Source organism: Panicum virgatum, chromosome 3N (assembly GCF_016808335.1).
Source record: "Panicum virgatum strain AP13 chromosome 3N, P.virgatum_v5, whole genome shotgun sequence".
Classification (NCBI taxonomy): Eukaryota; Viridiplantae; Streptophyta; class Magnoliopsida; order Poales; family Poaceae; genus Panicum; species Panicum virgatum.
This window is the reverse complement of record NC_053147.1, coordinates 10,381,013-10,449,491: the sequence shown is the minus strand read 5'-3', so window position 1 is coordinate 10,449,491 and position 68,479 is coordinate 10,381,013. Positions and strand designations below refer to the sequence as shown.

At 46.5% G+C, this 68,479-nt stretch overlaps 7 protein-coding genes and 1 non-coding gene across 13 annotated transcripts in view; 6 read left to right on the top strand and 2 right to left on the bottom strand.

The window, feature by feature from the left end:
* Window positions 1–2,290, top strand: part of LOC120667259 — a 3,419-nt gene extending 1,129 nt beyond the window's left edge. For both annotated transcript variants that reach the window (XM_039947347.1, XM_039947346.1), the window contains one exon: window positions 1–2,290. This exon is cut by the window's left edge and continues 5 nt beyond it. In XM_039947347.1, coding sequence (XP_039803281.1) covers window positions 1–1,968 — 1,968 coding nt within the window. In that variant the 3' untranslated portion in view covers window positions 1,969–2,290.
* A 2,890-nt stretch (window positions 2,291–5,180) lies between these two features.
* On the top strand, window positions 5,181–12,184 carry LOC120667258 (dihydrolipoyl dehydrogenase 1, chloroplastic-like). Of its 2 annotated transcripts, none has more exons than XM_039947345.1 (15): window positions 5,181–5,591; window positions 6,220–6,366; window positions 7,151–7,285; window positions 7,777–7,894; window positions 8,660–8,784; window positions 9,132–9,257; window positions 9,358–9,438; window positions 10,289–10,351; window positions 10,443–10,517; window positions 10,606–10,684; window positions 10,778–10,878; window positions 11,090–11,203; window positions 11,289–11,402; window positions 11,521–11,592; window positions 11,685–12,184. In XM_039947345.1, the coding sequence occupies exons 1-15, from the start codon at window positions 5,301–5,303 to the stop codon at window positions 11,730–11,732; spliced, it is 1,689 nt and encodes a 562-aa protein (XP_039803279.1). In that variant the 5' UTR covers window positions 5,181–5,300; the 3' UTR covers window positions 11,733–12,184. The 2 variants fall into 2 exon arrangements, with proteins under 2 accessions (XP_039803279.1, XP_039803278.1); XM_039947344.1 differs by having other exon boundaries at window positions 5,184–5,591; window positions 11,722–12,184.
* A 3,398-nt stretch (window positions 12,185–15,582) lies between these two features.
* Window positions 15,583–20,071, top strand: LOC120667256 (tubulin gamma-2 chain). Of its 2 annotated transcripts, none has more exons than XM_039947342.1 (12): window positions 15,583–16,012; window positions 16,661–16,861; window positions 17,018–17,129; window positions 17,336–17,736; window positions 17,983–18,036; window positions 18,118–18,222; window positions 18,685–18,759; window positions 18,835–18,879; window positions 18,962–19,090; window positions 19,275–19,379; window positions 19,455–19,516; window positions 19,695–20,071. In XM_039947342.1, the coding sequence occupies exons 1-11, from the start codon at window positions 15,884–15,886 to the stop codon at window positions 19,506–19,508; spliced, it is 1,410 nt and encodes a 469-aa protein (XP_039803276.1). In that variant the 5' UTR covers window positions 15,583–15,883; the 3' UTR covers window positions 19,509–19,516; window positions 19,695–20,071. The 2 variants fall into 2 exon arrangements, with proteins under 2 accessions (XP_039803276.1, XP_039803275.1); XM_039947341.1 differs by having other exon boundaries at window positions 15,608–16,012; window positions 19,452–19,516.
* A 262-nt stretch (window positions 20,072–20,333) lies between these two features.
* On the bottom strand, window positions 20,334–24,454 carry LOC120667257 (dnaJ protein ERDJ3B-like). Its single transcript, XM_039947343.1, has 10 exons — window positions 24,153–24,454; window positions 23,736–23,884; window positions 23,530–23,656; window positions 22,779–22,896; window positions 22,453–22,569; window positions 22,281–22,367; window positions 21,468–21,527; window positions 21,293–21,370; window positions 20,878–20,949; window positions 20,334–20,796 (listed from the first exon to the last, which is right to left on the bottom strand). The coding sequence occupies exons 1-10, from the start codon at window positions 24,233–24,235 to the stop codon at window positions 20,638–20,640; spliced, it is 1,050 nt and encodes a 349-aa protein (XP_039803277.1). The 5' UTR covers window positions 24,236–24,454; the 3' UTR covers window positions 20,334–20,637.
* A 1,752-nt stretch (window positions 24,455–26,206) lies between these two features.
* Window positions 26,207–26,280, top strand: TRNAN-GUU. Its single transcript has one exon. It is a non-coding gene; the product is annotated as a tRNA-Asn (tRNA).
* Window positions 26,281–27,385: 1,105 nt separating this feature from the next.
* On the top strand, window positions 27,386–31,371 carry LOC120667255 (protein disulfide isomerase-like 2-1). The gene is made up of 11 exons (XM_039947340.1): window positions 27,386–27,746; window positions 28,631–28,715; window positions 28,900–28,997; window positions 29,078–29,133; window positions 29,631–29,748; window positions 29,845–29,872; window positions 29,967–30,058; window positions 30,314–30,470; window positions 30,554–30,678; window positions 30,797–30,896; window positions 30,985–31,371. The coding sequence occupies exons 1-11, from the start codon at window positions 27,580–27,582 to the stop codon at window positions 31,051–31,053; spliced, it is 1,095 nt and encodes a 364-aa protein (XP_039803274.1). The 5' UTR covers window positions 27,386–27,579; the 3' UTR covers window positions 31,054–31,371.
* A 349-nt stretch (window positions 31,372–31,720) lies between these two features.
* LOC120667254 lies at window positions 31,721–34,567 on the bottom strand. Its single transcript, XM_039947339.1, has 3 exons — window positions 34,357–34,567; window positions 33,644–33,741; window positions 31,721–32,543 (listed from the first exon to the last, which is right to left on the bottom strand). The coding sequence occupies exons 1-3, from the start codon at window positions 34,489–34,491 to the stop codon at window positions 31,901–31,903; spliced, it is 876 nt and encodes a 291-aa protein (XP_039803273.1). The 5' UTR covers window positions 34,492–34,567; the 3' UTR covers window positions 31,721–31,900.
* Window positions 34,568–34,780: 213 nt separating this feature from the next.
* LOC120667253 (scarecrow-like protein 9) lies at window positions 34,781–39,095 on the top strand. Of its 3 annotated transcripts, none has more exons than XM_039947336.1 (4): window positions 34,781–34,899; window positions 35,472–35,539; window positions 35,803–35,881; window positions 36,040–38,577. In XM_039947336.1, the coding sequence occupies exon 4, from the start codon at window positions 36,441–36,443 to the stop codon at window positions 38,247–38,249; it is 1,809 nt and encodes a 602-aa protein (XP_039803270.1). In that variant the 5' UTR covers window positions 34,781–34,899; window positions 35,472–35,539; window positions 35,803–35,881; window positions 36,040–36,440; the 3' UTR covers window positions 38,250–38,577. The 3 variants fall into 3 exon arrangements, 2 of the variants coding, with proteins under 2 accessions (XP_039803270.1, XP_039803271.1); XR_005672114.1 differs by lacking the exon at window positions 34,781–34,899 and adding an exon at window positions 38,579–39,095 and having other exon boundaries at window positions 34,906–35,539; window positions 36,040–36,126; XM_039947337.1 differs by lacking the exon at window positions 34,781–34,899 and adding an exon at window positions 34,906–35,256.
* The last annotated feature ends 29,384 nt before the right edge of the window (window positions 39,096–68,479 follow it).

Sequence of the window (68,479 nt, the reverse complement as noted above, 5' to 3'; positions counted from 1 at the left end):
CAAACTGAATGTGACGTGGATCTGCTCGAGGAGTACGTGAAAGAAGCAAGGGCTCCTGTGGAGGACGGTGATCACCCTCCATATCAGCAGCAAGGCGCCGATATTACCTTCTTCCAAGTACGTCGAAATATAATGGCAAGAGAAATGATACTGCACGGTGAGGCCTATAAGCTATTTGTAGATCTTTCATCTCCGTACCCTCGTCGGCTTAGTATCCTCAAATATTTCTGGGTGCTTAGCCAAGAGAGAGCAGAGCAAGCACATCGCTCCCTGCGAAAAGGGATCGCTAGCGCGTTCCTCCTCCTTTACACCAAGCTAAAGACTGCAGGCATTCCAACGGGAGGTGAAATTGAGAATGAGATGGGAAAAGGTAGTGACCAAGTGAAATTCCTGTGTCGCCAATTGATATCATTGTCACGTTTGTTTCTGCCGTGGGCAGCCATCGGTCTCTTCCACAACAGTCACAGAGAAGCTTATAATGATATTGATGTTAAGATCACATATGCCATATTCTGTTGTACTGCTCTGCTAGAAAATTATTCCATGCTTCCAATTGCGTGGGTGTTTCAATATACTAAATCACCCATGAGCATAGCTACTTTGCCCGCTAGAAAATTTTGTAGCAGTTGGGTGTTCCAACTGCTAGAAAATTATTCTGTCGCCGGCCTCTTCGACAGTGGCCAGTGGCCAGATATGGTCACCCAATATAGCCTCGTAGGATACTTTGCCCGCAACAGAGAGCATAGCTGGATGATGCGGATTGTAAGTTTGTTTGGATGCAAGGATTTCCTCGACCAATGCTGGTGCATAAGGCCCTGCTTCTCATCCAGGAGAATTACAGAGTTGGTTCTTCAATATCTGAAAGATGGATGGAACCAGAAAATACAAGACGCTGCCAGCTACCACAGTTTCAACTGCAACAGGGGCCACTGGGCGCTGGAGCGCAATCAAGACCTGGACTGGAGCATAAAGGGGCCATTCGACGAGAGTGTCCTCATCTGGCACATCGCCACAGATTTCTGCTTCTTCTTGAGCCCGTTTTCAGATCATAGATGTTCCTTTGCTAAGATCCCGTCAATATCATCGAACTCAAAGTCGAAAGGGGATACCCCTCCAGCTGAGGAGGCTAGGTCTAAATGTGGAGAATTGACCGCCTGCAAAGCCGTCCTATGCAGACAGATATCCAACTACATGATGTACCTACTGTTTGTTAATCCTGAGATGCTATTGCCTGGCACTAGGCGGAATCTCTTCACAACTGCCTACAAGGAGCTCAAGGATATCCTCGACGACGACAAGCCGAGTCTGTTCGCAACTGCCTATAAAGAGCTCAAGGATATCCTCAAGGACAACAACCAGAATATGCACAGAAGAGTCACAACCGCCATTAAAGAGCTCAATGATATACTCAGGGACAGCAAGCGGAACCCACTAAGCTGGAGTCAGTGGAAGCCTGCATCAGTGAAACAGGAAGTGCTTATGCAGAGAGTAATCAATACCATGCTGGACAATTCAGAGAAAGCATCTGAAGAGGAGTCAAAAAGAAGTTCTGAAGAAAAACCAGAAGGAGGTTCTAAAGGAAGTTTCATCGACGACGCCTGGGCTCTTGCCCAAGGGTTATTGGCCTTGGGTGACGACGACAAGATGTGGGAAGTGATCCAGGGCGTCTGGTTGGAGATGCTCTGCTTCTCCGCCAGCAGATGCAGAGGCTACCTGCACGCCAAGGCTTTGGGCTCAGGCGGGGAGTTCCTCACCTATGTCTGGCTCCTAATGTCATACATGGGGATGGAGACCTTCACGGAGAGGCTGCAGAGGGAGGAGCTTCCACCGGCTTCTGACGCCCGCCATGGCATGCCTTCGCCCACTTCCGAGATCCACACTCGTGCTCGTGCGGCTCCATCAACCTCCCAGGTCCATCACACCAGCGCATCTCCATCCACGGATGAGATTTGCATCGATATGTCTTAGCAGGTAGCACTCGTGGAGGCTATTTCAACTGTTCGTAGTTCTTTTGTTCAGCTGCTTTCCCATACAAGACTGTTTACTGATTGTTGTGGACGCTTGCTTGTTGGCATGCTTCTCCCTAGTTCTATTGTTCTTGCTGCTCATCACAGTAAAAGCTATTATATGTAATGGTGTAATCTGTTTCTTGTTACAATGCCTTCCAGAGTTCCATCCGTGTAGTGTAATGCTGCTATTTTTTACTCTCCTTTTTCCGGATTCAGTGTAATGTTGAACTTCGAATTGTTGATTGCCTAAGGGCCAATTTCAGTACTGGCTGTTTTGTTTACACTAGTTGCGGACCATGGACGTCGGCACCAGCTGTTAAATGACAATCAAACTGTTTTCCCGGCATTAAATGACAATCAAGCTGTTCTAACTTCTCCTAGCATTAAATGACAATCAAGCTGTTTTCCTGGCAGATGAGCTGGCGTTTTGCCTGCTGCCACCGAAACTATTAACCTTGCTCTTGCAGACCATGGACGTCATGCCCAGCTGGTGCCAGCACCAGCGCATGGCAGGCGGCCTGGAAAAGGGGCGCGCGTCTGGTGTTCGGTGTGTGCTGGCGACCGGCTCTATAATTTTAAGTTTTTGAGCAAACAAGAAGATAATCCATTGGACTAATTTTGGTATTTTATATAGTACAAATAATAAAAATTACTTAGCAATATTTATATATCTCATAAAACATAATAATAATGTAACAAAAAAATAAAAAATATGATGATTACCTTAAATAAAAATAAAATTATTATGATTACCTTAAATAAAAAATAAAATTATTATGATTACCTTAAATAAAATTACAATTCTAAGCACCTCGTAAAAACTTATATGTACTAATTACGTATATGTGATAGGTTTTCAAAAACTTATTATGCCAAATAAGTACTAATTATTTATATGTGATGGGTTTGAAAATGCTTATTTTGATGAGCTTTTAAAGGTTTATACGTAAAAACTTATATGTAATAAAAGGAACTATTATGATGGAATTTCAAATACATATTATGCTAAATAGAAAATTATATAAAAAATAACTACCCTTTTTGAAACTGAAGAACGAAGCCTGAACCTTGCATTGTGTCGGCTGGAAGAACGGGGGTATTTAAATATTTGCTATCTTCCTGAACGACACTCCTTCAGTTGCTGTTTTTAAAATGACTCCTATATTTTTGCCATCGCGAAATGGAGAACTCAATAGAATTGTCAATTTTGATGACGTGGCGCTCCACCTCGACATGCCAGAAAATGACATTCATACCCTTTTCTTCTTCTCACTTCTTCCCTCACTTCTTGCTTCTTGCTAAAAAATGGAGGAGCCTGAGTGGCTGCAGGGCGGAGGGTGTGGATTGGCCACCCGCTTGGACCAGGCACGGGCGCGCACCGCATCGCCCCCACCTCCACGCCACATAGACAACAGCTTCCACGCGCTGGTCGCCGACCTCCTCGCGCTGCCCATGCCCACGGTCGCCACCTGGCCACGTCGCAGTCGGCCAGCCGCCGAGTTTGGTTGCGGCAGCCGCCGCCTTCGCACTACTGGATGAGCAGCGCGAGCGACAGATCCAGGTCGTCGCCATGGTCCTCGCGGCAATTCGCGCAGAGGAACACCGCCTGGCCCCCGGCCGCCTGCTGCGACGACACCGCGACAAGCCGACGCCGACCATGACCGCAACCAAGCTCAGCCACCACCGCCTCACCAAGTGGAGTGGCGGCTCCTTCCGCGACCTGCAGATCAGGAGCTCCGCTCCCACCCTCTACCTCACTTCCGCGGCCGCGTGGTGCCGTTGAAGCGGGAGGTCGCCGCGCAGCACCACGAGGTGTGCTGCCTCTACGAGGACATCGCCCACCTCCAGGTCCGTCCATGCGTTGGGTAGTGCTCGCCGTTGGTAGCTGTTAGATACTAATCTGCGCCAACACACTTGAATGCACTGGAACGAGCGTTGATCATCCGATGAGATGGTTTTCACCAACAGACTCCCTGCGCACAGACCGGTCAGACCGGTTGTAGCGACCGGTCAAACCGGTACTCCAGGGAGATCCGCGAAGAGCTAAAATCTCGAGCTCGGGAGGGACCCCGTCAGAGCTCGTGAATCTAGATTTACTCTGAGATCAACAGGCTAGAACATCCTCGAACGCTGTAGAGACGAGCGAAGAACAGCAGATGGGGCTGGAAAACTTAGGGTTTGGAGGTAAAAAGTAAAAGATAAATGTATGAATCGATTGGGATTACCCTCAATCGGCCGTGACCCTTCATATATAGGGTGTGGAGGTTTGTATCCATTAGAAGTCGAAACTCTAACAAATCATGTGTCAAAATACAACTCTTAACTCGGATTGGGTGTTTCGGACCGGTCTGACCGCCCCTGGACCGGTCAGACCGGGTTGCAGATCTTCCGGGAGGCATAACTTCCTCATCCAGACTCCAAATTGGACGTTCTATATATGCATTTCGATCGTTTCGACGAGATCTATGCAATGGTGCAGTCCAATTAGAGATTTGACAACTTTGTCCTGACCGGTCTGACCGGTTTATGCGACCGGTCTGACCGGCGCGCCCAGATTGTCTAGCAAACTTTGACTTTGCCAATTTTGGATGTCAACACTAGCTCCATGTATGCAAGTGCAGTGCCAACAGACAGAACGGTCACCGGACAAAAGTCCTTCATTTTTTTAGCGCAGGAAGGATGAACGGAGGATAGCAGGAAGTAAGAAGGGAGGAAGAAGAAAGGGGTATTGAGGTCAATTTCTATCTCTGGACACGCTGGCTCGCTAATGTGGAGCGTCATGTCATCAAAATTGTCAATGGTCAAATCTATTGAGTTCTCTGTTTTGCGATGACAAAAATGTAGGAGCCATTCTAGGAATGGCAACCGTAGAAGTGCCATTCGTGAAAATGATAAATGGATGGCCACCTTCAAAACCATCTCAAGGGTCAAATTTATTCGGTTTTGACAGTTGGATAGTCTATGTTGTCCGGTTTCATAGTTAAAGGTTGAAAATCGAATTTTTGCGATAGTTGGAGGGTGCAAACCGGACTTTTCCCAAAATTTAAATACCCCAAGAACGGGAAGAAGCATTGTGGTGACCTGGGCCCACTCATCAGCCTCGTGCACTGACGTGTGGGTCCCGCCGACGCGTCGTCTTCTCCTTCCCTCCGCCAGCTTCGAAACCTCCGCCCCGGCGCATAAACCCCTCCTCGCCTCCTCCGCCGCCCACGCTCCCTCCCTAAAGCTTATACGCCTCCCTCGCAGCCCCAACGCGCGGGAAGCCCCACCCTCTTGTCGCATTCCGTCGCGATGCAGTCCACCGCGTCCGCGTCCGTCTCCGCCTCGGCGATCGCCTCCGGCGGCGGCGCCAGATCCGAGGCGGCGCGGCGGCCCGGCGGGCTCCGGGTCCGCGGGTTCCGCGGCGAGGCCCTCGCGTGCCCCTCGCTGCGGATCTCGCAGGCGCCAGCGAGGCTGGCGGTGGCGAGGGCGGCGGCGGCCACGAACGGCTCGGTGGCGGGGAGCGGTGGGTTCGACTACGACCTCGTTATCATCGGCGCGGGCGTCGGGGGCCACGGCGCCGCGCTGCACGCTGTCGAGGAGGTCTGTGCGTACTGCGTCCCGTGTTTAGTTATCGATGTAGCATACGCACGGTGTTCTCGCGGGTCTGTTGGGATGTGGAATGACTAGTGAGCTTAAGCTGACGACTTGACGAGTAATCTGGGTAAAATGGAGCTGCGACGTTGGACGACTATGAGATGCTTTAGTGCTGACCACACATGGTACAACATGAGGCTCTGATTGGTAATTTGGTTCTGGAGATGGAAAATTTGCTTGAATGTGGTGATCGTCGATTTTGTGTATTTGCTGAGGATTTTAGAAACTTAGGCGGTGGTTGGTGGAGTCCCAAGACGTGTGCCTGCATTTCAAACAGGAAACTCTTTATTGCTTGGACACAGTAATTTTTGCTAATTTCCATGGTGGCTCATGGAGTACGCAATTTGCAACCTATGCCTATTCCCTAAACAGTTACAAATTTGCTTTCTATTGTAGTTGGTTAGTTGATCTTCTACTAATCAGTGATAGTTCCATGAACCAACAATATTTTCTAAGCTCATGCTTTATCAGAGACCAGAAAAGAAGAATGATCCTGTACATTAACCATATATCGAATTTCTAGAGCTGTTACTGCTGCAATATTGATCTTTTCACTTTGCTCTAACTTATGCAGGGTTTGAAAACTGCCATAATTGAGGGAGATGTTGTTGGTGGGACGTGTGTAAACAGAGGTTGCGTCCCATCGAAAGCACTCCTTGCTGTCAGTGGTCGGATGCGGGAGCTTCATGATGAACATCATATGAAATCTTTGGGTCTACAGGTAAATATGATCGTTCAGATAAGTTGGGGAGTCTTGATTTGCTGTTTCAAACTGGCTCATGTGTATAGTGCAGGATTGGCAAAAAGTAGCATTTAGTTTAGGTGCTTTTAGTCGTTTTATCTTTTGTAACACTTAGTTGTATACATGTTTATCCCAATCAGTACCATGTCACTTGATATGTCCATTCCAATTTCTTGCTTGAGAGCCAAATCTTTCTTTGCGCTTTTAAGAGCCCTTTCGAATTGGCAAAATAATGATATACTAGACAAGGGAAGAACATATGGTGCAAGGTTTGTGGCCCCTGTTTATCATTTAGAAGTGTAAACCTTAAGAATTAATATTGAATAGCTGCGTGCATTAAAGCTATGGGTGCAAAGCTTTTGGGCTTTATGTCTATTTTGAGGGGAAAACAGTAGGGGAGCCCCCTACTCTGGTATTTGCATTAAATATAAAGAGGTGCCAGAAACCACAAAAATACAAGAAAAAGAGAAAGTAAAATGAAGAGGCAGGGAGAAGCTGTACAAAGTCCTGAGCCAAGATAAAACAACACTTCTAAATCTTCTGTGACCCTGTGTAAGTTTAGCATAGATTGTATGTCTCTCTTCATTAGATGAGTTTTACTCCGTCCAAAATTGAACAATTTTTAATTAAGCAACCCACTTGTTCTTAGGAGTCATGAAGGTTTCAACTTTCAACCATTACCTTTGGGCACTAGCAGTTTTATTTGAACATGTTATTTCTTTTATCCTGATTGATGCTGAATTGTTGGGTATATTGGCTATAGGTTTCCTCTACTGGATATGATAGACAAGCTGTTGCCGATCATGCAAACAATCTTGCCTCCAAAATCCGTAGCAACTTGACGAATTCAATGAAAGCTCTGGGCGTGGATATATTGACAGGTGTTGGCACTATTGTGGTAAGTCACCTATAGTCCTTTACTTGATTGGCATGGAACAGTTATTTATGCGAGAATTATATCCCCACTTCTTAGGCAAGAAGTGAGGTTGATAATTCAGAGCTGAGATGCATGCATTCCTATCTAAAACTGTGATCAGTCAACACTAGGAAATTATTTGTGCTGAACATCCAATAAGGGGTTTTCAAAATTGTTAAGAAAATGTTCATCCCTGCATTTTGGTTTCTAAATCATGGTAATTTCACCTCATATGCATGTACTTAAAGTCGCATATCTAAGAGCAGATTGAGCATTAATTAGGTATGGGGCTTTAAAATTGAACTGCATGGTCTGACCAGAAGTGAAACAATCATAATATTTTCGATACATATTATGACATCAGTTATGTCCAGTGATAGGCAATGTGCATGGCATGCTCAGACATGGAAATGAGCTCTTTGTACTTATACTTAACATACCTGTTTGGCTGTTTCCATTGATGCCTTGATCAGGGAAAGCAAAAGGTACGATATGGAAAAGTTGGTTTCCCTGATAAAGAAATTACTGCCAGGAACATCATAATTGCCACTGGATCAACTCCTTTTGTCCCCAAAGGGATTGAAATTGATGGTGACTACTCATTTTCTCTGGTTGAATCATGCTTCTAGTTGAATTTTGAAAGCTTAAAAGCCTTCAGAAAATTAAATGTTCGCGCTAGAGATTATTTATATCGCAACTTTTATTGTTTCCACTTTTCAGTTATGTTAAACTTAAATACTCACTGGGAACATTCATATGCTAGATACACTTATAAAGTGTAGTGTGATCATTTTTCATTCACCTTGTGACTTTAGGCACTACTCTGCTTTCATAACTTTCCGGTAGCTCACGTTAATTCAAAGGAAAATGTTATTCAGATTTCAGAGTTATGTGTAATCATGTTTTCCTTGTCCGTTAGTTTAGTTCAAGTATAGCCATTGTGTAACATCACTGTTAGAACCCAACTGTTATATCAACTGCAGCATGAGAATCGTATCTCACCACACTTATTTAGGTTGGATCTGGAATCACCGGAGACAAAAGCAAAGAAGTGCTATTTGTTAGGGCTTGAATGTCCATATGGATATGCCAGTTTGTAGAGATTTTCATTTGTTGAACTAAGGGGATTTCGATAGTATCTATTGTAAGATATCTAATGTGTGGCCATGCTGTTGTCACTCTTACTACCTTTTTCACATCACAAACAAGCCTAGAAAATAATTACCACATTAGTGATGGAGCAATCTGTTGCATTCTCCGTTGCAGGTGCAGTGTATTAGCTAGTGTAAGATATTTTTGTTTACTTTCCATATTTTGTTTGTTCTCACAAAAGTCTGTTGGGGTGATTTTGTGCAGGGAAAACTGTATTTACTAGTGATCACGCCCTTAAGCTTGAGTCAGTTCCAGACTGGATAGCTATTGTTGGAAGTGGTTACATTGGACTTGAGTTCAGTGATGTATACACAGCTCTAGGAAGTGAGGTATGTTAGAAGTGGTTGCACTAGATATATTTGGGGCATGAAATTGTTTTTAGATCATGTTACTTTCCTAGAACCATGGTCCCCAGCACTAGATAAATAACAAAAGGTGCCCAGAGTACTGGTGCCCTAAATACCTGCTGTCGTTCTCTCTGAATTTCATGTTGTCAGCACAAATTGTTTGACTGTCATGCAAAGTACGACTCCAACATTCTAAAGTAAATGCTCAAGGATTCAAATAAACTGAACAGATTCTTTAATACTCCTGACAAATAATCTGCAGTTGCCTGTTGATGTGGTTGTAATCAATTGTTTTGTCACCTGAATTTACTCAATTGAATATTCGGCAGGTCACTTTTGTTGAAGCTCTTGACCAGCTGATGCCGGGATTTGATCCTGAAATTGCAAAATTAGCACAGAGAGTTCTTATTAATCCTCGGAAAATCGACTATCACACTGGTGTTTTTGCAAGCAAGGTTAGCTTCACCTTTTAATATTGCCTTCTCAAAGTATTGAAGATTCTTATGACTTTGTTGAATAATCTATACATCCAATGCTCTGTGGATTTTTCTCTAGATTACTCCAGCAAAGGATGGAAAACCTGTGCTCATAGAGCTCATTGATGCCAAGACAAAGGAGCACAAAGAAACCCTTGAGGTAAGTTACATTTTTAATACCTTTGACACCTTGTTTTGTTCTTTGTTCTTCTGGATTGTTTTGGAATTTGTATTTTTGAGCCCTGTCTTTCCTGAGGCGCCGGTGCGTAATGGGGTTCTTGAGCGGGTCGATAATGTAAAGAGGGGTAGAGGTAGACCTAAACTGACGTGGGATGAGTCGGTTAAGAGAGACCTTAAGGATTGGAATATTTCTAAAGAGATAGCTCTGGATAGGAGCGCTTGGAGACTAGCTATCAATGTGCCTGAACCTTGAACTTATTTCTTTCGGGTTTCATCTCTAGCCTACCCCAACTTGCTTGGGAAAAAAGGCTATGTTGTTGTTGTTGTTGTTGTTGTTGTTGTTGTTGTTGTCTTTGTTGTGGTACAGCAGTAAAATACACATACTCTTTTATTATCTTATTGTCTTGAGCTGCATGGCTTTACTGAGCGAATGCTTCCTGTAGGTCCTATACCCACCACATGTATTCAGCACAGAGTATTGTAACAATTACTTGCTACCAGCTTTGTAATCAAGTAGTTAATTTTTTAATCTCATATTGATACTTTAGTTAATGTTCTACTTAGATGTTCTCATGATAATCACTTGGTAAATATGGCCTTACATTTAGTCATCAAAACAACAATGTGCTAAGCCGCAACAAGAACGTCGGGAAATGAGTCAACTGCGGGAGCATCGAGAGCACGCTTTGTTCAATCTGATTACCTCGTGCAGTCTCAATCTGATTGGAGTGCACATATACAACATTTCTGCTAGCTTGCGAAGTTGCTGTTTGATTCTTTGTAAGCAAAATACAATAGCTTATCATGGAGGTTGGAATTCGTGTGTATAGGTGGATGCTGCCCTTATTGCCACAGGAAGGGCGCCATTCACCAAAGGGCTTGGCTTGGAAAATGTGAGTGTCAGAAACTTGAATCTATTTTCTACCAGATCATATGGTCCAGTTTAAATGTAAGAATGGTGAAGCTTATTTACCTTCTCTTCAGATCAATGTTGTTACGCAGCGTGGTTTTGTACCTGTTGATGAACGGATGCGAGTCATGGATGCAGATGGCAATGTGGTATGTTGCAAAATTTGTTGTGATACTTTCTTTCTTGAGAAAAAGTGAGTCTCCAAGACTTGTAACTAACATATAATATTATATATAGGTACCCAATTTATATTGCATTGGAGATGCCAATGGCAAGCTCATGCTTGCCCATGCTGCCAGTGCACAAGGAATTTCAGGTACTTGAGAATTTTCAATCCATTTTCTTGTTTTGTTTCTTGGAGCAAGCTTATGGTGTACTCCCTTGATATTGAATTCCTATTCGAATGTAGTTGTTGAGCAAATCTCTGGAAGGGACCACATCCTAAATCATTTAAGCATCCCAGCTGCTTGTTTCACTCATCCAGAGATCAGTATGGTTGGACTGACAGAGGTAAGTCAAGTTTTTTATCTTCTTATTTTGGTTATTATTTATTAATCTCGTCTATTTCATGTATTCCCTTGAATCAATGCATACAAATTTCAACAGCTGAATGTTTTGACATTGTTTAACTTAACTGTTAATATTTGAGCATTGCTTCTCAGAGTATATAAATGGACGAAATCTTAAAAGTTGCTTAACACTGTTTTTGATACTTTCTTAGCCACAAGCCAGAGAACAAGCCGACAAAGAAGGATTTGAGATAAGTGTGGTTAAGACCAGCTTTAAGGCTAACACTAAAGCTTTGGCAGAAAATGAGGGTGATGGGATTGCCAAGGTAATTATGCTTGCGACATCATTCCTTCAGAGTTTGCAATTGTGCCACATAGTTCGTACTAGACAACATGTGCTACTCTCTGCAGTTGATTTACCGATCTGACACGGGCGAAATTCTTGGGGTTCACATTTTGGGTTTGCACGCTGCTGATCTCATCCATGAGGCGTCAAACGCCATCGCCCTAGGAACTCGTGTCCAAGTGAGTGTTTTTGACAATTTATTCTTGTTATAACCTTGCATCTTCCTTTGTCAGATAACATCATGTATAGAGCTCCAACAATTGCTTGAATCAGCTCATAATCTTTTCCATCACGCAGGACATCAAGTTTGCTGTTCATGCGCACCCCACGTTGTCCGAGGTCCTGGATGAACTTTTCAAAGCTGCCAAGGTATGCACATCAATGTCTCACTTCTTTGTACATTTGTATTTCTTTCCCCCTGAATCTGAACAACTGCTAGCATTGGCTTCTCTTTCCAACAGGTTAATTCAGGTGTTTCTCATTCTGTAAATGAACCAGTTGCAGCCTAGAGAAGTGCCGGACAGCAAGCCGAGCCAGCCACCCCAACCACTGCTGAAGGTCCTCAGCTTCATCACGGCTTTGCTATCTTCCCCGAAACGAGATGAAAAACGGTAGTTCGTTCAACAAGTGGTGTTGTACCTTAACATCTGCTGGCTATAGATTCGAGGAAAGAAACTCCATCTTCATCAGGATCTGAAATGCGTGAGCATATTTTTGGCAGTCCGATATATGTGAAGGGTTTGTGCTAGTTAGCAATGGGGTGGCTTTTTGTTGGCTTCATTCTTTGTTGGTTATCCTGTAAGCTGCAAGTGCCGAGACTAATCAGCTTGTTTGAAATAATCGATTTCCAGTCTGGTGTGCTACGATCCAAAACGTCGATGTATTGTGGTGGGTTCGCGTTGACCTGACTAACGCGAGGCACTTTTACTGCGACAATGATGCCACTGTTTGTTTCAGCTTATGACTGATTTTGAAGGTCAATTTTGAGAAATCTAAGAGTTTGATGACTCCGAAAACTGTCGATTTTACTACTGAGAAACAACTGGCTATGCAATTCTTTTTCATTTACAAACACAACAAATTTCTTGTGTTATTGCTTCATAAAGAGGTATTTGCAATTTTGCATGCCGGTTTCGCCTAATCATGTCATTAACCAACAGAGTGGCCATGGCAATTGTCCTGTACGCATAATAATAGATTGAAAAATGTACCTTAAATAGCAGGATATTCTCACATTGAACATGTGGTTTGTCAGAATAGATTGGAAATGCTGCTTGACCTACCCAACATATATGATAGAGTAAAATGCACTGGGGTCCTTAAACTAGTTGACATGTTCTGTTTAGGTCCATGAACTTCGAAAATGCATTTATAGGTCCACAATCTATTCAAGTGTGTCACTTGAGGTCCAAAACACATATGACCAGTGTTGACCGCCTACGTGGACCGCCACGTCCGATCCACGTGGCTACTGGGCGCCACGCGTGCTCCACCCTCCCCCCTCTCTCTCTCCCCCCCGTTCTCCCGCGCCGGCCCCAACTGCTCCGCGTCGCGCCGGCCCCGCTCGCCTGCCCCGGCCGGTCGCCGCACCCTGGCCGCGAGTCTGCCATCTGCACGCTATCGGTCGACGTGGCGCCCCGCGTCGGCCTCCGTGCCCCGCGCCCATGCTCGGCTCGCTCGCCGCGCTCCGCCGCCGCCCCGCCACGCTCCGCCGCCACAGGGGAGGAGAAGCAGGGGAGGGAAGCACGTTCGCCGCGGCCGCTCTGCCTTGCCTCGCCAAGGCCGCCTATCCTCGCCAGCGGGGGATGCAGGGGACAGGGCGACGCAGCTCGGCGATGGAGGGAGCAGGGGAAGCCGGCGGTGAGAAGGCAGCGGGCAGCGGCGACCTCCAGGGGCGCCCGCGAGGAGGAGGAGGGCCGCGCCGCCGCGCGCAGGCAGGCCGCGCCACATGCAGGTGAGGGAGGAGGGGCAGCCACAGCCGCAGATCCACGAGGACCTGTGGCCGCCGCGAGGACCCGCCGAGCAAGGGAGGGCCGGGTGGCAGGGGCGGTGTAGCGAAAATGGCCTCTCATGCCATATTTCAATATAATGTTTTGGCGATTGATGACACACGCAACACTTGAACTAATGTGTTTGCTTAGATGATATACTCAGGCTTTTAGGTTCAAGTGATGACAAAGAGAAGAGAGGCGAAGCTAGGCCCGAAGGGCCGCCCCTACGGGGGTTCGGCTACCCGGTTAGCGGACGGGGGTCGAGGGGGAGCCGCCCCTCGCGGGTCTCAGGGCAGCGCCCTGAAACCTAAAAGAAATCAAGTCACCGGTTGAACCGACGCCAAGCAAATTACACACGTCGGTGCATTGACTTGAGCACGTCTGGGAGTTTTAGTATCACCGGATGAACCGACGTAAGGCAAAATGTACTCATCGGTGCAATGACAGAGATGGCCTGCGGGCTAGGGTTTGGCACCGGATGAACCGACGATAGGAAGTTTGAATACGTCGGTGCAATGGCAGAAGCAGACCAAGGAAAATGCATACATCGGATGAACCGATGATGCACCGGTTAATGGCGTCGGTGCAGTTGTCCAGAGAGTTTGTTTTTCAAGGATCAGAGGACAGTTGCACTCACCGGTTAAACCGACGATAACATTACATACACCGGTCGATTGCGTCGGTTGATTGCCCGTACACGTAACGGCTAGTTTTCAGTGGGCAGTTTAGTATCACCGGTTAAACCGACGATGGCGATTTGGGGAGCATCGGATTAACCGGTGTTAAGCACATTTCTGGCAGCTTTTCTCCAACGGCTATATTTGCTTGTGCTGCCTATATATACCCCCAAGGCCGCACCATTTGAGTGTGCTGGAGTTCAAGGAAGTATACAAGAGCTAAAGATCATCTCCAACCACCATAGAGCTTCATTGTACATCATATAGGCTTAAGCACACTTGTGAGAGTGCTTAGTGCTTGTTTAGGCTTAATTCTTGAGAGAACTAGCTTGAGAGAAAGTCTTGCTGCGGCAAGCAACTTGTGTACTCGTCGTGTGACCCTCCGACTTGGTGTGGAGTGGCAACGACACTTTGTGCGGGGAAGGAGGCCCCTACTTGGTGTTAAAGCTCCAAGATAGTGAAGACGGTGCCGTGGTGACGCTTCGAGATAGACGGTGGCGGTGACCTCGTCTTTGTGACTTGGCGTCACTTAGCCTTTGCTTGTCGGGAGCCTTGGAGGCGTGGCAAGACGGTGATCAAGCGAAGAGACTCGGCATCCCACTTGTTCTTTGTGAGCAAGTGGCCGTGGACGTAGGGAGGGACTTTGGTGTCCTAACCGAACCACGTTAAATCGTGTGTCTTGGTGTCTTCACGGGAGTTTGCATATCCTCTCCCTTACCGCTTTACTTACCGCATTACGTTTCCGCATTTACTCTTTCTTGCTTACCTTTACTTTCCTAGTTAGTTTGATTAGGATTGGCTATAGGTTGCAAGTCTTTTGGGGTAAGTAGAGGGTAGCATAGATAAACCTTAGTCATAACTAGCATGTGTAGGACGTGTTAGGTTTATCTTAAGCAATTAGATTGAGCCCTAGGATAGAAAAGCGATTAGCGACCCTATTCACCCCCTCCCCTTCTAGGGTCGGACACCCCGGTGATCCTTACAGGCGGCTCCGCCGCCTGGGGGCAGGGGCCAGCGCCGGCCCGCGCGCGGTGCCACTGCCACCGTCGACGAGAGGAGCCGTGGCCGAACTCGAGGGGGGCCGCCGCCTGCGAGGACGAGGATGTCGGAGCTCCCCGCCGCCGCCTGCGACGTTGCCCCACCGCGGCCGACTGAGCGCCGTCCTGGCCTGCTCCGCCGCCAGCCACACCTCGCCGGGGCTCCGGCCCCTCCGCCGCGGCTCGCCTCGCCGGCAGCGCAGGGGGGAGAGAGGGGGCGGCGCCGGCTAGAAATAGGAGGCGGAGGCGCGGTGCAGGGGGAGAACGGGGAGAGAGAGAAAGAGAGAGGGGGGAGGGTGGAGCACGCGTGGCGCCCAGCAGCCACGTGGATCGGACGTGGCGGTCCACGTAGGCGGTCAACACTGGTCATATGTGTTTTGGACCTCAAGTAACACACTTGAATAGATTGTGGACCTATAAATGCATTTTCGAAGTTCATGGACCTAAATAGAACAGGGCAACTAGTTTAAAGACCCCCAGTGCATTTTACTCTATATGATATAAATCACCATAGATTATCTAGATGAGCCTTCCTACTAACCATCCAAATGATGTTCCCTTCGAATTATCTAAAACTTGTTGTGTCTTTTTCAAAAAGAAGGCTTTTTATGCTGAGATAAACGCGCGAGTATTGCTGAAGCGCCAAACTGCAGAAATCACTTTGCTTGCGGTGCCACCCCTAAAACCCCTGGAAATTCGAAAATTTCCGCCCATTTCATTCCTCCGCTTCTCCTCCGTCTCTCTCGCCTCGTCACCTCTCCCGCGCCCACCCCCCACAAATCTCACTCACAGTTGGTGCACGCTCGCGTCCAAACCAAGCAAACCCAAAACCCTAGCCTGCCGCCGCCGCTGCCGGCGGGGCTCCCTCCGGTCTCGTCCCCGGCCTACCCTAGCCTCGCAGCAACCCTAACCCTACCCGCCTTCGCCGCCGCCGCCGCCGGAGCAGGGGGGCAAAATGCCGCGCGAGATCATCACGATCCAGGTGGGGCAATGCGGGAACCAGATCGGGATGGAGTTCTGGAAGCAGCTCTGCCTCGAGCACGGCATCGGCAAGGACGGACTCCTCGAGGACTTCGCCACCCAGGTGCGTCGCGCGCCCCATCCCTCCTCTCGTCACGGGCTGGCTGCGGTGTGCCCGGCGGTTGACGTTTCTGCGGGTGGCCGCTCGAGATCAGCGCTGCCAGTGGCCTGATCTGTGCGGTTCATGGATATGGCGCGGAGGTTCGTTTAGGTTTCAGGGTTTACTGAGGCGAGGTTTGGTAGTTTGTCTCTGGAGTCTGGACCTCAATTGGAGCTAGAATTTCTTTTTTTTTAGGTCATTGGAGCTAGAATTTCGATAGGTCATGCTTAACAGCTCAAGTCCTACGAGAGAATTTCGGATATTTCAATTGGTATTGGAGGTTTGGTACTGGGGTTAGCTTGTCTTTAAATTTGACATAGTATCCTTTATCCAATCAATAGGGATTAGTGTTTAAGTGGCTTTTGGTATAGGAGTATAGTGTTAGATTTAGCTGGAATAAACGAGAAGTGCATACAAGAAATTGAATGAACAGTTTGATATAATGTATTATGTAACACCCATGCTCCATGTGCTTTGTTATACTGATTGCTGGAAAGTGCAGCTGCTATCAAATTGTGCTTCATCAGTAGTATCTGCCATTTCCATTGATCTTCGATATTGTGGTGGTTGGATTAAATACAGCCAACTCTGATTTCTAAAATTTGCCTGCAGGGTGGTGACAGGAAGGACGTCTTCTTTTACCAGGCTGATGATCAGCACTTCATACCCAGGTCTCTTCTTATTGACCTGGAGCCAAGAGTGATCAATGGAATTCAGAACAGCGAGTATAGGAATCTGTACAACCATGAGAACATATTTGTCGCTGAGCACGGTGGTGGTGCTGGGAACAACTGGGCCAGTGGGTATCATCAGGTACAGCTGTGCCACATTTCTCCTTTTTCACCTAAGGCTTCCAGTGGGTGAACCAATATTGTAGGCTTTGTAGATCAATATGTTATGTAACCAGGCCAATTCCACCCTTTTGCGCTTTAGAAACAAATACTTAAATGTGCTTTCATATTCTCATAGGGTGAACAAGTTGTTGATGATATCATGGACATGGTTGATAGAGAAGCAGATGGAAGTGACAGCCTTGAGGGTTTTGTCCTTTGTCACTCTATTGCTGGTGGAACTGGTTCAGGTTGGTTAAATTGGCCATCATAATTTGATTAGGTTCCTTAGTATTTTGCTATTCACCTGCCACTTTTCTGTTGATGATTGCGTGTTGTAATCGGAGTATTTCTTTGACTCACTGTACATTTGGATGCTGCCTTATTATCATGAAACATTAACAGTTATTCTGCTACCATTTTTGTAATTTAGTCCCTGTTGCCAATGTTAATTCAGGTATGGGTTCTTATCTGTTGGAGACATTGAATGATCGATACAGTAAAAAGCTTGTGCAGACATATAGTGTCTTCCCCAATCAGATGGAAACAAGTGATGTTGTCGTCCAACCTTACAACTCGCTTTTGACTCTGAAGCGGCTGACACTGAATGCCGACTGTGTGGTTGTTCTTGACAATACGGCTCTTAATAGGATTGCCGTGGAGCGTCTTCATCTATCAAATCCTACTTTTGCACAGACAAACTCTTTGGTCTCCACAGTTATGTCTGCAAGCACAACTACTTTGAGGTACCCTGGATATATGAACAATGACCTGGTTGGTCTTCTTGCCTCCTTGATCCCCACACCAAGGTGTCATTTTCTGATGACAGGTTACACTCCATTGACCGTTGAACGGCAGGTAATTTGATGACCTCTTCCTCAGCTGTTAGCCTGTTACATTGGTTCATGTGGCATGTTTTTTTTTTCACATTTTGTAACATTTTATGGACTCTCTAGTTAGTTGTGTTTAACTGTTGAGTGTGGACTACAATTTGGGATGCTTCATCACAAGAATTAAGGAAACTAGTTACATTTGTGCCTTTTGGGATCACAATGCTAAAACATTCATTTCATAACTATTGGATCCACATTTTGTCAATGTCAGGTTAACATGATACGCAAAACGACGGTACTAGATGTTATGAGAAGACTTCTACAGGTATTACTTATCTCTTTAGGATCGGTGCATAACTCTCTTTTTCTTTATGAACTTTCAAGCTTTATCTATGGTATATTGCAGACAAAGAATATAATGGTGTCATCATATGCTCGGACAAAGGAAGCCAGCCAGGCTAAATACATTTCCATACTTAATATCATTCAAGGAGAGGTGGACCCTACACAGGTACAGTCTTGAATGAATTTTTTATTGCATTCTGGTTTTATCTAAGTGAATTGAATAGGACATAGGGTTGCCAATTACTTAATTATTATGATTCAGGAGGTATAGATGTGTGGTAAGTTGGTCAACTTCTGAATAAAAAATTCACAATAAAACATGGAACTGTCATACCATGCACTTGTGACATTCTCTGTCAAACTTAATGTATGAAGCTGCTTCAGACATATGAAACAGTTTCAGATGTGTCATTTATCAATATGTTGAAAATAAGCACAAGTGTACTTTGTACCTACCTTTTTCCTGTACTCCTTTGTGTTGTCTGTACTGGCTGAAAAGTGAAAATATCATGGACTTTCGCTCCACAATATACAAGCATGAGTCTCATGTTTGTTATTTGAATGATGTTCTTCTTTGGCTTAAGATTTTTAACCCAATAACTCTTCTTTATATTGTGGAATTGTTTAGGTCCATGAGAGTCTGCAAAGGATACGTGAAAGGAAGCTTGTTAACTTCATAGATTGGGCCCCTGCAAGCATTCAGGTTATCACACAACTAGAATAATTTTTAGCTTGCTTTTTTCTTGCATTTTATTTATCAGCATTTCAACTGTGACAGGTTGCCTTGTCAAGAAAATCCCCATATGTTCAAACAACACACAGGGTAAATGATCTCTCCGCTATCATCCACTCCATCTCTGCTCTTTCCTCTTTTTTAGTGCTCAACTAACTATCGGTATCTACAGGTAAGTGGTTTGATGTTAGCAAATCATACTAGTATACGGCACTTATTCAGCAAATGCCTGGGACAATATGAGAAGCTAAGGAAAAAGCAAGCCTTTCTTGACAACTACCGGAAGTTTCCTATGTTTGCGGTAAGAACACATTTCTATCAGTTTTGAATTCTGCTACCATATAAGTTGTTCTGAATTACCTGATGTGCGAGGTTTATGCTTGTTTCTCACTTTTACATAGTCTTCTCCTGTGTCTGGCACCATGTAACTCCAACAGTTCCTTTCTTTTGCCCAATGAACTGATTTACATGACATCTTAATGCAGGACAATGATCTCTCTGAATTCGATGAATCTCGAGAAATAATAGAGAGTCTAGTTGATGAGTACAAGGCTTGCGAATCACCAGATTACATTAAATGGGGAATGGAGGTCAGTTTGCTGCAATTTCAAAATCTTTAAGTTAACTTCATATATGAAATGCTGAGTGAATCTATGCTATAGCAGGATACTGGAGAGGCAAATGTCGCGGCCGCATTGGATTCTAAGTTAGTGGTGTAAATATCAAGGTAATCTCTCAACACTAAACACTGTTAACACTGAAATATCTTGATGCACGGTGTACCAGCATCTAAAAGCGGTTAATACTTGATACAATTTAGCTTCAGTTATGCATCATATACTGCAAGGTGTGGTGATCATTATTGTTGTTCTGGAAACCATGCTGAAAGAGCTTCCTACATGCAGGTCCTGCTGGTTACCCAAAGATTCAGCTGTAGCTGTCCAGTAGTTATCAGTTCGATGCTGCCTGCTCATCTAGATCTCATCGGGGTGCTACCAGAGCGGGTCACGCTCTTGTTTGCAATCTTGAAGTTTGCTTCCTTTTTTTTTCCCCTTGTGTGTGTGTGTGTGGCTATGTACATGTCGAAACCCACTTCCTCTGATCTGTGCTGTTCCATGGTCTTGTTCTAGCTGCCCATCATTGGTGGCGATGCATTCCATGTTCTGTTCTATAACGCTGATAGCTAGGTTCATATAGTTTGGAGCGCCTGCCCGTCCTGTGACACTATGCCCCTGTTTGTTTCAAAGCAAGATTTTATATAGTCCAGCTATGTGCTAGATCATGGATGGCCCTATTTGTTTGGGCGTTTGCGGTGTGTTTAATCCCCCTGAGCGAGTGAGCGTACAACCGCGCTTGCGCTTTTCAGGTACGTGCTTCAGCATCGGCGCTGTGAAGATGCGCGTCGCGTTTCTGGGAAGCTCTGAAACAAGCAGGGCGGATCCAAACATCTCATCAACTTTTATTCTACCGTGTCTTCTCCGCTGAAGATGGGATCTGCTTTGTAATAAACAGAGCAAAAGGGACAGACAGAGTCTTCGACAATCTGCAAGTAGAATAAGGATTTCGGAATTTTTTATACGCTAGTACAGTTCTGTAATCAATGTATTCTGAATTCAAAAGGGTACAAATACTCTGGTACACTTTTGTTGCACTTTCTAAAACTACGCTGAGCTATTAAGGACATGGCAAAACAAGGGAAAGAGAAACGAAAACTGAGCCGCTGGCATTAGCAACGCAAAATCACACCCAGAAACACAGCTGCCCGCTCCTTTCTGTGCAAGCTACATGGAAAATTTCCGTGAGGCAACCGCCCCCGAACTATCTGTAGCATACGAGCGCAAAAATGGTCTACACCAGAATGTCCTTCAGCTTTGCCTTCTGGTCGTCAGTTAGCGTTTTCGGGAACACCACCTCGAATGTGACGTACAGGTCGCCTTTCTTGTTGCTTTGGTACAGCGGCATGCCTTCGCCTTTGAATTTCCTTATCTCCTTAGGCTTAGTGATACCCTGTGAATCCGTGAAAATTGAAATAAGCTGTCAGCTGTGCCATACAACAATAATCTTGCTGCTGGGTGGCCATGTCTTTACCTTGGTGCCGATTTCCACGAGATGGTTGTCAAGATGCTTGATAGTCTTCTCGAAACCAACCAGAGATTGCAGCTGAAACAGCAATATGCGATTAGAGGGGGAGAGGGAACTGACAACACGTCTTGCAGGGAAAACTAGAGAGAATTGTTGGAGGCCACAAGTTGGATTCAGGAGTACAAACATGGCCTTGTCTTCCTCTTCCATATTGGTTCTTTGAGAGGGCAAGTTCAAGATGAAGTAGTAAGTTTAGATCAAGTTTATAGATAAATTAGTGGCCAAATTACAAACATGGCTTTTATTGAACTCATTCAGTCAGCAGTAACAAAAAAAAATCTTTGGTCCATCTGAGATAACCATGCTTTTCCATAAAGATGTAGAACATGCACTAATGCACAGGAAAGTAGAAGGGCAGTACCAGGGAAATTGTAACTGTTGCATGCAGGTCATTGCCTTCTCTTCTGAAGCGCCCATGTGGTGCTGTTCGGATCCTAAACTGCTTGTAAGGTTATTTAACAGAAGGCCACAATTAGTAAAACGTGGTGGTATCCCTAAGGAAATTATAATCGAACAGAGACAGGGGCAAACCGAACCTTCAAATCACCAGGTTCACCATCAATCTTAGGTTCACCTTCCTCGAAAAATAAAACCTCCTGAAAAAAAAACAGATGAAGCTACCATAGAAATATAGAAGTGCAAAAGAACCTAATAATGAAAGATTCACTTGACCAACCCCTTACAAAGTGGTAGACTATGGCCTGCTAACATTTCACAAAATTGATGCCTTGGATGTATCAGATGTTCAAAACAGAGTTCAGGCAGAACACAACAAAAAATGGTCTCAGAGGGCAAATGAAAGACATTCAGATGATTAACCCTCAAATTAGCTCCCCACGGAATCAGACAAGGATATTACCCTTGTAGTGTTAGCGTGTTACAAATCAGAAACATGGCATCTTGTCTGCAGGATTCTCTTTAAGGAAACTCAAACATACAGGAGAAGCTATGAAGACTTATTTATTATGTTTCTATGTGAGCCCAAGGTCGCGACGACTGCTAGCAATTCCAAACCTACCATGTCACAAGCAACACTGGTGGGCGCTGGCAAGCAGTAAACCAGCCAGTTTGTTAGAATAATCCAGTTTTCAAAAATTGTAAGCAACAAAGTGATCAAAATCAAATGGCTTTCTTAAAGCAATAGTTTCACACATTTAGTGCAGCTTTGTAATCAAGTACATGATAAGAAGCAGCTGTGTCATATACCTACGTTTGTACGTGATAAAGAAAATATGATATAGCTAATATTGATATAATATAGGATTAATGGCACACACACAACAATATGTCAATATGGCAAAATACAGCCGAAGTTAGCAATTGGAGGACAGAGAACAGCTGATTCACACCTGTCCATCTTGCATTCCCTTCTCAATATCAACAGTCAAAAATTCACCTTCTCGTACAAATTTCACATTTGGACATTGATCGCAGACCTTAAAAAAAAGCAAATATCCTCAGTACAGAAAAACTATGAATGGATTAAAATATGGACTATGCATAATGTAACTAGAAAAACACCTGCTCAGTCATCTGTTGATACATTCCAGGACCAATTTGTCGATGGTAAACTTCGTTCCTACAGTTGCATTTCCTCTTTCCTGGTGCTGGTTTTATGACATTTTTCTCTCTCCAAACCTATCACATGGGAAAATAAAAAAGATAAATACTCCTTTTCCTGTATGCAATTATGCATGACACAGTAAAGCTTAATTAAAAAAAATACTAGGAAAAATATCCAGACAGAACATTCTTCAAAGCATGTCTGGAATTCTGACAGGACAAAAATGATAAAAGCAAGGTGAAAACTTAGCTATACTTGTCTGTCAGCTATACAAATCTGTTACCTTTAAGGAACCACCCATGTACAAATCCTCTAGTGAAGCCTCCAGCTCAACAACCACTTCGTCACCTTTTAGGATCTGTTCTTCCTCCTCTTCCGTTCCACCACCACCACCAAAAAAGCTAAGGAAATTTGTAAAAGAAAATATCAGCAATGTGAACACTAAATAATGAAAGAATGCTCAACCATTTGGGTTGCAGTAAGAACAGAGAAATTATTAGGACTTGCAATTGAGGTGCATCTAGCTAATGTTATTCCAAGACCTATGTTGTTATGTTGATCTGCGAAAAAAGGCAACCAACCAAGTAATTTCCGGACACAGCTTCAAAATGATTTATATACTCCCACCATCCAAAAGGAAGCGCCATCTTGGATTGCTGCAATCCAACCATCTAAACTTTGCCCATCGATACATGCTAGAGAATTTTCTGCAATCCAAAGCATCTAAACTTTGCCCATCTAAAGTTTGACAATTTTCAATATCATCTGTATGCTAGAGAACCATTTAATGCAAAACCCATGCTGACAACACATACTCTGACACACCAACCTAGGGTCAAGTGGGCAACACAAGACTTCTAGTGACCCGTTGAAGCCTGCACTTCATTATTTTCAAAGATCACTCTAAGTCTGCACAGCATCATTTTTATTAAATTTTTGATAGCTTCGATGAGTTAGCCCGGAGCCTCACTACCTACTGATATGCCACAATCAGAATGACAACAACAGCAGATGCTTGGTAGGATTCACCTCACCTGCTAAAGATGTCCTGAATGTTCATCCCACCACCGCCACCTCCCCGGCCTTGGAACTGCTTCAACCCCTCCTCGCCATACCGGTCATATATCTTCCTCTTCTCCTGGTCCGTGAGCACCTCATACGCTGCAAGACAACACGTCTGTCAAACTTCCTGCGCAATTGGTCTATCCATTCAGTTCAAACAGCACCAGGCGACTGTTACCGTTGTTGATCTCCGCGAAGCGCTTGTTGGCCTCCTCATTATCGGGGTTCTTGTCGGGGTGGTACTTGAGGGCGAGCTTGCGGTACGACCTCTTGATCTGATCCTCCGACGCGCCCTTAGGCACTTGCAGCACGTCGTAGTAGCTCTTCCTGCGCCACCGCCGTCAAAATTTCAGTCAAATCGAAAGCATTCTCGATTAAACGGGAGGGCGTCGAGCACACAGATCTCAACCCGATGTACCAGGAGCAGATAAAATGCTTACAAAATCAACATAAAAAACCCCGTGAATTCGAAGAAACCGAATCAAACCAGCAGAAAACGTGTTTCTATGCGCCTAATCGTTCAGGGAATAAAAGCGATGGGATCTCGAAGAAACGGCGCGAGAATCGATAGCTGATCCGCGCCCCAAACCCTTACCCGGCGATCGCCGAAAAGAGATGCAGGAGGACGAGGAAGGCGGCGGCGACCCGCGCCGCCCCTCCCTTCCCCGTTGCCGCCATCCCCGATCCCGCTCCCGCCACCTCGAGGCACTCCCTTGCTCCTCACACACGCACTCCTCCGGCCACCCGGCGGCCGCGAGCTCCCGCTCGGGGAGAGTAAAGGAGGCGTACGTGCGCGCGCGCGCCTGTGCCCGCCGCGGTTGCCTGTGCCTCGTCGCCCTCCTCGTCGTCGCCGGCGTCGCCTCCCCTTTCCGCCGACCTATTCAGTGGCTCCCCGCGGTTTAAAACTTTCTAGAAGGAATCGTGGGGAGAAGGGGGCGGGGGACGTGGAGCGCGTGACGTGGACCAATGGGCACCCGGGTGTTGGGCTCCGGAGCGAATGGGGAGGGTCCACGTGGACTCGGCCCCTGCTTTTGTGGTCAGGCCGAATCGCTAGGTGCACCCGGGCAGGGTGCACGTCAGCGGCGGGCCGATGGGGCCCGGGAGTTGACGTGGATGTCTGGTCAACGCCTTGCCATGAATCGCACGCTGCGGGCTCGAGGCCGTGTGTGGAACGGAACGGACGGTGGTAAAAGTAAACTCGTGTGACACGGAAGAAAGCTAATTACTGCCTTTTTTATAAGATTATTGCCTGGGTTAATCAGTCCATGCCGGATAGATTACAGATTTTACATCATTCATCAAGTTCAGGAAGATAGCATCCATGAGAAAACACCATTATTTTTAGATTAAAGAAGAATTCCGATCTTGAACATTCACATGTGAATGTCTACGGCCACAAAAAATTACATTAGCCACAAAGGTAAAAAATTACATAAAAACTCATACTCCAAACCTCCGAGGAACACAAAAAAAAAAGAAAAAAAAAGACAAAACAAAACAAAACAAAACAAAAGACTTAGCTTTGAACTTTTTCTACGTCCTTCATTCAACCTTGCTTTGGTCCTCAAGTAGAAACAAAAATCTCATATTAATTGTTTTCTTTGAAACTCTTGATGTAAGGATCATCGACGCTCTTATGCCTTCCAATCACCCTGTGATATAGAAACCGCATTGAGTCGATCTCTGCATCTATCCCACACCAAGAAGCAAAGCACGGTGACCAGCGACTCTCGGTAGCTCCTCCAGAATGGTCCAATAGAGCACCCAACGGAACCCCAACGGAGGGGGTAGGGTGGGGGGGGGGGCGACAATCGGAGGCAAGTGCCCACGGCGGCCACTGCAACGAAGAAGACGTCTTGAGCTCAGCCAAGAAGAGGATGACTGCACATGCCGAGGGCCATCGGAGTGCCACGGGCTGCCGCCGTCGTCAACACAGTCGCGGGTCGCCACCGTCACAGCCGCAGTAGCGAAGCACTCACTGGCGACCTGCAGGGGGCGAACCTCGCTCCCTATCACCAGAACACAAACGGCCCTGAGGCACCGCACCATTGGGGCACCCCTATAGGGGAGCCATGCTACAGGCGGGTGCCCACCAAGCCCCCACCGCAGGTTGCCACGCTCATGCGGCCGCCACCGTATACGCCTGCACCGTCGCCCCGGCGCCGCAGGACAGGTCTCCCCAACGACGCGACGACGAGCCGCGGAGGACGTCGACAAGTAGAGGGAGGAAGCTGGCCAGCATCTGCCGCGTTGCCTCCTAGATGCGGACAAATCCTTACCGCCGGTCATCCTCATCTCCGACCGGGCTTCCGACATCCAACTCCGGTGGCGGCAGGATCGTAAAGCGACGCGGGGAAAGATCCATACGCTGGCATTTCAACCATTGCAGTTTTTTCGGATAAAACTTCTTCAGAGCTGGAAATAGCCTCTCTAATTTTGTACTCGCCTCATCGGGTAACCACTACCAAGTTTGTGCAGAGATTTATTGGCTCATTTGTGTGTAAACATAATAGCAAGTGTTGATGAAAGCTGTTGGACAGCAAAGTTGAGCAAACATTGCAGTGGAACATGTATAGTTTTAGTGAAAGCTAGTATTTATAAATGCAAGAAAACATTAAATATAACAGAATTCATGAAAGAAACCAAGTAGCTGGAGTAGCTCAGTTGGTTAGAGCGTGTGGCTGTTAACCACAAGGTCGTAGGTTCAAGCCCTCCCTCTAGCGATTTTATTATTTCCTTTTCATTTGATTCAACAATTTTATTATTTCCTTTTGATTTCCTTTTGATTTGATTCAACAATTTTATTATTTCCTTTTTATTTCCTTTTGAATTGATTCAACAAGTACGTTTTTCCTCTTTCATTTTTGCTCATTTCCCTTTGATTTCCTTTTTTTGATGATTATTTCCTTTTGATTTGATTCAACAAGTACGTTTTTCCTCTTTCATTTTTGCTCATTTCCCTTTGATTTTCTTTTTTGATTATTTCCTTTTGATTTGATTCAACAAGTACGTTTTTTCTCTTTCATTTTTGCTCAATTCCCTTTGATTTCCTTTCTTTATTGGAACTTCACCTTTTTTTAAATTTCCTTTTGATTCAACAAGCATGCCCTATTTTCTTCTTTCATTTACTGGTGACCTCTTTGCTCGACATGCCACTCTATGATGGAAGATGTTTTCGCAATAGCAGACATAGTGAGTGATTCCCGACATCACCACACATTCGACCCTATTCTAAGTTCTGAATACTTTTTTAAGCTTTAGGATGGTTCTACATTGGAGGAGTACTCCCTCCGTTCGGAAATGATCTACATATTTTGACTAGAGAAAGTCATTCGAAGTAAAGTTTGACTTATTAATCACTCTTAGAATATAATGTCAATTACGAATAACTCAATGTCATCTCAAAACCTCTTTGAATACATATGTATTGACATAAATTTTATAAACTAATTATACATATAATTTAACTAATTATTAGTCAAAGTTTATAAAGTTTGACTTTCTCTAGTCAAAATATGTAGATCATTTCCGAACGGAGGGAGTATATTTTTACCTCTATCTTCAAAGTATGTTTTTCCTTTGATTTCACCCATTTTTATTGGACTTTTTACTCTCCTTCATTTAACTTTTGAACAAACTATTCTCAAGTTTTGGACTTTGCTAAGGCTTTATTAGATGTTAAATTTTTTGAGCCAAATTATTAGACGTCAATTCGATCTCTGTCATTGCAATTTCTGTGTTTCAAAGATATGCCATTACTTTACTACTATTCACATTCACAATTATATAATATCTCTACCATTACTTACCCGTTAAATGCGTTTCACATGCATTTTTACTAAATTGCCCCTTTCTTCTTCCTTCATCATCCCTCCTCTCTCCCGTTCTGCCGTTCATCCGCCAGGCAATGCATTTCACGAGCCCTGGCCCCACAGTTAGCTTCAAATTTAACCTTTAACCAGTATTAATCCCCCCCCGGCAATTGGCTTCACTCCACTCCTCTCCCTGACTTCTATTCCGTCATGGCGCCCCCTCAGATCTCCCGCAAAACCCTCGGCCTCCTGCTTCTCCTCGCCGCCGCTGCCGTCTCGCCGGCCGCCGCCGACGATGTGGTGGCCCTGACGGAGGCCGACTTCGAGAAGGAGGTCGGCCAGGACCGCGGCGCCCTCGTCGAGTTCTACGCGCCATGGTTCGCCACTCTCTCACCCCTTCTCGTTACCGCCGGATCTGGACCTGATGAATCAGTTGCGAGTTGGGAATTGAGTCAACCAGTCTGGATCCTTCTGCTGCGTGTCTGTTTCTCGTGGCTAAGTGGCAGGCTACGAGTTTTTATCAGTCATGGATCCTTCTTGCCGTATGAGATCCCGAGAGTTTGCCTAGTACAACATATGGGCGAGCCTTATATTACACAGAGAAAGTGTGGGATCTGATCCTCGTAGCTAACAAATTTGTGTTGTTTGATTGTTTTCGTCGTTGGTTGTAGCATGCCTAGTGGTTTGTTTTGTTCTAGTTTCTCATGAGGGCGGGGGAAGTTTTACCGTTAATGGTCTTAGCAGCTACTTTCTGGTAGAATGAAATGGGCCAAATCTTCTGTTCGATGTGCTGGTGATCTTATTTGCAGGCAGTTCATGAAGCACTATATGTTTTGATGTTCATTACATTAATGAATAAATCATCCACTCTAAGGTGATCTTCAACTGTTAAGTATTCTGATAAATGTGCTGAGCGACATGGGGCATTTAAATTCCTTTTAGGAGCTGAGGACTCAGGAGTCAGGATAAACTTGAATTCTGTCATGCTTGGGTATTGCTTCAGGAACTCTATTGTGTGCAATGCATTTCATTTGCTGAGAAAAGCTTCCAACAAGTGGTAGTGTTGCCAATCATATTGAGTGTTTCAGTTTGTTTGAAATATAGGATAGTATGCCTATATGCCATAATATGTAGAACGATCACTTTGAATTTTGTCTGCTTTTGTGATTGCTCACATATCTGCAAACTTTTATCTGAACATTTGTCTTTTAGTGACCTTGTTGTCTGGTTCTTTTTTTTCTTCTAATTATCTTTTTTTTAGGTGCGGCCACTGCAAGAAGCTTGCCCCAGAGTATGAAAAACTTGGTGCAAGTTTCAAGAAGGCTAAATCTGTATTGATCGCAAAGGTACATCTCATCCTTGCGAAATTTAGCATTTACCACCTTGTTTAGTCTCCTGCTTGAATGCTGATTTTGCAACAATTCTTTCCATTTACATCCCATGATTTTCTATGTTACCAAGACTTGTTTCAAATCTCTAATTACATTTCTTGGCTGTGAATTGACTCCGTTTTTCATATCCACTATCTAGGTTGACTGTGATGAGCACAAGAGTATATGTAGCAAGTATGGAGTTTCTGGATACCCAACAATTCAATGGTTCCCCAAAGGTTCTTTGGAGCCAAAGAAGTGAGACTGCATACCTTTTTGTTTCATACTTTGCTAGTTTTTTTAATTGTCATAATAATGTTAAATCTACACTTGTGCAGGTATGAGGGTGAACGTTCCGTGGAAGCCCTCACAGAATTTGTTAACAGTGAAGCAGGTGGACCTCGCCTGTTGCCAAGAACAGTTTTCAACCAAGCTGTCTTGTATTCTAAGTACCAAATTTGTGGAATATATGAAACATATATTTGCATTTACCACACTACGGGCTTCCCCTACTGTTTTGTTATCCCCTAACCCCCCACCCCACCCCCACCCCCGAAGGAAAAACAGATATCACTGTATGATTCTTTCAGTAAGCACTAAATCTCGAGCAATGAACATCAACTGAAATTAGCAACATGAGCTATTTACAGCCATCCTTTGCCCCCTTTGTTACATGTAGATTCTGTTGGTAACATTCTTATATGTTTTGTGGATCTGGGAAGTTTATCACTTTAATCTTGGATAGGCCCCTTGTTATGATGCAAGAGTTCTTCTTCTTAATTATGTGGTGTTATTTTATGCATATATTGGCATCTTTATTTTGATCAAAGTCATATCGAGTTGCTACATGTTGAAGAATTGATAATTGGCAACTAATGTATCCTCTTCCAGGCACCAATGTAAAGATAGCTGCAGTTCCTTCAAGTGTCGTGGTTCTGACTCCAGAAACCTTTGACTCAATTGTGCTTGATAAAACCAAAGACGTCCTTGTTGAGTTCTACGCCCCATGGTTGGTTATCATGTTCAACTTATACTCTCCACCTAAATCCTTTTCACCACACTGCTGTAATGAATTTAATTCCATTGATGTCCCTTCTGTCTACAGGTGTGGTCACTGCAAGCATCTTGCTCCGGTTAGTAGATAGAGTTAACTTGAAAGTTTCCAAATTATTGTAGCAGGTCTTCATTTTTTTATTGGAATATAACACAAACTTGTACTTGTTTTAGGTTTATGAGAAGCTGGCTTCAGTTTTCAAGCAGGATGAAGGTGTTGTGATTGCCAATCTTGATGCTGACAAGCACACTGACTTGGCTGAAAAGTATGGATTATGAATTGTCTATTTCAGTGGTTGTCATATACATTAGCTTTCTTTAATTTAGCGTTATTTCAGCATCATTTATTCATTTTACATCCTGATGGCATGTTTTCCCGAGGAAACATGGAAATGGTGCTTTCATAGTTTTATAGACTGCAAGAACTGGCACAAACTATTCCTACATTCGTGATATGTTTGGCTATGATCCTTTCTCCCATGATCACTGAAGGATTTTAATAATATATCTCACTTTTTCAGGTATGGTGTTTCTGGTTTCCCCACATTGAAGTTCTTCCCTAAGGGAAACAAAGCTGGTGAAGATTATGATGGTGGCCGGGACTTGGATGATTTTGTCAAGTTCATTAACGAGAAGTGTGGTACCAGCCGGGATTCAAAGGGACAACTTACTTCAGAGGTTGGTAAAACTTAGCAAATGCATTTTTGGTATTAGGTTGGATGAGCATGTAAACTGATGCATTCTGTTCATTGCTTCTGTAGGCTGGGCTTGTGGCAAGCTTGAATCCTCTTGTGAAGGAGTTTATCAATGCTGCAGATGACAAGCGGAAAGAAGTCCTTTCCAAAATTGAAGAGGATGTTGCTAAGCTCAGCGGTTCTGCTGCCAAGTACTAGCTTCTGCCTTTGCCTCACTATGTTTAAGGCTACTGGATTGGTCTAGCATTTTTTTATATAGGTAATAACATTGTCAAATTACAAGTAGTAACTCATTTGCCTCTAAACCAGACATGGAAAGATCTACGTGACAGCTGCAAAGAAGATTATGGACAAGGGCTCTGGCTATACGAAGAAGGAGACCGAGAGGCTTCAGCGCATGCTGGAGAAGGTGTGGAACAAAAGTTTTCATCCCTCATTTAATCGGCGAATGCTACTAATAAGTTTTAGAAGCTGATTTCCATATTTCATCTTTGCAGTCGATCAGTCCTTCCAAAGCTGATGAGTTCATCATCAAGAAGAACATTCTTTCGACATTCTCTTCTTGACTTTGATGATCCACGGCCCTTTTCTGCTAGTGAGCTAGGGCCAATAGCACAACCGCCACATGTCAGGAAAGGAAAACAGAAGAAATGGAATGATATCTAAGAAAGGTGGTAGTAAAAAATCCAGTAGTGGCAGAGGTGGATTTTTGTTTCTTACGAACTTGTACCCAGCTGCTCGTCAATGCATGTCCTTTTCTGGTTACAGGAATTGACTTAGTTTACTTCAGACGGAAGAGGTTTATGTAGCCATCCCCAGATGACACCCCATACTTTGTGTTTAATCCAATAAGTTGGTTATTCAGCTTCCGGTAGTTATTTTGCTTTAATATAATCTGGTGAAAGGCAATCAAGATGCATCTTATTTTGATTGGTCGCTCTGTTAGCTGGCAACATGGAAACGACATGCATTGCCGCTCTGTTATCATGCCGGTTGATATCAAACTATAGGTAATAAACTCAACGTGCTGATTCACAATACTGCGAGCTTCAGGACCCATTTGAATTCTTTTTTTCGCCGGTTCCTGCGGTAGCTGAACTGTTCCTATAAGAACAAAATTCCTTCCTTCTAGACACGCCCTCAATCTTGGCACTTGAGTTGCACATCCTGAGCAATGCCAGAGGCTGAGTACCAGTTTAAACAGGTTTGACGGTGAAAATACATATAATCAGATGGCATTGCAACACTCTAATGGTTTATTTCATTCAAATATTACAATACATAACAGTATTCGGAATGCTGATGCTCAAAACAAGACAATAGTTGATTTAGAACCATCAAAACTGCAACAAAATTAAGCAGAGTTATAATCCCCAAACGTTAACATGAACATGTCACAGTATGTTCTCTGTGCTATCTATTCTTATCCATACTGGTATCAAATTTACAATGGCTCTTGTCTTGCTTAAATTTTGGGTCATTTTGGCAATCGACTGACGTGCAGTTGCTGATGTAATCTATCTCATGCTCTGGTCTCCCAAAATCATGATCCGGCCTACGGTAACCAACTTCATCATCAATTGATTTACTGCAAGAGGGTGATCTTTCAGCCCCTTCCAAACCCTCTAGATGCTCATACTCATGTCCATCTTCATGGTCGTGAACATGTTCTTGTTCTTGTCTGATGCCAAATGGCAGATCATATGCATGGGGCCCTTGCACCCTCATTTGCACCGACCTCAGTAGTGCTGTTCGCCTCAGATCTGCCCCATGGCACATGTCGTTCGGCGAGGATGGGAACCGGCCTTCATTGTCGGAGCCACGTCGAGCATGAGAGCAGACTACTGATGAGAGGGAGCAGCTCGGGAGAGGGTACACATTCGAAGGTAACAAAGGACATTGTGGCTTCTGGTGACGGTGAGGAGATGACATTGGACTAGTTGAAGGGCTGATCATCGCATCAGGTTGACTCACACCGGGGTTTATTTGAGTGTCATAGCACCGGTAGTCATCCGAATCTTCTGACATTGGTGAGTATTGGGATAATATCTCATCCCTGAAAGGAGGCAAGTATGACCATTGATTATGAAATTCATATCATGTGCAGCCCGATATAACTGCCGATAAGTAAAAGTATCAAATCAGCGCAATAAAGACCACAAAAAACAAGATGATGCTTCTGAGTGTATTTTAAGTGCTCACTTGACAACAGTTCCCACATGGTTAACCAACTACCAACACTGCCATGGGCATAAATGTTCATAGTCACATGCACCATTCAAGTAATAACATAGTCATAAGATAACTTGACACGTTCTGGAACATGACAGAGACCTATTATGCTTCAAAAATGTCTGATGCTTAATTACTTTACATGTGGCTGCAACCACTGAATCAATTATGTGGAAGTGATCCTACTGTCTCCAGAGCATAGACAAATTATTTTCTGGTATATATGCATAGTGCAAACCGTACATAGATGTTTCGTCACAGTGCTTAGAATTATGAAGAATAAACTATTCATCTTACGGAATGCTAAATTGTAAGGGTGCGCTGGGCAACATTGCAAACATAAGTGTCGATTAATCTGAGGCAGAAATGGATGGAAATAGCAATTGAATCTGACAACACAATAGCATCCATGCTACAGAGGCCACCCAATATCCAGTAGCAATTGCACTAAAGCCTTCATCTAAGAACAATGCTTTGTTGTTTGGTAATTGTATTCAAAAGAAAAGCCGGATTTTCTCACTTGCACAAATATTTCCTGTTACCTAAATTTTCATTTAATAAACAGGCTTTCCCCAAGGCTTTTTCCCAGATAATAATTAGAGGAATTGGGGTGCCTTAAACTTTACAAATGCGCGATTGAAGGATCATGCATTTTAGGGGATGATGGATTAGCAACTTACAGTAAAAGTTAAATGAAACACTAACACTGTTTGTCTCATCTCACAACTAAGATGAACCATATATTTTGGTAGATTTAGTTTTGGAGAAAAAACTTTGTTGGGTAATATTGTGAGAATTTATCCCCATCTTCTCATTTTGAAGTCTACTTTTTTACGATGCGCCAGTACATGATGGAGTATGCATACACAAACAGTCATAGGCAAAGTGCTGTAATTAATGTATATGAGATGAGAGCACACAAACCTGAAGCACGAAGCAGTCTCTGACCTTGCAGGGGACACCATGATGTTGTCAGAGAGTGAATCCCCGACGGACAGTCCATTCAGGCTGGACGCCATTATCTGCAAATATTGGCAGATTAAGGAACCATCCACAGCGGAATGATAAACAACTCAAAAAATAGGAACGAATTCCTTAGAAAATTCTGATTTTTTTGAAGTAATTCTGATTTGGAGAGGAGAAAATAAGGATACAGAGCAATTTAACACCTAAAGTGCAGACTCGGAGCTACCAAACCACCCACTGTCCCAAAGGAATCGGAGAGAAAAGCAGAAGCGATTTTACAGAGCAGGAGCTGAAGAAAAAATCGGCATTCCTTTGAGGCCAAAGCTAGGTTTTAAGGCCGACCAAGGTTGGGAGCCAAAGAAGCAGAAATCGAAAGAAATCGACCATCAAGCACTGCAAGGGACATGCCGCGATCCAACATTCCAACTAACCCCGACCCAGGAGCCATCCGAATTCGAGGAATTAACCCCCCGAACCCACAGGCGGCGCAACACATTGGGGCCGAGAACCCGCTATATCCGAGGGAGGAATTGAGTAATTGACCAACAGCACCACCCGGAACCCGCGCGCCTTGTTCGTGCCCAACCCGAAACCGCCCGGATCGAACCAAGGACGAGCACGGTGGCGACGTGGGCCCGGAGGGAGAGAAGGGCGTCGGCGAGACGACCGACCTCGCTGAGGTACCGCTTGTGGGAGTGGAGGTTGTCGACGTACACGTCCTCCTCCGGGTCCCGGCCGCGCTTCCCGCCGCCGCCGCCCCCGGAGGACGGCGGCGACATTGCCGCCTCGCCGCTTCCTCCCGCCATTTCGCAGCGCGGGATCGCGGTGTTCGGGTGTGGTGAGTGAGGAGGGAGATGGATATGAGGAGGGGAGTAGAAGGGAACGTGACACCACACCACAGGAGGAGGAGGCGACGGAGGGACTAGGGAGCTTTCTCGAGCCGCGAGCCCGTGACGCTGACGAGCGCCGCAACATCCAGTGAGCCAGCTCCAGTGCTCGGCCCGGTTCGGCTCGTCGTAGCGGCTCAGCCGGCTGCTGAGCTCACGGTGGTTCGGCTTGAGAGCTGGCTAGTTTCAAGCCGTCCGATTCACAAGCGCGCTCCCCCTACGTCGGCCGCGGCTTCGTTCAGAATTCAGAAACCCGAGCCGCCGCCGGCGGCGGAGAGCATCGACGGGGAAATCGAGGCGGCGGAGGAGTGGAAGCGAGCGACTGAGGTAATGTCCCTGCCGCGGTCCCTCGGTTCCCTCCTCACCCGGAGGTTGTCGCCCCGCGCGCAGGCGCAGGCGGGGTCCTCGGCCTCGCCGGGGACCGTCACCCAAGGTGGGCCCATCGTCGGCGGCGGGGAGGCCAGCGCGCTCACTCCGCACCCTCGCTCGGTCCGTTGGTGCCGCGGGTGCGTTGGCTCGATTGGTTGGAGTTCTGTACTTCAGGAAAGATGCAGATGAGTCGGGGTACATACATACATTTGAGCAGAAACCGATCGCTCCCTTCAGATTTCCTCATCCTCAGCTCTGTTTCATGTGATCCACCACTAGCCATGAACCAAATTGGCCGGTGGACACCGTTAGAAGGTGTCTTTTGCTCCAAGCCATCATCCCTTGCAAGATTTCTTAAGAGCTAGTTGCGAAGTTTTCCTTAAAAACAATGAGACATTTAGTGCTGCTGCTATTTGGTTTGTTGGTATGGATTTGTTGAAATGCAGCTTGTTTCTAAACACAAGTTACCCATGATCCTACTGCAGTTGTTTACTTAATGTTCGCATATTATCTGTTGCTCTATTTTGCAGAACATGGAAAGCAGCAAACTTGTGCGAAGGAACTGAAAACGGCACAGGACGTTTGCAACACAGCTCATGTATGCAGAATTGGGTTTGAAATCTGAATAGCGTGCAACTTTTGGTGTCGTAGTGTCTGGGTCAATGGTCTGAATATATAATTCTAGTTTCTGGAGAGCCCATTTATGTCGTACTGTCCCTTTGTTCTTACTTTTCACTAGAAGTTGGGAACTCTGTTTCTTTTACAGTATTTCTGACCACCAGTATTTTTATATTATCCTGTAAAGGTTAAATATGTTTTCCACTGCATGACAGAATGTCCTTGCCTTGTCATTTTCAATAGGTAAAGGAAATTTTTGTTTGATCTGTGCATTATCCAGTTAGCTACCCATCGCCTTCATTACCAAAGCAGCATAGGAATTGTAAGTAGCCATCGTCTCTGTTATCAAGCAAATAACTTTGGTATCACCGAACACCTTTACTCGTCATATGTTATTGGAATCATCTTAGCACAATTATCTATACACCTGAAAGTCAGTTCTCCTAATGTTAATATATTATCTTTGTGTGCTGTGTGCAGAAGCTAGCTTTTGCAGCCATTATCCAAGGAACATTGGAAATCTAGCCAGCCATTGTGTCCATTATCCAAGCAGCATTGGAGTTACAGGTAGACATCACCTCTTGAATCATATGGATCTTTGTGTGCTGTGTGCAGAAGCTAGCTTTTGCAGCCATTATCAAAGGAACATTGGAAATCTAGCCAGCCATTGTCTCCATTATCCAAGCAGCATTGGAATTACAGTTAGACATCACCTCTTGAATCATATGGCACCTGCATACACATTTTTTTAGTAGGCACTTGCATACACCTTAACAAAGTCTGCTCTCTTTATTGATACATCAACCAAAAGCTATGGCATCACACCACTACCATTGATCAAAACGGCTATCACCACAGAGAAATTCTTTGAGAAGGGTGTCATGGAGCAGTCAGCACAGACATTATCTGTCTTCCTTAATAGTTTTTCTTCAAAGCCCGATGGTAGAATTGAGGGCAATCACTATGTCCCTAGTGACATGATCCTCCCTTACATCTCACAATTGCTCATGGAGGATGACATTGACGATACACTCTCTGATCACCCTGCGCTACTCCATGTGCAGCAGCCCTTTGCTCAAATCCTCTCCTCATGCTTTGGCTCCGATAATGGTGACACAGGGGAGGCCAGTAAGGATTTGTTGCAAGATGGTGGTGGTGATGAAAGGACACTCAACCTGGCCTTATCGAAGGGTACACATGCAGTGTGGGCGTTCTTGGAGGGCATGAAAGAGGCCCATATGTTCTTGCCCAGAGCAAATGGTTTTGGAAGGGGTGAACTGGTGAATCAAATGGTCGGGGAAAGCAGCAACCATAATAGGGCCAAGAAGAGGTATGCTAGCGATGACCATCTAGAGGAGGTAAGAAGGACCAGCAAATCTATGATGATGATCAAGGAGCCTAAGGATATTTGTGCTCATGAGATGTGGGATGATATTATGTCACATGGCTATGATACATACATCATCAGAGGCATGGAGCAGTTGCGCATTGCCATGGCCAATGAGGCGGAGAAGAACAGCAGGAAGGATAGTAGAAAGACGGTGGTGAATGTGGTGGACATACGCACAATCTTGATCCATTGTGCGCAGGCGGTGGCAGCAAACGATCACAAGAGAGCAGGTGAGCTACTGAAGCAGATCAAGCAACATGCATCAGAAACAGGGGATGTCACACAGCGACTAGCTCAATGTTTTGCCAGGGGGCTAGAGGCACGGCTAGTAGGCATGGGGAGCCAAGTTTGGCAGCTGCTCAGGGCAGAGCACATCTCAATTGTAGAGTTCCTCAAGGCACACAACCTCTGCATGACAGCCTGCAGCTTCAACAGGGTGATGCTTCTTTTTTCCACAATGACCATCTTGCAGGCCATGGTGGGTAAGAGAAGACTACATATTGTTGACTATGGTATGCATTACGGGTTCCATTGGGCAGAGTTGCTCCGCTTGCTGGCAAGAAGGGAAGGTGGACCACCAAAGGTGAAGATCACCGCCATAGGCTACTCGCGCAAAGGTGGACCAGAGAAGATTGAGGAGACCGGGCGCCGTCTCAGCAAGTGTGCCCATGAGTTGGGTGTGCCATTCCATTTCCATGCCATTAGGAAGGAGTGGGAGGAAGTTTGCATTGAGGACTTGGACAAAGATGCGGAAGATGTGCTCATCGTGAATGACCGCTTCAGTTTCAACACCTTGATGGACGAGAGCATATTCTTTGATGACCCAAGCCCCAAGGATACCGTCCTGCAGAACATCAGGAATATGAGGCCAGATGTTTTCATCCAGAGCATTTTGAATACCTCATATGGTTCCTCCTACTTGTCGCGATTTCGGGAGGCGTTGTCCTATTACACGGCAATGTTTGACATATTTGATGCAATCATCCCACGGGAGAGTAAAACGCGAGTGGTGCTGGAGCAGGATGTTTTTGGACGTTTTGCACTGAATATTATCGCCTGTGAGGGCGCAGACCTGATGGAGCGTCCTGAGAAGTATAAACAGTGGCAGGCGAGAAACCAGAGGGCGGGCCTGAGGCAGCTGCCGCTGGAACCAGCCATTGTTGACGTACTGAAGGACAAGGCGACGAGGTGCCACCACAAGGACTTTTTGATTTGTGAAGATGGCCAATGGCTGCTGCATGGGTGGATGGGACGCATCCTCTGTGCCCAGTCGGCATGGGTAGCTGAAGACACCTCTTAGAAATTAAGCTTTTGCTGAATCATACCATGGCCGTGATTCTTAGCTCCCTCAGAAGTACTCAGGGCTGGAGATACGGTCCCGATGAAAAAGACTTATGTGTTATTATATCAGTCGCTTATTGGTCGTGATTTTGATGAGTTCACACGATGTGTACCTCAGAAGGAAGATGAGTTGTTTAGTGATGTAGTATCTCTCATCCTGTGGACTATAACATATGTTTTAGCTGCCAATTGCTCGTGTACATTTTACTATTTTAGGAGGTTCAGTTCTGGTCGTGAACTCTGAAAAAGAAAGAAAATAATCATGACTAACTAGGCTCTTCCTATCAGGTGGTGCTCTTCAGAAGTGGTGCATGTGAGTCCATTGCGCTCAATGTTAACAGTTAACTGGTGCTGCACAAGCTATTCAGCGTTGATGAATTTGTTGCTTGAAGCTCTGCATGTTCCATATGCTTTGTTTTCGTTTTCTCCTCAAAGTTTCCCATTTAGAAATCAGAACAAAATAATGTGGTCACTGAGAAATGCTAGATGCCTATTTCAACCCCTACTTTGTCCACTATATATCTTTCTGATCACAAACCGATGGCACCACAGCGCAGCTTATTTGCTTGCTAGCAGTATTCAACTGTCGGATATGTGAATCAAACATGATTTTTTTTCTTTAGAAAATGGTTGCAACTCCAGCCTCTGCAAGTGCACATATCCGTTCTCTTATTACAAACTTTTCAGTTTTCAAGCTGACTAAATAAACGATACCAAACATGAGATGAGAAAAAGAATAAAGAATCAACATTCTCCTGATGTTCATTTGTTTTCGGTTTGCAAAACAAGGACATAGTGCTCAAAATTTGGCAACCTTCAAAATTCCTTCCTTCTCCCCCTGCTGTTTCTGAGGTGTGTTCTGTATTCTGATTGGATTCATCGAGCACTGCGTCCTTGCCATGCATAATCCATGTACCATGCGTGTATGCATGGAGCACTGCAGCTGGAAGCTATGTACTCCAAGCTATCTCTGTTTACACTCCAAGCTGAACTTCACTGTTCCTCACAAATAATCATCAGCTCTGACGAGCAGCTCTAACTCCAAGCTGGCCTCAGCTCAGCTCACTACTGTATGCGTTGGTCTGACCACATGCCACCCCGCAGGTGCTCAACCATCGCAAAGGTCCAGAGAAGCAATCTAGATACCTCGCCGGACCAGGCGCAACCCAAGTACCCAACGACCATGGCAGCTAGCTTCCACGCCAGGCCGCCAGCCGGTTCTTACCTCCGCCGCCGCGATTCGCCTAGCAGCTTCAGGGTTTCTTGCCTCCAGGCGCCAGTCTCGGTCCGCCACCGCTGGAGCGCGCCGCGCGCCACGAGAGAGTATGAGTGGGGATCGTTTTGTACCGAGGACGGCGGCGGGTGGTTGGCAGGTTAGATGTGCGGGCCTTTGCAGTTCCTGCCGGGGCGGAGGACGGACGGCGGCGGCAGCGGCGGCTGCAGGCTGCGCCGGGCGGAAGGTTATATGAAAATTGTAGAGGTTAAATTGTAAATATTCAGATCGTGATTAGATTCAATTTAGGAGGCTATACATAAATAAATAGGGGAAAATATTCAGATCGCGATTGCGAGCCAATCTAGAAGTGCATTTGCAAAAATTCCGATTCCGATCTCCCGTCCTCGGCGGCTCGGCCTCGACTCACCGTAGCGCCGCTCACGCCGGGCGTCTTCTTCCTCTCGTTGGTCTCAAAGCTGCCATAGACTGCATCTAGCAGAGGGTTTCTGGTGCCCAGGGACGGGTCAGCGTTATGGCCGATCCAGGCCCCCGCTGCTTTTCTTGTCAGAATTTCCTTCTGAATCCACCAGTTTCAGGAGCTTCAGTTTCAGAGAACTTGCCAACAGCATCTCCTTCAGCGGGCTTAATTAAGTTTCCTCTATTCTTCCCCTCCACAAACTCAAGAGATCTTCGTCGTCATGAAAGGACATGGTTCCAGATTCCTCGTATTCCTAACAAATGCAAACATTGCATCATCGTGCTTCGATGTGGTAGCTTATGCATGGTCTCTCTTTCAGTTGGGCTTGGGCAACATATATATATACATGCATTTGGCTGATGGATCAAGCAATAATGAGACATGACCAGAAACAAGAGGTAAGTTAGGGGAAGATCATTTATTTGTTTATAATTAACAAGGGAAAAGTGTATGACATTGCTTTCTGCTGTGGGAGCGAGATGAATCTGCTAACCGGGGTAATATAATTACAGGGATAAAAAACAGGCTTGATGCCAGATGAGGCTTGATGCCAGATCAGATGGGGGCTTTGCTTGCAGGGGAAATGGTTCCCCGCAGCGGGGTACGCCACCCCGAACTGCAGGAAACGGTAACGTAAAAAAAGCTCTGCAGCGGCGTACTGCAAAGTCTACGCTACCGCCCCCTCAGCTCGCGCATTCGCCAAATCTGGCGGCTTCCCGTTTCTCCTGCAAAGGACCACATGGTGTGGAGCTCGCCCGCCGCAGCGTCGCCGTCCCGCCCACCGCAGGGGCTCCACGGGTCGCCGGAAGTGGGAGCAGGGCTGCGCGGTGTTGGGGATCACCACCGCGCATACCGGAGGTTGGTCTAGACTGCAGGACGGAAGCCGAAGGTACCGAAGGTCGTCAGAGCCCGGAGGTCACCTTTCAGGCCAAAGGTCAAGTGACGCGGCTGAAGATCTTCGGATGAAACCAAAGATTCGCGAAGCCCGAAGGTCACCCTGAAGTCCCGAAGCCTTAGAGACTCTCCAAAAAATCAAGAAGGCTACCGAAGGTCCGGCACTAATTCGAAGGTTGCAGGGGACCTTCGGGATAGCGTCCCGAGCACGAATTGGATAGAGTAGATAATTTGTACATTCCAACCTGCAAAATAATCTACGGCTCAGAATATTCGTAGAATATTCTGGGCAGGTAGGGGCATTGAGGTCAATATGTAATAAAGATTGGGGGTATAAATACCCCCTAACCAACCTGTACTGACACGTGCACATATGAGGACGAAACTCTGCCACTTTGCTTAGTACCACCTTCGTGTATGCATTTTGTTAGGGTTACTAAGAAGCCGAGAACCCAACAAGTGTGCCCACCGTGTTCCTCGTCAACCAACCCCCGATGACACAAACAAAGAGGAAAGCCACAGACCCACCCGTGGGCGACGCCCAAACTGATTCCCGAACCTCTCAGGAGGACCCCTCCACACAACCTCCAGCAAATGACAACCAACCGCCCAATGGGGCTCCCGAAGTTACAGCTCCTTCGGGGTCCAACCAAGATGAGTTCACCGCCCTAGTCTCCAGCTCCAGGCCTTGGAAAAGCAGAAAGATATCCTCGCTAAGCAGCTGGCTGTCCAGCAAAGCGCGTTGAACCGAGCAAACCAACTGGCCGAGGCCAAGCGCAAAGTAGCAGTTATGCAAGCAGAGATTGACAGAATGGAGCAAGAATGCGCGAACACCCAAACCAATCATGAGCAGCAACCTCCGCTGGGAGCCACTCATCAGAATGAGATCCACAACATCCAAACCAACTATACCCTCCAAGGACACTACGTCCCACCTTCGGCTGGCACATATGACCCAATTCACCACTCTCTGCAGCCCTGCAGCACACACCATAGCCGTTGGGCTACAAGCCAACACAGCTCCCCAGGTACAACGGATCGGAAGACCCAACTCAATTCATCATGGCCTACGAAGCCACCATAGCTTCGGCTGGCGGCGATGGCCCTATCATGGCAAAATCTTTCATCATGGCCTGCGAAGGTCCAGTAGCCAACTGGTACTCCCACCAATCATCGGGCTCCATCACAAGTTGGCCTCAACTAAAGGCGAGGCTCAGGCAAGACTTCCAAGGCTTCGGGCGATTGGACCCGAACACCATAGAAAATTTCCAGTGCCTCCAAGGAGACAAAGAACCCCTCTATGACTACTTCCGGAGGTTCGTCCAGAAGAAAGCTCTGATCCCGAACTTCCCAAAAAAAGACGCAATTGCCAAGTGCATCGCTGGCTTACTACCCGGAAAGCTAGCCTCGCATCTGTCCAGGGAGCCACCCAGAACACTCAGCGACCTGTACGCTGAGGCAGAAAAATACGCCAGGTCAGACGCTGACCACAAACGGAGGGTCGAGCAGCGAAGGATAATGAGGCAGGCTGAGAAAAACAACTGGAAGAAGTATTGTTCTTGGTTGTATATGAACCAATCCTCTGCCGGGCCCTGGCCTTCTTCTAGCGGGCGCCCCCATTTTATAGATCAAGGGGTGCGGATACATTGGTCGTTGTGGCCCCGACAAGTGGGCCCAACGTGACTGTGCAGTATACTACGCAGAGTACTTAAATGGCTACAGTAGCTGTGAATCTTTTCTTCGATATGCTTCCATGCCCCGCTGTCCCTCTGACTCAGGGAGGTCTTCTCTTGTCCCGTCAGCAAGGTGCCCGTTGGGTAAAACGTAGCTTGCGGCGTGGCCTGTTGAGGCTATTATGTAGGCGTCATAATGGGTGAAGCCGAGCCGTCGTGTCCATCTGTCATGGCAGACTGACAGGCGCGGCGTGGGCGGCACCAGCGGCTCCACCACACGTCTTGGTAATACGCAATCAATAGTGTCCCCTGGTCAAAGAATCGCCTCAGGTTCTGCTATATCAATGCGGACGTTCACCTACCGCAATGAATGTAGTGGTAGGTGAACCTTAGTATGGAGACCAAGCGGCCTTACATACGTGTCTGCGCTTGCAGACACGTGGCAGCTCCGGACCTCCCCGAGGCGGGGTGTCAATCCCTTCCCTTAGTGGGGGGTCCGGTTACTATACAGGGGGTCCGGGACCCCATGGGGGGGTCCGGGACTCCACGGGGGTCCGGACCTCTACGGGAGGTCCGGAGCCCCCCGGCCGTTTGGGCTGAGCGCCTGCTTCTTCCGGAACACGTGGTGCTCCCAGACCTTCCCCAGCCGGGGGACGGGTCCGGGACCGTTGTCAGGTGAACAGGGCTCCGGATCGCAGGGGTCCGGCTGTTTGGATGTAGTCAAGGATAACCACAAGGCTCTTGCCTAGACACAACAAGAGGGGGTACCCCAGTTCTGGGGTACCGACAGTGGCCCCCCGGGCCCACCTCGGGAGAGGTACGAACCCGCGGGTGGGGCCTACTATCGTGATGTGTTCCCACGCAAACTTGATTGCGTCGGTGAGCTCATGCAGAGAGCGGGCGCTCCGGACCCCTGAGGCCGGTACACCGGTTGCCAGGTCCAGGTACTAGAGCGCTCTCCACAGGGCGACGAAGGTGTAGGCTTAGGGTGCGGAACCAAGCTAAGCGGCTACACAGACCTCGGATCGCTCAGGGAGCAAGCACCACTTACCGGACCGGGCTCTTGGCAACTGTGGCGAGCGGTCTCCGCCGGAGCGGGCCACCGGAGTGGACTTGAGTCGACCGTGGCTAGCGGTCTCCGCCGGAGCGGGCCACCGGAGTGGACTTGGAGCGACCGTGGCGAGCGGTCTCCGCCGGAGCGGGCCACCAGAGTGGACTTGAGTCGACCGTGGCGAGCGGTCTCCGCCGGAGCGGGCCACCGGAGTTGACTTGGAGCGACCGTGGCGAGCGGTCTCCGCCGGAGTGGACTTGCGTCGACCGTGGCGAGCGGTCTCCGCCGGAGCGGGCCACCGGAGTGGACTTGAGTTGACCGTGGCGAGCGGTCTCCGCCGGAGCGGGCCACCGGAGTGGACTTGGAGCGACCGTAGCGAGCGGTCTCCGCCGGAGCGGGCCACCGGAGTGGACTTGGAGCGACCGTGGCGAGCGGTCTCCGCCGGAGCGGGCCACCGGAGTGGACTTGAGTCGACCGTGGCGAGCGGTCTCCACCGGAGTGGACTTGGAGCGACCGTGGCGAGCGGTCTCCGCCGGAGCGGGCCACCGGAGTGGACTTGGAGCGACCGTGGCGAGCGGTCTCCGCCGGAGCGGGCCACCGGAGTGGACTTGGAGCGACCGTGGCGAGCGGTCTCCGCCGGAGCAGGCCACCGGAGTCGACTTGGAGCGACCGTGGCGAGCGGTCTCCGCCGGAGCGGGCCACCGGAGTGGACTTGGAGCGTTGCTGACAATCCCATGAATTACGCCACCGGACCTCGCAGCAAGGTGTAGGAAACCAGGCCTTATACTAGAAAGGAGCCCGGGACCTCTAGGGACAGCAGCCTCGGATACTAGGGAACTTGTAACAGGGTAGTGAAGTACGTAGGCTTAGGGTACATTACCAGGCTAAGCTACGCGGAGCTTCTCTACCCCAGGATACGGCACCACTTCTCCTGAGGAGGTCCCTAGGGGTCCGAACTGCCTTCCAGCTAGAAGGGGTGTCCCCACCTGACCACAAGCTAGCAGCTCAATTTGGATTGTTAGCAAAAAAGAAAGGACTCCGCACGGAAGAAAGAAAACATGCAAGCTGAACGGAGAAGTGCTTTTTAGGTTAATGTAAAGATAAGATAGAACTGAAGGTAAATCTCCTTCATTACTTGATTAGTGGTGTACATCAGAGGCCGGGATTACGAGGGCGGACATCTACCGCTCTGGACCACTTGCTGGTGTTGCCTATTTGTGCGATGAAGCCAGAGGTCGGGTTTACAAGGGCGGACCTTTACCGCTCTGGACCACACGTAGGCACCATATCATTATAAAGGAGAAAAACACGCTCAATCCTATCTAGTGATAACCTACAGCTGTCGCCCCGTAAGGCGTGCACGTTGCTGGCCGTGGTGGAGCTGCCATTTTGGTGGCTCTTCTGAGTTTGTTGGGGGCGAAGGTGCCCTGGACGTGCTTGTCCAGCATCATCCAGCATCACCTCGGGAGCTTGCAGGGCCTTTCCCAGCATAAGGACTGTTTCATGCTTAGTTTGCATGAGAACAATTTCTTTGGCTTTGAATGGGAGTGGCCCTGCCGTTGCCAGCTACCGACGGAAGCTGGCCTGATGGCCGCTCATAGTGAGCTGAAGCTAGTTCAACGCCCTTGCACAGCAGAAGGACCGGTATGAAGCGTGGAGAGGGGCGGTCGTTCGCCGGCTTGTCCTTGGTGCTAGCGCCAGGGGCCCCCGCGCCTGGTGGCGGGGCCCTGTCTGCAGCAGCACCAAGCACCTCGGGTGGTGCTGGCGACGACGCGACGACACGGCCAACTTCCTCCGGGATGGCCGTTGGCTCCAGGCTCCATATTGAGAGAAAGCCTCGAGCCGACGCCATGCCACCGCAGAGGAAGCATGGCCGTTGCTTGAGAGAAAACCTTGAGTCGATGGAAGGGCGGCAGCGCCCAGTGGTGCCTCCGCTGTGCGCCGCCGCGCCGGCTCTGGGGTGTCGCAGTGGCGACACGCAGTAGGCGCCGCTGCCGTGCGCCGCCGCCCTGTGGGCATTGCCGCGCCGGTGCCATGGCATGTGGCATGGGTGTCCCCCTGCCTTCCTTCGTCTTCTCGTTCGTCGTTGTAGAGGATGAACACAGCCCAGAAGCCTGAAGATCCAGCCAACGCCTGTCGTCCCCATGGATGGTGCCAAAATGTCGTGGGATTTCTAGGGAACCCACAGCCGGGTGGCGGAGCGCACCCGCCTATTCCCAGTGAGGGAGAACTCGGGGAAGTACTAGGCGGTTAGGCTAATCTTGCACTGAGGCAAACACACATGAACACACGATCTAGAGTGGTTCGGGCCGCCGGAGCGTAATACCCTACATCCATTGGGAGAAGTATTGTTCTTGGTTGTATATGAACCAATCCTCTGCCGGGCCCTGGCCTTCTTCTAGCGGGCGCCCCACCCCCCTTTTATAGATCAAGGGGTGCGGATACATTGGTCGTTGTGGCCCCGACAAGTGGGCCCAACGTGACTGTGCAGTATACTGCGCAGAGTACTTAAATGGCTACAGTAGCTGTGAATCTTTTCTTCGATATGCTTCCATGCCCCGCTGTCCCTCTGACTCAGGGAGGTCTTCTCTTGTCCCGTCAACAAGGTGCCCGTTGGGTAAAACGTAGCTTGCGGCGTGGCCTGTTGAGGCTATTATGTAGGCGTCATAATGGGTGAAGCCGAGCCGTCGTGTCCATCTGTCATGGCAGACTGATAGGCGCGGCGTGGGCGGCACCAGCGGCTCCACCACACGTCTTGGTAATACGCAATCAATAGTGTCCCCTGGTCAAAGAATCGCCTCAGCTTCTGCTATATCAATGCGGACGTTCACCTACCGCAATGAATGTAGTGGTAGGTGAACCTTAGTATGGAGACCAAGCGGCCTTACATACGTGTCTGCGCTTGCAGACACGTGGCAGCTCCGGACCTCCCCGAGGCGGGGTGTCAATCCCTTCCCTTAGTGGGGGGTCCGGTTACTATACAGGGGGTCCGGGACCCCATGGGGGGTCCGGAACTCCACGGGGGTCCGGACCTCTACGGGAGGTCCGGAGCCCCCGGCCGTTTGGGCTGAGCGCCTGCTTCTTCCGGAACACGTGGTGCTCCCAGACCTTCCCCAGCCGGGGGACGGGTCCGGGACCGTTGTCAGGTGAACAGGGCTCCGGATCGCAGGGGTCCAGCTGTTTGGATGTAGTCAAGGATAACCACAAGGCTCTTGCCTAGACACAGCAAGAGGGGGTACCCCAGTTCTGGGGTACCGACAACCGGTGATAGCAAATTGTCTCTGTCTTGTTCATTTTGACTTGAATTTCTTCACGGTCTCTTCAATTCTTGTCCCTTGGACCGAAGAGGCGGCCCTTCGGGCCTAGCTACGCCTATCTTCTCTTTGTTATCACTTGAACCTAAAAGCCTGAGAATGGTCATCTTAACAATCATATTAGTCCAAGTGTTGTGTTGTCTATATCAATCACCAAAATATTATATTGAAATATGGCATGAGAGGCCATTTTCGCTACATCCGTCCCTGAGGATGGAACTCATACAAGGGACAGAAAGTGTCGACCGAAACAGAACCCCTGAAAGACTTCACGTCAGCTGATGAATTTTCACCTTGAACCAGGCAAGAATCTCTGGGACCTTCGGGTCGAGAGGAAAACGAAGCCCAGCAACAAAGAAGTCGCGAAACACCACACATTCCCCATCTTGGGGGTCTGGCGTCTCCTCGCCTTGAGGTGGGCGACGAACTCCTGCAGAAAAGTACCCTCGCTCAACATACGACTTGATAAGAGCCGCATACATGAGCGAAGGTCCAAACCTCAGAGTCGGGGCAGGCTTCTCCTTCTTCATCAGCTCCGAAGGATCGGCGTCCACGTTCGACAAGGATTCCTCCCCTTCCGAAAGATGCTCCGCTTCCTCGGACGAAGCAGCACCTTCGGTAATGTCTTTTGCAGTAATATTTACTCTGGCCATTCCTGCAGTAGCACACAACACCAGTTAAAAAAACTTACAAACAGTACAGATAATGCGAAGATCTCCCGGCTTGAGGATCACAAAACCAAGTCGCTGAAGCAAAAAGCTCGAAGCTCCCGGCAAATCACAGCACTCCACGTGGTAAGCTAAAAAAACCGGCAGAGCTTCGCTACGATCAGAAGGCGTGAAAGTGACGCCTCACCCCCCAACTTATATAGCAGGGTGAAAGTGAACAGTAACAGCAATGGTAAAATCGAGGAAGATACCAAACGTCACCCAACGAAAAATCGACACGTATACAAAAAATACCTTCGGCTCGTCCCAACCTCCAACGGAGGGAGACATTTTTTGGTTGCAGGTGATAGAGGCTTCAAGGGTTCGGCCCGTCAGAGTCGGCCCTCGCCCGCGAGGGGCTATTGTTGGGGATCACCACCATGCATACCGGAGGTTGGCCTAGACTGCAGGACGAAAGCCGAAGGTACCGAAGGTCGCCAGAGCCCGGAGGTCACCTTTCAGGCCGAAGGTCAAGTGACGCGGCCGAAGATCTTCGGATGAAACTGAAGATTCGCGAAGCCCGAAGGTCACCCCGAAGGCCCGAAGCCTTAGAGACTCTCCAAAAAAATCAAGAAGGCTACCGAAGGTCCGGCACTAATCCGAAGGTTGCAGGGGACCTTCGGGATAGCGTCCCGAGTACGAATCGGATAGAGTAGACAATTTGTACATTCCAACATGCAAAATGACCTATGGCCCGGAATATTTGTAGAATATTCTGGGTAGGTAGGGGCATTGATGTCATTATGTAATAAAGGTTGAGGGCATTGAGTGCATCATGCTTCCACCCTCGAGTGAGAGTTATCACTATCTTGGTGATGTCTCTCTTCCAGCTATCTAACCTTGACCACACTTGACTTGAACTCGTTTTGGGCTTGCTTGATGAATATCTTGAAGATCCCGACGGTTTTGCTCTTGTCCTCTAGAAAAAATGTCCAAGTATATCTAGAGTAATCATCAACAATGACTAAGCAATAGAGATTACCTCCATGGCTCTTGTAGGTCGTTGGTCCAAATAAGTCCATGTGTAGCAACTCTAGGCACCTTGATGTGGATAGGTACGCCTTCATGGGATGTGGTGAAGCAAATTGCTTCCCGGCTTGACATGCACTACACAACTTATTCTTGTCAAATATAATATCTTTAATACCAACCACCATACCTCTTTTGAATGCCATATTTAGTTGACTCATCCCAATGTGAGCAATACGTCGATGCCATAGCCATCCCATAGAGTTTTTTGAAAAGAGACAAGTCGCCAAATTTGCATCGTTAGAGGAAAAATCCACAAGGTAGATATTACCGTGCCGGAAGCCTTTGAAGATCAAACTCTTGTCCTCCTTGCTTGTAACAACTACACCACTATCACTAAAGGTACAAATCAAACCAAGATCACAAAGTTGTGCAATTGAAATCAAATTAAAGCTTACCGACTCCACAAGCAACACATTTGAAATAGAGAGATATTTGGAGATAGCAACCTTACCCAAACCTACCACTTTCCCTTTAGAATTATCACCAAAGGTGACATACTCATGATTGCCCACTTCTTCATCTAGTGAGGTGAACATCTTTACATAGCCGGTCATGTGTTGTGTACATCTGCTATCAAGCACCCAATGCTTTCCACCGGTTTTGTAGTTCACCTACACACAAATGAATTAAGCTTGAGGTTTGGGAACCCAAGCAACTTTGGGTCCTTTGATGTGAGTAACTAAAACTTTGGGAACCCATAGTTGACGGGGTAGCTTCTTCTTCTCTTGTGTGCCAATGAACTTGGCCTTCACCTTGCCATTCTTAAGCTTGCTCAACAAAAAGTGATGGTTATCAAATTGAGACTTATAGTTGAAAGGCAAGCTAGGAAGAGGGCGATTAGGAAGAGGACACCCCCTTGTGTGATGTCCAACATCTTGACAATGTTGACAATAGGAGCCCACTTCCTTGTTGAAGCAATCCTTGAGCTCCGGAGACCTTGGAACATTCTCCGGTGGCTTGGGAAAGGATCCAAGACCCTTAGTTCCAAAATGCCTTGCATTATTGAAGAGAATCTTCTTGTGCAAGTATTCTCCTCTTGTCACATTGAACATGCACTTGGTCAAGCTTTGGAGCTCCTCCTCAAGTTCCCTTTCCCTATCATGGTTAGTCTTGGAAGAACTAGGGACATCATGATTAGTGAAAGCTTTGGAAGACTCCACATGTGTTTCACAAAAAGTTGATGCATTGATGTTCTTAGTTTTTAGAGTTTCAAGGTTATCATCAATAGCATCAAAAGTAAACTCAAGTTTTTGATATTTTGAATTAAGATTAGCATAATCAAGCTTGAGCTTCTTGTTGGACTCTTCAAGCGACTTGTTGAGCACAACTACTTCATCATGTTTTTCAACAAGTTCATTGTGCTTAACAAATAGCTTATCATGATCCTCTCTAAGTTGCTTGCTAGATACAACACATTTTTCATGAGTCTCTACTACCTCATTGTGTCTAACAAGCAACTCATCATGTGAAGACTTAAGCTCAACATGCACATTTTTTAGACATTTGAGTTTGGACTTAAGCTTCTTGATCATGTCATTGTATTCATCTAGGAGCAACTTAAGATCACTAGGAGATAACTCATTGTCACTATCATCATCACTAGAGCATGAGTCATCGGAATTCACCTTGGACTTACCTCTAGCCATGAGGCACATGGGTGGTGGAGGTAGCGGTGGTTCATCATCATGGATGGCGATCCCCACTACGACATTCTTAGAGTCATCATCACCATCATCTTCGTCGCTTGAGGTCTCACCATCGGTGATCCACTCCCCAAGAAAAGCCTTGATCTTCTTTTTCTTCTTGAAAGGCCTCTTCTTCTTATACTCTTTCTTGTCATGGTCTTTCTTGTGATCATGATCTTTCTTGTGCCTGGGTTGATTGTCCTCATCTTGCTTCTTGTTGGATTCTTGAGGGCAATCATAAGAGAGATGACCGTACTTGCCATAAACATAGCATATCTTCTTGAGATTATCTTTGGGCTTCCTTGTACAGAACTTGTTTTTCTTGGGGTCAAAGTTGTACCCCTTCTTGTTCAACCTTGACATGAGCTTTGTGGTCTTCTTCATGAGGAGAGCAAGCTTGGTGTCTTCATCACCATCCTCATCACTTGAGTTATCACTAGCTTCACTTGAACTTACATAGGTGCCTTGCTCTTGCTCTTCTTGCTCGATTTCTGTTCACCTTTGGCTTTGAGAGCAAGATCACCTTTGGCTTGAGGAGGATCAATTTCACTAAAGAGAAACATCTCATGTGATCGAATTTTCCAACCACTTCACTCACTTGCAATGTCGAAAGATCTTTCTCATAGAGCAAAGATGTCACAATATTGTACTTGGGCTTGTGCAATGAGTGAAGAATCTTCCAGATGATGTCACTAGAAGATATGGGAGAAATTTCAAGTGCATTAATGTCTTCAACAAGAATATTTAACCTAGCATACATTTGTTCAACAAGTTCACTAGGATGCATCTTAAATTCATTGAGTTTTTCTTTAAGCACTTGGTACTTCTCCTCACGGAGCTTCTTAGACCCAACATAAATGTTCTCAAGTTCTTTCCACACTTCATGAGCGGTTTTCTTGCTATACACGCGAGCAAATATATCTTCACCAATAGCATCAAACATAATATTTTTGGCTCTAGCATTCCATTTGGTTTGGTCCTCATCCATAACACCCATAGCTTTGTCGGTGACCTCCCAAGTAAGAGGGTTAAGAGACTCAAGGTAACCCGCCATGCGGGCTTTCCAATAGCTATAGTTTCGCCCATCGAGCTTGGGTGGTCCACTAGTCCCCGGGGCTATTTCTCTAGGTTGTTAGACCTTAAAAAGAGAGTCTTAGCTCTGATACCAATTGAAAGGATCATGGCCCAAGAATGGGGGATGAATTGGGACTTTTTAAAATTCTACCAAGTCCTTAACCTACCTCTAGTGTTGCCCAAGCCTATAGTTCAGAGACTTAAGATCTAGAGCACACTAACATGGTAAATCTAGGTATGTAAGCACACTAACAAAGCCATGATACTAGAAAGATCACACTAACATGCAATGGCTAGCCCGATTGAAGCAAACTAACAAGGCAAGTCCTAGTCTCAACAAACAAGCAAAGAGCAAGAGCTGAAAAACAACTAAGTAAATTGCTTGAAAGTAAATGAGAATGGACAAGAGACAACCGGATTTTTTCCCGTGGTATCGAGGAATTGACGCTCCCCCCTAGTCCACGTTGGAGCACCCACAAAGGGTATCGCTCCCTTGCATCACGAAGAGCAAGTATCCACTAAGAATACCATTTCTTCATCTTCGGAACGGCGGGCTTCAAACTGTGTACAACTTCTCCTTCTTGGGGCTCCCACAAACTACAAGAGCTCACCAAGAGCCTCCGATCACCAAGACCATCTAGGTGTCGTCAAACACCAAGAGTAACAAGCTCTAAACCTTCACTTGACCATCACTCAGTTGGCCCTAAGGTTCTAGCACACTTGCACTCTTCCAATGGATTGATTTCTTGTTGAATTGCTTGATCTCAATGTGTGGATGTCTCTCTCAGCTCATGAGGTGGCCTCAGGTGTTCAAGGGTTCAAAAGGCAGTGAAGAGACCCGAGGCTCCCCCTTAAATAGGCTAGGGAACAATTGAGAGCCGTTACCAACTTTTCTGCAAAAAGTAGGTAGGGTCAGATAATCCGACGTGGCTCTGTGAAAGGCGTTGGGTCATCCGACCCCACTGTGAAAACTAGCCTAGCCGTTATCTTTTAAACCTGAGCTGATGTCATTTGTCCGAAGTGTTTGTCTGACGTCCTTTGATCATTGCGTCGGATAATCCGGCCTCAACTGGATTTTGAATTCAAAAGCCAACGGCCACTGATCATTCACCCGATATATTAGTCCGACACTCTGACTTGACTCTGTCGGATAATCCGGTCCAACTGAGAGAATTCCCAGCTGAAAAACATGCTCTCTGCAGAATCACCCGACCAATTGTCCAACGCTCTCATTTGATCCGGTCGGATAATCCGATCCCACTGTGGATTTTTAGCCCTTGGAAACATGCTCTCTGGTACATGCTAGCACCCAAACTCCGAAGTGTATTGTACAGTGTCAGATAATCCGGCTTCTTTAAAGTGTTTATCCGACCTGACTGATTCGGATAATCCGAACCCACTGTATTTTTCCTGTTTCTGATTTTCAGACTTGGAGTTGATTTGAGTCTCGATTCTTTCTGTTTCCAAATGTTTTTCTGAGTTTCTTTGCCTATCTTGAGCTGGTCTTGAGCAAGTGTGCATGAAATCTAAGGCCAACTCTTTGGATGATCAAGCTACTAGCTTCGACCCCCCCTTAATAGTACGGCCATGAACTAAAAACTATAAAAACCTATACTAAATCAAGTGTTCTTCATCTCCTTGTGACACTTGAGTCTAGAAAGGTCCTTAATCTTGTGAATTTGAGTCCATGACTTTGAATGTTGATTTTGAGGGATCTCTTTTCATTTGCGACTTTAACGGATAAATAATAATCGCTACAAAATACATGTTAGTCACAAACGTCGTCACTAATCACCGAAACTTATCGTGTGGCATCTACGGGCCTAGATTCTTTCACTCTCACTCCCAAGGCACTATGTAGTGCCTTCAACTTCCATTCCATCCATTCTCTATCTCATTGCTGACGAACCTGCTGGCCGGTTGTTTGTCTGATAGCACCGGCCATGCATATATGGCAAGTAACAATGAAACTTCACAGTGCAATATCCTTGACCAAAATCCCTACAGCACGCCCTGGAGGCTCCAGCTAGCAGATCAACAAATGCGATAGCATTTCGGTCGTACGTGCTGCTGATTTTCTCAGAAACTGTGTAAACGCGCCACATTGGAGGACTAAGACAATACTTCTCACTCCATCAGGGGCGGTTTCCGTCGTTGGGTATGCAAAGAGGGGGAGTAGTTCGTAGTTCCAGATTCCTCCTATTACTAAAGGACACATTCGGTGAGTGCATCATGCTTCCAGCCTCAAGTGAGAGTTATCACTATCTTGGTGATGTCTCTCTTCCAGCTAGCTATTTGTAGACACCACTTTGGCTAATGGGATATGATGGGAAAACAAAGGAAGGGATTGCATGAAATGTGATTCTTATCAGAAGGAGTTGTGTGCATTAGCAATTAACAGTAGTATCACGGGTTGGTGTGAAAATTGAACCACATGCAGTACCTATTACCCATTCATCCATTACTCCCTTCCACGGTCCCATCCAAGGATTTTTCTATACCCGACCATCTCAGATATAGAAAAATAAAAAATGTTTATGAAAAGCAACAAGAATGACTCTGGTAAACCCATTTGTAAATGCATCTGTGAAATCAACATTTGTGGTTGGGTCTGCCACTGCTCTTCTCTCTGTTGTAACATTCATGTGGTTTATCTTTTTTTTTTGCGATCAAGAGCTTCTTCTCTATTACTCAATCAATGAGTTACAATCTTCTTGCAACAAATCATATGGTTTATCTCTGCTGTACAAATCATAAGATCGCAGCACAGTACCAGAGTTGTGCAGAGATGCAACGACTGCTAACAAAACAGTGTGCTCTTTGACTGACCAACAACAGCGATGCTGATGAAGATCTTCGGGCTTGCACCCTGTCGCGATGTCATCAACCAAGCCCAACTGCCCTCTAGGATCCAGCAGCGAAAAAATAGGCAAAGAGCTCATGAGAAGGACAAAAAGAAATTTTCTTGTTTATGGAGGCGAGAGCATTGAGCATATATGTTCTATAAGGCGTAGAGCGGAGTTTTGGAGGAGCTGAGAAGAAATGTCACCATGGGCACTACAGCGACAACATCCTTTCTCTGACAAATCTACTGCCCAACACTGCTCCCAACTGCACATAAATTAATCTCGCACAAATCTGGCATCCTTTGAGGTGACACAGTTCCAGGTTCCTCGCATTTCTAAATTACAACTCCTATTTCTTTCTAGCACGCCTAAGTCGCAGTGTCATCCAAAGGTTTGCTGCGCTTATTGGTTACAAGTGGAAGCTGTGGTGCTGTTTGGTAATCAACCAAACAGGAACTAAAAATGTGTTGCCCCTTGGGCTGCTGGTCGGGCAGCTTAGGCCCATATAAGAACATTAGCTACTACCTAGGGATTCAATGATCATGGAGCTATGAATGCTTGCAATTGTGTTAAGGATTTAGTCCCAGATGCCCCTCTTCCCAACACACTACAGTGTGCTTCCAACTCCATGTGATAGCAGCGCGCAGTCTCACTAGAACAAGAAGGGTAACGATAAAATGATGTGTATGTCTTCTTACATTAAGGGGCGCTGCTCTATCTTCAAGCCTTCAAGAAAAAAAGTGGCTATGTTGTTCTGTCATCTGTGAGTGGATCACTACCGGAAATCGCTGTAATGCCGTGTGGCTAGGTCTTTGCCGTGTGTTTTTTGTCGGGCACACGGCAAAGAACCACTTTGCCGTGTGCCTCAACAAAAACGCACGGCAAAAAAATACACACGGCAAAATCCATGCTTTGCCGTGTGCTGACACATGGTAAAGACTTTGCCGTGTACTTTTTTTTGGCACACGACAAAGTTAATAGTTTGCCGTGTGTTATTTTTGGCACACGGCAAAGTTATAATTTTTTTTTCTCTTCTCACCTCGAAACTTTTTCTACCCACCACATACAACATGTAGTACCCCAAGTTAAAATTGGGTATATTTTTAAATTTTTTTTCTATATATAACTAATTAATTGCATTTCAAGCAATTTTTTGAATCAAGTCATTTTTGAACTGCAAGTGATTCAAATAATGGAATAAAATTAGTGAAAAATGATATTCATGTTATTTAGCCCAGTTTGAGGTCTTACACGTGAAATGAAAAGAAATTTTCAACATCTTGTTTAGGAAACACGCCACGAACGTGTGTTTGAATGATTTTAAAATTCTAAAAAAAACAAATGAAGTCTGAAAATTATGAGATTTGTCAATACCTCGTTATATCGTATGTGGAGGTAGTGGTAAAAAATTGAGTAGGTTTCGTAATTTTTTCACGTACGATGCTTACAAATGGAAACATCTCCGGAGAAGATTCGGAGATTTGAGAAGGATGCAGTTAGGTTTGGAGTAAAAGTGACGGTCGAATTTGAGTTCGACTTCGAAAGTTTTTCCACTCTTCACATACAACATGTGGTACTCCATATTAAAATTTGGTATATTTTTGTATTTATTAGCTATATTTAACTAATTAAATTCATTTCAAATAATTTTTGAAAAATAAAACTTTGCTGTGGGCTGGAGTTGGGCACACGGCGAAGCCAGCCCAAATCCGGCCCATTAAACCCGTCGCCAGCCAGCTCCCAACCCTACCTATATTAAAACCCCTCCCCCCATCCCATGCCGCCTCCCTCCCCCGACCCCTGCCCGCCGCCTCCTCCCTCTCCCTCTGCCGCCGCCGCCTCCTCCCTCTCCCTCTGCCGCCGCCGCCTCCCTCTCTCCTCCTCCTCCTCCTCCCTACCTCCGCTGCCTTCCTCCCTGCCCTCCCGTCCAAGCCCAGACGGTGGCGGCGACACATGGACGCCGGAGGGAGCTCAAGACCGGACGGCGGGATCTACGGCAGCCTCCTCTACCCCGACGGCGGCGCATCAGCCTCGAGCTCCCTCCGGCGGCGCGGCCTCGAGCTCCCTCCCCCACGTGGCCGCGAGCTCCCTCCCCGATGCGACCTCGAGCTCCCTCCCAGGCGCGGCTCAAGCTCCCTCCCCGGCGTGGCCTCGATCTCTCCCTCCGGCGACAGTCTAGCGGCGCGACAATGGCCTCAAGGGGCGGTGGTGCGGCCTCGGGAGGCGGCGGCCCGGCCCCGGCCAGCGGCCGGCTGGGGCGCCGGCGGGAGACGGAGGCGCAGCCACGGGCGGTGGCCCGGCCCCGAACGGCGGCCGGTGGGGGCGCCCACGGGAGGCGGCGGTGCGGCCACGGGTGGCGGTGCCTCCTCTCCTGGCTGGCCGGCGTGGTGGTGGTCACGGCGGTCGGCAGCATGGTTGTGGTGGCCAGCACTGCCGCTGCAGCAGTTGCCGGTGTTTTTTTTATTTATTTTTTGGAAAATTGTTTACCGAGTGTCGCTCTAACACACGGCAAAGTCTTTGCCGAGTGCCCGAGAAAAAGCACACGGCAAAGTGGCTCTTTGCCGACGTTTGGATGCCGTGAGCACTTTGCCGTGTGTTATACACGGCAAAGGCTTTGCCGTGTGTGTGCCTCTGGCACACGGCAAACGCCCTGGCTCCCGTAGTGGATGCAGCATTTCATATGCATTATGCTGCAGTTGGCGAGTGGATTAATGGGTTTTTGTTGTGTTTTATGGTTGGTCACTGCTGGTACTAGAGACATCACTAGGTTGCACATGTTCATGCCCATATTGCCCATATCACCCAGCTTGGCGAGGTGGTCTGAGAGAGTCCCACATGCCATAGGCATCGCCACACCCAATTGGGTACGTCTACTAGGCCGCTGTTACTCCACTTCCCCAGAGGTACACTGGCGGTCAAGCATGGAGTTGCGCTGAGGACGGTCGTCCCTCCTGTGAACACCGCGTGCAGGCAATACCACAGAGTCAAATGCAGCCGGCCGCTCTACAGAACATGGTCAGACCACGAGACGAAACCCTCATTCTACTGTGTGATACTCTGATGCAAGTTCACGCACCGCTGCATTCAACATAGTTCCAGCCGACTCTCATTCCCAGCACACTAACTGCTTGTGTAAGTACCTTTCTGATGGGTGTAGTTTACCATTGCCTCTGTTTCTCTCTCGTTCATTGAGTTGGTTTTATTTGGGCTATTTGTACTCTTCAGAAACTCTATGTTTAATTTGGTCTACCTGCCTATTAGTTTTCACGAAGATAGCTAACACTAGCAAGATATATATAGAACTAGTAGAGAACCAGCATACCAACATGTACCACCGGTTTACAACCCTTTCTATATGTAGATTCCAAGTCAACCATGGGTTCCCGTATGTAGAAATGGCTATTTGTACAAGTGAATGGTGAATGGATCGTACCTTGATACCCATTTTCAAACACTCGGTTGTCCACCGGCCAATGGTACAAACAGGATTACTACAGTCAAACAGCTGGACAAATATGATTTCACATGATTTGCACAGGCAGTACTACAGCACATTCATCACAGATGGGAGGCAGCATTCATCACAAATATCGTCAGATGCAGCGTTATGTCATCACATATATCATCTCAGACATTATTTTTCTATCATTGATCAATTTTTTTAAAAAGTATATATTAATTTTAGATGAAACTAAACAAACTTGCATTTTGGAACGGAGGGACATATCACATAGATGGTTGCCGGTGGGAGTTTGTGCACTGTTTACACATGTTTTTTTTTTTGAGAGCACTGCTTACACATGATTGTGTAGCTCATTTTCTACAATAATTTGCAACTCATTCTACATGTGTACGTGTGTCTATCTTACCATCATGACATGATTCTGACGAGTCTGCCCAACTTTGTTCCAAGAAAAGAATGGTCTTTTTAGGACCATGAAAAAAATGGTTGAGTTCAGCAGAACATACTACGCATGAAGATGAGAAACGAAACGACTAAGATGTGCTTGAAAGACTATCCAGTTTACTAGTTCCTTTATTTATTTCCTAATGATATCAATCCATGGCATGTAGCTCTACACAACATGTTCTAAGAGGGCAAGGCCCTGAACACTACTGCCCTGGGCCCCAACCTATGAATTGTTCCCTGGCGTCACCCTGTTGTTGGAGGTTGCGGTGAGAGATCCCGCACGCGTCGCCAACAAGATCCGAGAACCTCTGAGAACCCATCCAAGTTGCTGGTATCTAACTAGAGCATGTGGTAGCAAAGCTCCGAATGGTCTATAATCTGCTACATATGCAGGCATTGGTGCATTGGACGCAGGGGCGTAGCCAGAAATTCCAAATGAGGGGGCCAAACAGCTATTTGGGGAGGGCAAAAAGCTAATTAGAGAAATAATATAGGACAATTTTGTATTTGATTAGAGATTCTAAGTTGAATTATGGGAGCATTAGGGGGCCAGGCCCTTGCCCGCCCCCATGTGGCTCCGCCCTGATTGGACGCAGTTCCGATGCCTCTAATTCGATTCCTAGTGAGTTGGTCGTTCTGGCCCATGCATCTAATTGTTTTTTGAGAACTATATATATATGTGTGTGTGTGTGTGTGTGTGTGTGTGTGTGTGTGTGTGATCCCTTGCATATACATATTTCGCCGTGCAAAAATTTTCAGAACTCATCCATTATGATAGCATTAATGTGTGAAATTAGTTTGGAGATACTACCTTTAATTAGGATGACATATGAATGATTTAGTGCGTCATTGTTCATAGATTTTTTTATTTTTAATACAAAATTATACTTTAATTATGGAATCATACTATTACTAATTGGAGGCTTCTTTAGAGCCTCCACATAAAGCCACCTAGGATCCTAGGTGAACACTCTAAAAAATAAAGAAATTCTATAAATTTTCATAAAAATCAGAAATATCCAGCCATTAATCCAACAACTCTAATTATAATAATTATAGGATCTATTAGCTTTTCTAATAAATTACTCACATCTGCCATTATAAAAAATAGACTAAAGTAACCCCTAAACATGTATCTAAATTACCCACCTTTACCATTATAAAAAAATCTAAAGTTACCCATAATCTTTGTGTAAATTACCCACCTATGTCATTATAAAAATAATACAAATATCCCTCTAAATTTGCATATAAATTATCCAATTATGTCATTATTATTACAAGTTAAATTACTACTAAATATGAATATAAATTATATAATTATAATAAAATATAAAAATAATATAAATTTCTCCAAATTTGTATATAAATTATCCAATTATGTCATTATTATTACAAGTTGAATTACTCCTAAATTTGAATCTAAATTATATAATTATGATAAAATATTAAAGTGCACCAATATAAAATATATTACTTATATAAAAACAGTACCCACAATATATGTCACTATATATTCATGTATGATGGAAGAGATAAGAATATCAATCACAAACAAATAGTTCAACTAAATATATATCAAATACATATGGAGGTGCGATACAAAATAAAATCTATTGTAACTAGATAATGAAAAAATATATTTTAGAGTATGTGTTTAAATATTTGATAGATGAAAAAGAGTGTGATATAGATAATTATAATTATTAATCTTATTTTTATATTAATTCTAATTAGCCCGTGCGGGAGCACGTGTTGATAGACTACTAATGGTCTAATCCTTTGAAATACCAAAACTAGATGTGAGATACTACCTATGGAATTATGAAATATTTCATCTATTGATGCGATGAAATACAATAATTTCGTCCAATCATTAGACGAAATCTAATTCGTTGAACCAATGGACGAAAGTGCATGAAAAAGATGATTTAAAGACAATTTTTTGTCGAGCCGGCATGACAAAATCTTGTTTTTGTTCCATAGGTAGACGAATTAGATTTTGTCTACCAGTTGGATGAAATTATAGTTTGGTCCAACGTTAAGACGAAATCTAGTTTTCGTCTACCTGTTGGATGAAATTTATATTATGCTCTATATCCAACAGCTCAGAGTTCAACGAGCAGGATGGGCTTTAGATGAATTGATCTATTATCGGGCAATCTTATTGGGAATAACCAAAGGGTTTCCTTGAATACCCAAAGTTTCATATCTGAAGCAAGTTTTCAAGAAACTGCTCGAGATTTTTGTAAAAGCTGCCCTAATATTGTGCAATCATCAGACCATCTTGTAGCTGTGTACCTGTGAACTCACCATCGATCGATTCACTTGGTTTCTAGAAAAAAAGTGAACTGATACACTCGGTATCAAAGTGAAGTACTGCACTCACCCACAAACTAAATTATAACCACCAACCCCTTTTATTGAACTGTTGAAGGGAGATCATCCACTCGTCCTTAATTACATCATCTTCCCAGTCTTGTTCCTGTGACCTCACGCTCTCTCTATATATGTCGTTAGTTCTAGCTATCCGGCCTCTGCAAACTTGCAAGTAGTAGGCCAAAATTTACATATATATATAAACAAGTAGCTAGATGTATGGGCCAGAAGGACCAACTCGAGAAACAGCACGGACAAGTGTGCTGGGAACTAGAGGCATCTGGAATTGCGTCCAATGCTGTATCGCCTCCTCTTTTAGCATGGCATCAGCAATTCGGAGCTTGGCTACGTCATGTGCTCCTTTATCATGCCTCGAAGCGCAGCAAAGTCCCGTGGATCCGGAGGTACTGCTTTCACGTGGTATTCAAACGAGGGGAGACGGTGCTTAGATCGAATTTGAGCTTTAGATCATTCTTATTGCAAATTTCATAGGAGCCATTCACCACTTGCTTGGCCTGACCAGTGCCGGCATAGCGCGTGATATGATGACAAGGAGGGTCGTGGTGGAGACGACATGGCCGCTGCCACTCGTGTCTTGATGGCGCAAGCACCCAGCACCCAAGCATCAAGAATAGTAGTAGCTGAAAAGATATTTTATTAGTTAAAAAATTTAATATACTAGCCTATATATGCCTTCCTTACGATCAGGAGTCAATTTTAGCCGTGTAGTGCTACATTAAGAAAACGCTATCGATCTTTTGGGACAATGATTCAAATGTCCTCCTTAAAATCAAGTCAATTGGCATACGGGAAAATATTTTTAAAGTGGCTGAGTAATGTTTAGATCAAAGACACTATATTCATTGGAAGGAGAATACTTACACATATATATATGCCTAAGATAGGAGAACAAATTAATTAAATGTCTAGTGATATGTGTTGTGTAAATAAAAACCTGAGCGTGGTATTTGCACATGTCTAGAATTTAGTAACCATTCTCGAACTTGGATTTAAGCTCTAAGGCAGACCCTTTGACAGTGGGGAGTGTCGACGATTCAACGTCTAGCACTGCGGAACCGTGAGATCAGCTTGCTCACTTGTGCACGGTTACTGTATGCATCGCTGGGATGTTGTTTTGTTCCACATACTTGCATGATACTTAGGTTAGCCAAGTGCTACAATGGATATTCATGATGCCTCATATTTCCATAGCACTAGCTGTGACACTGTTGGGATCCAAACCAGTACAGTTTCTCTTTCACTGGCATTTCCTCTCTGCAAATTGGTTGATCCTTTGTTATGATTTTTGTTTGTCTTGGTTTCGATATGTATTCTGCAAGCTATCTTAAAGGAGTAGATCACGAGTAAGACAAAGGAAGAACTGATTATTCGTAATAACATTAGGCAAGAGGCAATGTGTCTTTCCTATGCTAGGAAAATGCTGTCGATGCTGGGTACTGACAGCTGCTTAAGGCTTCTATAAGGGCACCACGCCGTCCCTGTGTTGTACGTGCACTTACTCTGCTGCAACTCTATTCATTAGGATGTAAACAGGGCTAATAAATCATAATTCTAGTGTTTCACTTGGCCGTAATTCATGCCTAGAAAGTAGAAATAATCGCTAGGACGATCTTTCTGTCAGTGTCAGATGCAGGACGCCGCGGCCAGCAAGGATCCCTGCATGAACACGAATGCAAAGAATCCAGGTACAGTCGAGCACAGCCATGTCTTGGATCACAGACTGGCCTATGATAGCGAACACAGTGAGCAGGAAACACTTGAACCCGTGCCGGGACTATCCAACACATGCACTGTTTGTACTAAAAGACCCTGCACATCAAACCAGCTGGGTCCAAGTCAAGCGAGAGCCAAATTCCGCCTGCTCTTGCTAGACGATTCTCTTGCGTGATAACAGGTTGGAACCAAGCTCAGCCCGCTCATTGCTGATTCTTCCTTGTGCAACAGTGCAAAGTATATATGTCACTCGCTCACCCCAGAAGCAGCGCATTCATGTTCACTGTAAAAAAAAATGGAGCAATGCATCCAGCTTGCCCCGGCAAGTATGACGAGCTCCTCCAGATCGGCTACAACTTCGCAGAGCTGGTGGCGGCGCACGACAGCTCCATGGAGCTGGTGGAGAGCGCAGCACTGACGGGCGACCATGAGTTGCCCCTCTACCGGAAACTGTCCAACAAGACGGCGGCGGCCAACGGCAGCAACTCGCCGTCGTCATCGTTCGTTCATCGTGGCGCCCAAAGCCGCTGAGAAGGCGTTGACACTGATCAAGAAGTGGAGTGCGCGAGTGGCCACGTGAGCCGTTCCGTCTACAAGCAGGACATGATGGACAGATGGGGGGGGGGGGGGGGGCGCTGCTGCTGCTGGTTGTGGCGGCGTCGACGGTTTGGCAGTGCTCCCATCTGGCCTGCAACAACTGGCTCGCCAGCGAGACCTCCGAGGAGAATGCATATGCATATCTTATATTGTTTCTTTCTTCTCTAACCAAAGAATAAATAAAAAAATATTATTTTTCATCTGAGAGATTTCTCACAAGGCTTTCAACGTAACCTGTGCAAATGCACCATTTATACGAGCTTTTCTTTATTAAAAAATCTATAGTTTTTTTTTTGCTTTTTAGCAAACTCGATCTAAGCGCTTATTTGTCTTACAACATGATCTCCATAACATTTTATTTAAAGAATTATTGTATCTTTATCATAGTTTATCGAAAAGCTCTCTTCAATCCTGCAGCAACGCGTGGGGAATCACCTAGTTAATTACTATGGGGATGCAACACTTGGATGATGTAATGAAAGATACTTATATTAAGAAGAGGCAGGGTGCTTAAGAATTTTATTAGCTACTCCTAGAAGGCAGATGGTAATAAATGAGGGGCAGAGGTTGAGAATGGTTTTTTTAAAGGAAAAGGCAAGTTTGCCCTACTCCCTTACCATGAACGAAGGAAACATAGGCTAAGAATTTATGGCTCAATGTCTCTCAGATTTGGGTTGGGCATCAAACCCCCCCCCCCCCCCCCCCCCCCACCACACACACACACACCCAAAACATTACAGTGCAGGATCATTTCAGAAGCAAGTTTTGCATGTAGCACACCCAGCAGTTCAGAACAATTTATCCCTACCTCTCTATCTGATTTCCTCTCTGGATCCAAATCGAATCCCCACCAGGTACCCGTCGGCCTCAAATCGAACTGCTGCTGCAATCCCTAGCGGCCACCTCTAGCTCCGGCGATCCAAAATGGTTGGTCTCTCCCACTCCGACGGCCCATCCCCGGCAGCATGGAGCGGTGCAGAAAGGGACGTCGACCGCACCGCATGGGACCGACGCGGAGCCGTGCGCCCGTCCGTGGCGCACGCCAGTCCGCAACGCTCTGAGCCGCCTCGGCGCTGCCAACGGGCGCGCCCCTCAGCACCGTCCGCGGCTTACTGGCCTGCGCTGGGCACACCCATAGGCAGCGCCGAGCAGTGCGGACTGTCGTGCGTCACATACGGGCGCAACTCCGTGAGCCGCTGCGGGCAGGCGCCACGGATGGGCGTAGCTCCGTGCACCGCCACGGGCAGGTGCCGCGGGCTAGCGCACCTCTCGGCGACCGGGGATGGGTCCCCGGGGTGGGAGAGAGCCGGTCGCCACCTGCGAGGACGTGTCCCCAGAGGCTGGAGAGGAGCGGCTCGATTTGGGGGCATCGGGGATTCGATTTGGAAAAAATCCAGGTGAGGAGAGATAGAGGTAGGGGTAGAATTGTCATTTCACGTGGCTTCCTATTAAAATCGAGTGTAATAATAGATGCAGTGTCCTGCACCAAATTACCACATATTTGTAATGTGCTTTGGCAAAGATGTTTTATTGGTTTGTCAGGACAAAATACACATTTTAACGGTATTCGCAGGCTAATTTTGCCAAAATCTAAAGTAACCTCCTAATCGTCATGTAAATTACCCTCCTATACCATTAAAAAACAATACAAATAACCATCTAAATTTGCATATAAATTATTCAATTATATCATTATTAAAAGTTAAAGTACCCCATTGATCTCAATCTAAATTACATAATCATAGTAAAATACTAAAGTGCACAAATATAAAATCCTAGATTACTATTTCTATCATTATTAATATTATTTATATAAAAATACTATCCACAATATATATCACCGAGCATTCATATATGATGGAAGAGATAAAAATACCAATTCATAATTCATAAATAAATGGTTCAATTAAATGTATATCCATGATAAAAAACTGAAATCTATTGCAAGTAGATAATGATAAATTATATGTTAGAATATTTAATAGATGAAAGAGAGCATAAGACAGATAATTATAATCATTATCTATAAATCTTATTTTTATATTAATTATAATTAGCTCGTGCGGGGAACATATCGATAGGCTAGTTAAATACCAATTTTGTGATATCTCGCAACGGGACCGCGGTTTGTCACTCCCCTTCGCCAGCTTAGCTAAGTCTGTTGCCTCTGTTTTCAGGCCTATGCCTAGCTAGATATATAAGTAGATAGACTAAGAATGATAATACAAACCTAAGATATATAAGAGGATGCCATGGGAACAAGAATAATACTGTGCAATAACCAGACCAGGTGGTAGCTGTGTCCCTGTGAACTCACATGGTTTCTCCAAAAAAAAGAAATGAGAATTGATTCTCTCAGTACCAGTACTGCATTCACCCACAAACTAAATAACCCCCAACCCCTTTTATTGAAAGCTTCAAGGGTGGTTGTCCACATGTCCTTAATTACACAGGGGCGGGCCCCATTAAATTCAATGGTATTATGTTGAATACCCATTATTTTTGAACAAAAATTTTATACATATAGTGTATTCTAAGTATATGATACAAAAAAACAAAAATCATACTTCAAACCAAACTACTAAGAGCTCAGTCTTCATTTAAGCCCAAAAACAACTAAACCGCCCACCCCACCCCACCGCCAGCCCAATCCCCTCACACGGCCCAAATTCCAACTCCGGTCACTGCTCCGCCATCCTGGGCGCTGTGGCGATAATGTGGGACCTGCGACGCTTGATGGAGCGTGCCCGGCACTGCTCCCCGTACTATTCTGCCAACTCCGGCCGTCCGGACTCTACATTATCACACGTCTGGCCCCGGGCCCACCTCCTGCTTGGGAGGAGGTCCGGTGTCGCCACGGGCCCCTCGAAGAGGGATGCCCATCACTCGCAGCCGGAGTCCCGGACCTCCCCCCTCGAGGGGTCCGGGACCTCCACGTGTCTCCCGGACCTCCTAGTGTGCACATCAGCACTCCGTCCAGGGGGTCCAGGACCGCCGTGTGCCCTGCCGCCGCTGGAGTACGCAAGGCCCTGACCCGCAGGGCCCGCGGAATGCCACATCTGGAGAACTGTACGCCCTACAACGACGACCACTCCGCCTGCAGGGGTTGGCAGGACGCCGGCGCGATCTCCGCGAGACCAAGGACGATGGTCAGGACGATCGCCACGCCCAATGCCATGCCCCATAGTGTACTTTCTACATTGTTTGACCACTGCACCCCCACGACTCGGGGGAAGACGGCAACTTCCATGTTCCCCTACTCATGTACCCCGTCCCTCCTTGTGTCTATAAAAGGAGGAGGCGGTCATCCCTTAAAGGGGTCGGTCGACTCTCTAGACACCTACCACTCAGAACACACGCACTTGCTCCTAGCTCCGACATCGTCATTCGCCACGCTCAAACCCCTCTTCTAGTAGAGACCTGGGAGCTTCCCTCCCTCTCTCGCCCCGCTTGTACCCCCTACTACAAGCACTCCGGGTGTAAGATAATACAGTGCACTCGCACACCCCCTTTGCTGGACGTACGGCCCCGTGGCCAGAACCAGGATAAACCCGTGCGTTACTGTGTTGCCTCTTGCATCAACATCTGGGACGAGGAAACACGCAGCATTTACTAGTTGGGATCCGGACTCCCGGGTCAGGACGCCGACAGTTGGCGCGCCAAATTTGAGCTGATTCCCCACCTGACCCAATCGGCGCCTGCTCCCTGCCCTAGCCCTTGTCCTGCCTTTGCCTGCGCCCTCACCTGCCCTCCCGAGCGTGCACGCAACGCCGCCTCCGCCTCTCAGCCTCGCCGTCGCCGGTCGCCGCCGGCTGCGGGCCGCTGCCCGTCCCGCGCTCATCGGCCTTGCCACCTCACCGGATCCGTCGTTCCACGGGCCGCCCGTAGGCCGTAGTGTCGCGCCTCCGCGCCGGCGAGCGGCGGCCAGGCCGCCAGGCAGGCAGGGGCGGGCGCAAGCGGCAAGCCAGAGGTTGGTGGCCGGCATGGCCAGTACCGCTGCAGTCTGCACGGGGCGCCACCGCACGGGCCACGGGGTGCTGCCGCACAGGGGGGCGTGGGCCGCCCCTTTCCCCTCCCCCTGCACTGCTGCACGGGGGTCTGTAGGACTGCAGCCCGAGCAGGCCTGAGCCCGAGCAAGTGAACCAAGGTGAATAGTGGATTGACAAATTTATTCATAACTTGTGATTATTTATGGTTATGGATTTGTGAAAAAATTAGCAGTAATAGTCAGATTTTTTTATGAATCTTGAATACTTATAATTTGTAGGTTTGAACTATGAAAAGGAAGAGGGGTGGAAATGCCGCTACTGATTTGAAATTTTTCTTGCAAAGAGCTGCTGCAAAGAAGAAACCTCCTGAGCCAGAGGATGGGGCAGACATTTTTGAATAATTGTTTGATCACATTCATTGAAAGGGAATTCTTCTTGCAAGCGAAAGATGAGGACATCATCAAATATTTTCAAGACATCAAGGATCGTAAAGTAATCTTGTAATTTGTAAGCATCCTGCACCAGCATCCTTGTCACCCATTTGTTGTTTTAGAATTTTACCCTCTATTCCACTTTGATATGTTGATCATTTAGTATGTATATGCTGTGCAATTTCAAATTATGAACAATTTGTGTTGTTCGTACTCAATTATGCGCTAGTAATATGTATGTCGGGCTGTTAAATTTTTTTTTTGCACTACTTGATATTTTGAATACCAAGGATCCAAATCCTGAGCCCGCCCCTGTAATTACATCATCATGCCAGTCTTGTTCCTGTGACCTCATGCTCTCTATATATGTCGTTAGTTCTAACTATCCTCTTACAAACTAGCAAAGTAGGCCAAAACATATCTATCTCTACTACTAAAATTTCCCTAAGCGGGACGCCGTTTTCCGTCGTACATCGCGTGGGGTGCGACAGACGGTCTTTTGTTTCGTTCGGCCTCGGACGAACAAACGTTTTCAATCCCACGCGTCCATCGCCCATAGAGCTCCTTGCCCCCCGCTCGGTGCTCGCCTGCGACCCCCACCTGCCCCTGCCCCCGCTGCCACCATCGCCTCACTCCCTCCGGCCACATGCCTTCCCACCCGCCACGCCACTCCTATGCCATCGCGCCGCCGCGCTCCTCCTACACCCCCGTGCCCCCCACCGCCGCGCCACTTGTAACACCCCATGTGTTAATCACCTATAATCAAGATTAATCACGAGCTTAACTAGTTAATTAGAGACCTAATCCTTCGGGTACAAATCGAGTCACCAAAATTGACTCAAGTTCAGTCCAATTTTCTGGAGCCTGGGAAAACCCGGATACTCCGGGTTTGCACCCGGATATTCCGGAATTACCCAGATACTCCGGATTTGCTTCCGGATAGTCCGGACCTGTAGTTTCTATATCACGTGTCTTAGCTCTTGCACTGTTTCCAAACGTTAAAACATCAGCTCTTCTCTATTTCTCTCTCCCTCACGCTCACCCTCACTCTCTCACGTCACTCTCTCCCTCTCTCACGTCCACTCCCTCCCTCACTCTCTCACGTCACTCTCTCCCTCTCCCTAGAGCCCTAAACCCCAAATCCTTCACCCCAACTTGAGCTCAAGGCCAAGAAGGCTT

Coding starts and splice junctions, on each gene's coding strand:
- LOC120667257 (XM_039947343.1), bottom strand. CDS start 24,235: ATGGCGGCAACGGGGAAGGGAGGGGCGGCGCGGGTCGCCGCCGCCTTC. Junction 22,897..23,529: donor ATTCAGGACATCTTTAGCAG/GTGAGGTGAATC, acceptor AAATTTCCTTAG/CTTTTTTGGTGGTGGTGGTG. Junction 22,368..22,452: donor ATCAACAGATGACTGAGCAG/GTGTTTTTCTAG, acceptor CTTTTTTTTAAG/GTCTGCGATCAATGTCCAAA.
- LOC120667254 (XM_039947339.1), bottom strand. CDS start 34,491: ATGGCGGGAGGAAGCGGCGAGGCGGCAATGTCGCCGCCGTCCTCCGGG. Junction 33,742..34,356: donor ACAAGCGGTACCTCAGCGAG/GTCGGTCGTCTC, acceptor CAATATTTGCAG/ATAATGGCGTCCAGCCTGAA. Junction 32,544..33,643: donor GAGACTGCTTCGTGCTTCAG/GTTTGTGTGCTC, acceptor GCCTCCTTTCAG/GGATGAGATATTATCCCAAT.
- LOC120667255 (XM_039947340.1), top strand. CDS start 27,580: ATGGCGCCCCCTCAGATCTCCCGCAAAACCCTCGGCCTCCTGCTTCTC. Junction 28,998..29,077: donor GGTTCTTTGGAGCCAAAGAA/GTGAGACTGCAT, acceptor ACACTTGTGCAG/GTATGAGGGTGAACGTTCCG. Junction 29,873..29,966: donor ACTGCAAGCATCTTGCTCCG/GTTAGTAGATAG, acceptor TACTTGTTTTAG/GTTTATGAGAAGCTGGCTTC.
- LOC120667253 (XM_039947336.1), top strand. CDS start 36,441: ATGGAGCAGTCAGCACAGACATTATCTGTCTTCCTTAATAGTTTTTCT.
- LOC120667258 (XM_039947344.1), top strand. CDS start 5,301: ATGCAGTCCACCGCGTCCGCGTCCGTCTCCGCCTCGGCGATCGCCTCC. Junction 6,367..7,150: donor TGAAATCTTTGGGTCTACAG/GTAAATATGATC, acceptor TATTGGCTATAG/GTTTCCTCTACTGGATATGA. Junction 11,204..11,288: donor AGGGTGATGGGATTGCCAAG/GTAATTATGCTT, acceptor TACTCTCTGCAG/TTGATTTACCGATCTGACAC.
- LOC120667256 (XM_039947341.1), top strand. CDS start 15,884: ATGCCGCGCGAGATCATCACGATCCAGGTGGGGCAATGCGGGAACCAG. Junction 16,013..16,660: donor TCGAGGACTTCGCCACCCAG/GTGCGTCGCGCG, acceptor ATTTGCCTGCAG/GGTGGTGACAGGAAGGACGT. Junction 19,091..19,274: donor GGAAGTTTCCTATGTTTGCG/GTAAGAACACAT, acceptor ATCTTAATGCAG/GACAATGATCTCTCTGAATT.